This window comes from Pelodiscus sinensis, chromosome 4 (assembly GCF_049634645.1).
Source record: "Pelodiscus sinensis isolate JC-2024 chromosome 4, ASM4963464v1, whole genome shotgun sequence".
NCBI lineage: Eukaryota > Metazoa > Chordata > Testudines > Trionychidae > Pelodiscus > Pelodiscus sinensis.
Genome location: NC_134714.1, coordinates 115,991,332 through 116,045,726, shown reverse-complemented (window position 1 = coordinate 116,045,726; position 54,395 = coordinate 115,991,332). Strand labels below are relative to the sequence as shown.

Genomic DNA, 54,395 nt, shown 5'->3' with positions numbered 1-54,395 from the left:
AACTACCGGTACACCTCGTTTCACGAGGAGTACCGGTAGTTCGGAATAGGACCCTAGTCCGAACTACCTAGTTCGAGCCCCGTGTAGCCGCGCTACACGGGGTTCGAAGCAGCGGGGATTTAAAAATGGCGGCTCCCCGCTTATGCTAATGAAGCCCGGGAAATTCAAATCCCGGGCTTCATTAGCAAGTGCGGTATGCATACATTACCCCGCTAGTTCGAACTAGCGGGGTAGTGTAGACATACCCTAACTGTATAATTAATAACATCCTGGGAAAGCAACAACTAAGCCTGTTCTTTAGACAGAATGGATCACTTCTCACATCTAAGTCAACATTCTAGATAAGGGACAAATGGGAGATCTTTTGCCTTAAAGGATCCTTGTGTACGTGTCCTGCCAGCAGACATGGGGCTGGGCCTGGATTGGGAAATGAGAAAGGATACAGAAGCCCAAGTCAGGATGCTAGACCAGAAATATAATCTTTATTATTAATAATATGTGAGCAGCAGCATGACTCCAAACTGAAAAATAAATAGATTTTCTTTACACAGACAGACAGATCCATCCACAGCAGCAGTAACAACAGTGAGAGAACCATTCATTGAGGCATTTGTATACACAAAGATTAGTGAATAAATTAAAGGCTGAATCAGATGAAGGCTTTGTATCTTCCTCCTCCCTGCCTCATGTCTCCTCCTCCCAGCATGCTTCATTTAAAGGAGGGTTAAAACAGTGACCACTTGCTGGTTCATTCTCCAGGTCATATTTATCCAAACTGCCTCCACATGTCCTGAGGCCTGGGGAAACGGCATTGTAACTCCCACACCCAGCCCCAGAGCACTTAATAAGCACCTCAGCAATCTCACAATGGGTGTGATCTAACACATCTGAAGTCAGTAAAAACATTACCATTGATGGGATTACCTGCATGCTTAACTTTAAGTGCCCACTTAAGCGCTTTGCTGATTCAAAGTATCAAAAACTCTCACTAAGGCACCTTTGACCCTCGATATTCCCTTTCTGCAGCCCACTTGCCTGCAGGGCAGGGAGACAATGAAGCTACAGAATATATATTTGTATTTAATTGTGTTTTGTATTTGCACAACCTAAAATAATTAGAATCCCCCCTTTCGGAATGAGCGCCCTCACTGGTAGATGGGCAGAATGCAAACTAGCATATCCACTTGCGTTATTAACTCTCTCTGGGTATGTTTACACTGAGGAGTCATTTCGAAATAACTCCCCTTATTTCAAAATAACAATGTGAGTGTTACCAAGCCTGTTATTCGGAAATAAGGGGCTGGTTATTTCGAAATAATAGCTCCTACTTTCCTTGGGGAATAAGCTTATTTAGAAATAGCTTCTTTCGGGAGTTGTTGTTTCAAAATAAGTTATTTCGAAATCATTTTGCAGTGTAGACTTAGTCTACACATCAGGCTGAGCATGGAGGCTCCCCTGCCCCCCAGTAATTCTGTGAATGGGTTAAATGTGCAATGTGTGTTTGTTTTCATTAAGACTCCTTAATGAGTCCCAATGGGAATTAGATAAATAGAGTTCCACTGAAGGGCTGGTTTCTCCTTCTCTCCTTCTAATTATCCTTATCCTGGGGGGGAAATAGATTTTTAGGTGTTTACAGCGTGTCCTAACACACTGGTGGAGTTTTCTTGGGAGCCAGAAAAAGCCACAATGTTTGCTACTAGACTCCATTTTGGATAAGATGAAGGGGGCCAATTGACCAGACTCTACTAGGGGTGGGGCTTAAAGGTCTGTAAAACTGGCCACTAGTCCCAAGGAAGTTACTCCAGATTGGGAGTTCAGCCTAATCAGAAGACTGCTTCCATTCTAAGGTGATGGTTGTGGTTAAGGTAGCTCCGAGTTTCACTTCTACCAGTGCTCAGAAACTCATCCCAGCTTGGAAGTCTGTTGTGGCTTAGATGCTTGTTCCAGCCTGGAAGGTTAGTTGAGCTCAAGATCTTATTTTAGCTTTGGGGGGACTACTCCAGGCCAGAAAGCCCAGCCCAATTTCAGAAATTGAATTTGGGTTAGGAGTTCAGCTAAAAATAGGGCCTAGCTCTGGTAGGATTCACTTACAACTCTTTTTGCCCTCAAAGGAGATTCAATAGAGGGCTGCTAGTTCTTCATGAAGCTGCTACTGGGATTTTTTTTAGTTAAATGAACATGTTTCCTGTAGAATCTTAAATTAAAAATCCCGTATGTCCAATATTTGTAATGGACTCCTGACTACTTCTGCTTTTTAATTTCCTCAATTGCACTCGAGTCTGTGACCCACAGTCTGTAATGTGATGCTGTATTTGGGACTGAGCCAAAGTCCATTGTAGGCAACAAGAATTCCAGTGACGTCAGCAGATTTGGGGCAGGCCCTTAATCCTTCCATCTTCCATTCAAACTGGATCATCTTTAAATACATCTTTAAATGACTGTGGAAATATAATGGGGATTGAGCTACAGTACAAACCTAAGGCCAGGTCTACACTGCAGGGGAAAGATCAGCTTAAGGTACACAACTGCAGCTATGTAAATAACATAGCTGGAGTCAACGTATGTTAAGCCAAGCTTGGCATCATTTCCATAGTGGGAGGTCAATGGGAGAAATGCTCCAGTCAACTTCCCTTACTCCTCATGACTGCAAGGAGGATGGGGGCACCCTCAGCATTAGATTTAGTGGGTCTAGTAAAGACCCTCTAAATCAAACCCTGAAAGATGGATCGCCAGAATGTTGATCCTCTGGTAAGTGGAGGTGTTGCCTAAGAGAAAACGGGTTGAAGCTGTTGCCCAGGACTTGGCTGAAAACACAGTGGCCAAGTGCCAGAGCAGGGCGCCATCTCTGTAAGGGTGGAAGAAAGAAGCACCAGTGGCAGAGGGAAGAGAAGGAACATGGTTTTTCTATTAACTGATAACATTCAGAGCATCGATTAAGGAGTGAAGCTCATCCCTCACATTCTCCAGAGAGTGGTGGATCTTCTGAGAGCTGTCCAGGAGGTCAATGCTGTGGGTGTAGGGATCATATTTCACCGAGAAGGGTCGCTTGATGCGTGCGGCATAACTCCTGCAGGGAGAGAGGAAAAAGCAAATGTAGGGAGTAGAAAGGGGCTGTGACTCAAGCGGGCTGAAAATATGAGGGGTGGCATGCTCCCCTCAAATACCTTCCAAGCTCTGTTTTCAATCCCTCGCCATTTTAAAATTTTGTCAACTTAAAAAAAAATCTGCACTTGTCCCAACATCAAGCTAATTTCATACAACAGTGGCAAAGACGTGGTCTCAGAATACGCCTAGCATATTTCTGTGCATTGGAGTCACGCCTGGGCTGAATTGGTCTCTGCACAGTTCGCTAAGTTAAGTTAACTCTGAGAACACAGGTTAAAATGTTGCCTTGAGTCAAATGTGAAAGTGAAGTTAGTCTGGGAGGATGTTTGCGTAGATGTCAAAGAACCGTCCATTTTGGTGTGGGGCAAAGTGAGTAACATCCAGATTTTCAGAGGTGTCAAACCAATTATTTTAATGGGAACTAGATGCTTAAATACTTCTGAGAAGCTGGGTATTAGGGTATTTGGAGACTGAGAGCTTGTGCACATGGGGAAGTTATGAGGGCTCTCAGCTGCCACAGGCCCTTTAAAATGCCATTAGCCCCCTGTTGGGCTGGGTAGAGGATGGGCACTGTGTGGTCCCAGGAGCATTGAGGGTGCGCTTCCCCCCATCCTAACACTCCTGCTCAAGGCCTATCCCTTCCAGCAGCACGGAGCCACCAGAACCCAGAACCCCCCTCCTCCCCCGATCCCCACTTTGCCCAGAGGCCCAGCAATTCTGTCGGTCTCCCTGAAAGCACCTAAATGAGTAACATGGTTTTCCACTACTGAATAAATATGGATGTGGGATCTTGACATTGGACCTCCATATTTGAACCCCCCCCCCCCCAAAAAAAAGCTTACAGAGATGGGGGACCACGCTTGTTCTACTAAAGAGTGTTTTTGATAAACCCCGGGTACAGGATTCATTATTTCTAATGGCAATAATTGCCACAGGTAAACAGGTATCAGCAGGTTCTGGTGGGATAGAGGTGCCTGGCACCCAAAGCACATAAGAACACTAGAATAACCAATGGCATTAAACAATATCCTGTCCAGTTCACACTAATGCCAATATTTGACCAAGATGTGTAAATACCTGGCTCACCTGCAACTTTTACTGATAGTCTTTATACTATGTAGCCAGTAACATTTGTCTTTCCTTGGGTTCTGGCACCCTCTTGTGGTGCTCAAATTGTCATTCACTCGCGGTTCATTTTGGGAAATACACTCTCTTCAACAAAGCAGAATAGTAATAGAGGTGTAGCCGTGTTAGTCTGGTGTAGCTGAAACAAAAAATAGGACTATGCAGCACTTTAAAGACTAACCAGATGGTTTATTAGGTGATGAGCTTTCGTGGGCCAGACCCACTTCCTCAGATCAAATTGTGGAAGAAAATTGGCATGACCGTATATACCAAAGGGATACAATAAAAAAAAACACTTTTTTTGATTGTATCTCTTTGGTATGTATGGTCATGCCAATTTTCTTCCACAATTTGATCTGAGGAAGTGGGTCTGGCCCACGAAAGCTCATCACCTAATAAACCATCTGGTTAGTCTTTAAAGTGCTGCATAGTCCTGTCTTTCGTTTCAAACAAAGGAGTATTTTTCAACAAGAAATATCTGCCTGAAACCAAGCAGTGACTTGAACCAGGGCGTCTCACCATCCCAATGACTATCTTAACCACCAGACTGTAGGCTACACTGGGGTAGATGGTCTCCCTCAGTTTTCCCCCCAAAGGTCTCCTTTTTTTTCCAATGTGGAATGCAACCATATGTTGAAATGTTTCATGAAACGGAGCTCTTGTTTTCTGGCCAGGTATATTACCTTCCTCACACTCCTAATTATGCCACTGTTGAGCACTGTTGAGCATTGTTACTTGGGTTAGAATTAAGAGCTCTTTGAATGCTAGCTCTGACAAGGCACTGAAAGAGTAAGCATAATAGACAATAGTTGGTCTTATTGGAACTGCACTGGTCTACTGCAAATTGGGATGGAGGGAAATATTAATAATTAGAAATATGGGTCCTTTGAGCATCCATATCTCAATACTCAGAGATCTTCCTTCATAGGAACCAGGCCCTTTAAATCACTGCTGGAGCACTGTGCGGCATGCTTCAGGCAGCACTGAGGGTGCACCACAGTCCAGGGACACTGAGGGCTAGCTGCCCCTGGCCCTGCCTCTTCCGCCCAACCTCTCTCCCCCCTCTCGCACCTCTGCAAATTCTCCCATTGGCTTCCTTTACTCCTCACAAAAGGAGGATTACCACAAGCTAGCGGGAGCTTCCCTCAGCATTCCTATAATAGACCTGCTAAATCGAACGCCAGAAGATCAACCTCCAGAGCGTCAGTCTTCCAGTATGTATAGACATGTCCTCATTGGCTGAACATTTCTATGTGGGCAGGACAGGCCTCTAGAAAGAACTGAGATGCTGGCCTTACTAATTCATCATTTCATCAGTGTCAGACATACTGCCATGTTCACGCTAAAAGACAAAGTGTTACGCTTTTCAAAGGGTAAATATAAAAATATGATTTGGCGTCATGTAACACAAAGACATTTAGATGTTGGGGAGGGAAGTTGTATGGAAGCTTATTGACTGCCAAGGACTGTTGCTTGCCTTCTCGCATAAAAATCTAGGGAAAGGAACAAACAGCCTTACAGCTCTTTCTAAATTCAGCCATATTCTCCTGCCCGACATGGGTGCTCACACAGTCATACATTAGAGACACTTGTCAGAAGTGCTTTGGGCAGGGAACACGGCTTGAAAAAAGTGAGCATAGCCTGGAGATCCAGGGGAAAATTTGTCCACAGACTCTGCAATAACAGCATGGCTGGTAGATGTGTCGTATCACCTTTGAGTGAGGAGCTGAGGCGCCACACTGTGACCCTTCTGGTAGGAGTCAGGGAGTGGAGAGAGAAGTACCCCTTCCTTTAGCTCATTCAGTCTGTCCTCCATCTTACTGCAATCAACGGGCCTAATGCCTCTGAGCAATTAAGGGTTCCACAGGTAGGTGTTGTGGCCTCATGCTTTGAGGTCTTGGCGTGAGAATCCTGGGGTTTATTCATGACCCTGCTGTGTGAACGATGCAGAGTTGCTTTTAACCTCCTTGTGGCTTAGTTTCCCCACCTGAACCAGGCATTAATATACTTACCTGCCTGTAGGGCCTAGGGAGGCCTCACTAATTATGGTTTCTAATGCGCTTTGAGGTCAAGGTCCCCAGCAGCAAGTGTTCCTAAGAATGATACAAGGGGAAGGCAGGCCGTGGTAGAATTAGAACTGTGTATTTAGTGGCATTTCCATTCCAGATCTTACCTGAGTTTGTCTTTGGCATCGTTGAAGCTTTCGGATACAAAATATACTGGCTGGTAGTTCTGATCCTGGTAAGGCTGCATGGCGGCTGCATCTGGGTCGAAGTTCCGGACCTCCGGCTCGTCCGACAAGGAGTGCTGAGGGAAGCACAAACAAAAGCCAAAACGTAAAGGAGGAGAAGAAAGCTTGTGTGCATGTGTGAGAGAGAAATGCAGAAAGTGGATTGGCTAAAGAAACTGGAGGTGTGCGGGGGTGGGGAGGAAGAGATCTTTTGCGGCAATGTGTCTGCACACAGAAAGGTGGGACAAATTGAGACTTACTATTAGCTCTCCATAGGAGGATAGGAGCCCAGCTCCATAAGCTTTGATTATTCCATTCTGTTTGCAGAGCCCAAACTCCACTGTAAACCAATAGAGCTGTGAAGGGAAGAGAAAAACAAGCAAGGAGTCACTCCTCTTCTCCCTCCTCTTCATTTTCCTTTCACTTCCCTGCACTAGTTCAGGTCAGAGAACAGCCTTCCTGGGGCTGTTACTTGGGTCTGAAGGGAACCAGAGAGGTCACTGGCCACAAATCCCAGTCACAACTCTCATATGCTTTTCCAAGAGCTTCCATCTCTCCAGCGTGTCTGCCTAGACTGTGCCCATTGCTGTCACATCTGACTTGCATTGACTCATTGAGACCTTCTCCAGAATAAACCCCCATTGTTGGGTGATGAAATGCCTGTTCTCTCCCACTTACTTAGGAAGCTCAGGGGGCATGGTGCCACCCTGGCTGATTTCATTGCTGGGACAGTGAGAGAGACAGTGAGTTAACGATCTTATTGGGGTCTCCAATAGCATGGGGTTCTAAGCAGTTGCTTGTATTATGGGTACTCAAGGCCAGTTAGTTTCACTGTGGCTCATCGTGTCTCTGGATAACATACTATATATTCTGGTTATGTCCCAAGTATTCAGCATTAGCAGAATACCTCTATTAATTGGCCTTGAAGCTGAACATGGTTAGGCAGACTCAAAGGAAAAGGATGTCACTTACTCCAGCTCCAAATATTCCTTTCAATGCTACCCAGTAAATCCCACATCTTTGAAAATCTGATGCCCAATGATATGGAACTGGGGGTGCCCAGTGTCCATGAAACTTAATGTGTGGTCAGGTGAATTCTGCTCGACCTTAGTCTTTGGTAATTGACTTCTGTCACTGTGGGTGCATCTACATGGCACCCTTAGCTCGAAATAAGCTATGCAAATTGTGTAGCTTATTTTGAGTGTTTTTCGAAGTAGCTTATTTTGTCATTTGGCGCTGTCTACACAGTGCCAAATTTTGAAATAAACCGCTATTCCGAAACGTCTCTTACTCCTCTTGGAACGAGATTTACAGGGACATTGGAATAGCACGCCCGTTTTTTTTTAAAGCTATTTCAAAATAACGGGTGTGCTGTCAAGATGCGGAATAGCTATTTCGGGATACTGGCAGTATCCCAAAATAGCACCGCAGTGTAGACGTACCCTTTGACTGAGGTCAACTGTTTCCCAGCATGCACTTCAACAGACACGACAGCGCTCCACCACTAAGCCCTGAGTGTTTCATTGGTGGTATGTGACACTGTGGAGAAGGCCACTTAAGAAGGGAACCAGAACTTTGTGTTCTCCCCTAATGTTCTTCAGTGGGATAATGCTGGGAAACAAGCTAAGAGAGGATCCCTGGTGACACCTCTGCTGATTGACTGGAGAGAAGATGAGGAAAGAGACAATGAAGATACTATATGTGGAGACAGGACCTTAGTGACTGACTTCAGTGAACCTGTTTGTAGTTCAGGAAAAACTATACCATTTCCTGACTAAACCACATCTCCTAACCATCCCAGCCACTGATACCCAAGGGGAGAAAAGAGGAGGAGGAGCTTAGCAGTTCGGCCAGGGAAAAGGAGTAAAGGAAAACATACAGTGGCAAGTTTTTCAATCTCTTCCTCAGTCGCTCCCAATGATGCTAAGCCAATATCCTAGAAAGCAAAAGGAAAGAGAGTTAAAGTAAACACAGGTTGCAATCAGATCCATTTCAATCCAATTTTACTAATGGTTTTGGCTCTGATGTTACTTGTTTTATGGCCATCTCACACTATCTCCTAGTCAGTAGCTGGAAATCAGCAGCACGTGGCACTACACTAATTCTGAGCTTGGCCTGTAGCAACGTTTTTTGTCTCATTTCCTCTAGCACCTTGTGCTATGGAGGCTGAGAGTGCTGGGGGAGAAGGGTGGTCTTGTGGTTAAAGCACTGGCCTGGGATTCATGAGATCTGGATTCTATTTGCAGGTTGGCCACAGACTCCTCATGTAACCTTGGGACAGTCACTTAATCCTTTGGATCCCCCATCTGTAAAAGAGGAATAATATTTCCTTTCTCCCTGTCTTGTCCACATAGTTGGTAAACAGAAACAATACCACATCTCATGTTCAAAGCCTTTCATGGCCTATCTCCACCTCCCGATCATCTCTCATTCAGTACCAAGCTGTCAGCTCCCTCTGCAATCAGCAAATGTCAGCCTGTGTCACCCATGAGGCAAGCAGATTAGGCTGGTGTTGGGGCTCTCCGTTTCTGCCATGTTGATGCAAAACAACCTGGCTGGGAGAGAGCAGACCAGGCTGCTGCATCACTTCTCTTCCCGCAACTTGTGCCACCACAGTGAGTGCATTTCATCCCGACCCCTGCCTCCACCCTGCACCAGTCCACCCAGGTAATCCTCCAGACTGCCCTGGGCCCTGTGGACTAACATCAATATGGGGAACCGTGCTGTCCATAGGACAGTGGGGGCAGTTGCAGGGGTTGGGCTGCCCAAAGCATGAGGCCTAGGGCAGTTGCCTGAAACCATCGGATGGATGGGACGGCTCTGTCACCCATGTGTTACATTTCCAAACAAGGACATTCATGCTTCTTCCAAGCTGACCCTTCTACTGGGGAAGAGCCCCCCATAAACACCCATAAAGCTGCCTCATTATCTTCCTTCAACTCCCTCATGACAGTCTGTCATGCTGACCAAAACTGTCTCTTTGTTTCCTTGTACGCCCCCAGTGCCCTGTATCCATCAGTTCTCAAATTTAGATTGTAACCTCTTTTGGACAGGGACCTTCTTCTGTTCTGTGTTTGCACAGCAACTAGCACAGCATGGTCCTGGTCCCTGACTAGGGCACCTAGCCAATAGTAATCAAACTACCACAGGAGTAAGTTGGGCAGTGCGCCCCCGTGCGCTGCTCCAGTAAGAAAGGGGCCTGTGCGGTTGGGGGTACACTGCTGTAAGTGGAAGCCACATGCTGTCAGTTGGGCTCTGCGCTACCTCTCAGGGCCCCCACAAGCAGCAGGTATGTGAAAGGGGCGGGCAGGGCGCATGCTGCAGGTGGAAGCATACACACTCTCAGCCGGGCTCCTGGTGTGATAAGTGTGTCCCAGCCTGTCCTGTTGCCCCTCTCACCAGGCCAGCTTTGCAGTGTGCACTGCTGCAGTCCCAGGGGGGGAAGGGAGCAGCAGGCCAGGGGGGTTATGTGCTGCTGCCACCTGTTTGCCTGCATGCCGGCAGAGCCACAGCTCCTCTGACAGGAACAGTAGCAGTGTGGGGCAGGAATCACCTCCAGGCCAGCCCTCAGCCCCCACTCCCACACTCTCTCTTACATACACACACACATAGCCCATCTCACTGCCCTGAGCCCCCAGATGCACCTCAACCCAACCTGTGGAACTCCCTGCCAGAGGATTTTGTAAAGACCAGGATTTTAACAGGGTTCAAAAAAGAACTAGATACATTTATGGAAGTTAGGTCCATCAATACTTATTAGCCAGGATGGGCAGGAATGGTGTCCTGAGCCTCTGTTTGTCAGAGGCTGGAAATGGATGACAGGGGAGGGATCACTTGATAATTCCCTGTCCTGTTCACTCCCTCTGAGGCATCTGGCATGGCCACTATCAGCAGAGAGGGTACTGGGCTAGATGGACCTTTGGTCTGTCCCAGGATGGCCATTCTTATGTTCTTATGACTCCTGCAACCCTCCCCACACCTCAACTGCCTGCCCTGAGTGCCCCCCCCCCCGCCCTCCAACCCTTTACCCTGAGCCCCCTGCACTCCAAGCTATACTTAAATTTCTTACAGGTACTGTCATATCACAGCTCTGTCAACCTCCTGCACTGAGTGCCCCCGTCCCCTAACCCAGGGAAGGCTGCAATATAACAGTACTTGTAAGAAATTTAAATTACTGTCACCATTCAAGACTACTACTACTACTACTACTACTAATTTAGGTGGCCACTCACACACCAGAAATGAACAAAGAGTAAAAACCACAGCTCAAAGTAGAAAGGCCACAAGCAACCTGTGGGCTGAAATATGTTCACACCAAGTACTGGAAGAACAGTTACTAAGAAAGAACAAGTTCTTGAAATGCAGTTTGATCTGTGGATAATTTAGTGGGGGTGGAGAGGCCTATGTGCATTGGATAAATTGTTGGCTGTGGATACTCTGTCCAGCTCTAGTCTAGGGCCCTATAGCACACCCTGCAATAACTCCTGCTAGGGCAGCGCTAGGAGTAAACTTTCATACACCTACCATTCCAATGCCATTCCCAGCCATACTGCTGGGGAAAACTGGAAATAGGGTCTAGCCAACACAACTATGCAGATCCCTGCCGTAATTCCTGGTGGGGGAAGTTGGGATTGGAATAGATTTGCGTTCCCACACTGTCCTCTACCATGGCTTCTGAGCATCAGGACCCACTAATGGGCTCTCAAAGCAAGGGACGACCTGCCCATATTACCTGGGAGAACTGTGCAAACGTCTTGTCGGCCAGCATGGGCACGTGCCCCAGAAGTTCATGACAACAGTCCCTTCCATTGGAAAGAAAAGAGCAAGGGTTGATTAGTCACTGCTGGAGGATTGAATCCCATTTCCTGACTATACATCATATCAGGAGCAGTGTGAGGACAGGGAGGATTCTGCATTGTACCCAGCAATACTCACGGCTCTGGGGAGTGCATGGGCGAGGATGCATGACGGATGTACTGTGTGCACTGGAATACCCTGAAGGCCAAGCTGGATAGAAAATCACGTGCAGACAGCAAGCCAGCCACAGGTCGGAGCTGGAACCCAGTTCTCTCTGAAATAATCGAAGCAAGTAGAGTTGCCAGATGTTTTAACAAAAAATACTGAACACTGCCCCCCTCCAAAAAAAAACCACAAGGGGAAATAAGTCCCCCCCCCCCCTCCCCGAACATAATTGTGGAGCAAAAAAAAACAATTTAAAAAAAATGTTTTTAAAGGAGGCTGCCCCTTTAAGATGGCTGCCATCTTGAGTGCCATTTTTAAAACCCCACAGCTCCACCTGGTAAGCACAGGGCAGCTGAGGGCTGGGAGCAGCTCTCGACAACAGATGCTACATTCTCACTCCTCTGCTTAGAACACACATTTCCACCTCAGGCCCACACCCACCTTTCAGGAAGCAGGAGACATCCTCCAGTTGCGGGATGTTGTTCTCGCTGTAGCCGCAGGATCTCTCTAGCAAGTAAAAGGCCTCCAGGTGCTCTTTGCAGGCATGAGTCGGGTACAGACTCTTCAGTGTGGAGTAAACCTCTCTCCTTTAGAGTGGCAGATGGGAGAGAGGGTATGAATTCAGGCCTTCATTGCTCCTCTCATCAGGACTGATATAACCCAGTACACATTCTGCTGCAGTTCCTCTCCCTTGTTTGTTTTTATAACCACTGAGTTTGTATCCATTTACACACACACCTTGGAGTCCTCAGGCACACGTACACTCCCCATCCTAATGTTTGATGCCTTACTGTGGGAGCGGAGAATTCAGATGGTTTATTGACAAGCACAATTCCTGTATCTGTAGATAATTAACTCAAGGCTCAGGTTGCCCTGGGAAAGTTCTTTCTAACTGGCAACACAAAGCCAGTCCCAGTGGCTTTATCTGTTAAAATGTCACACTTAGGGATAGACAATTAAGAGACACCGGATGGACAATGCAGAAATACACATCAGCAGCTCTCCACTGATAGGTCATCCCCATTCTCATTAGTACTCCTATCCTCTATGAGTACGTCTACATGGCAAACAACCTGCAGTAGTGAGTCTATAGACTTGTTTCTTAGGGTTTACGTGAGAACACTAAAAGCTCTAGTGAAGATAACCTGGCTCAGTCTGGAGCTAGGCTCTGAAGCCTGATCCTGTCCGCAGGCTTGAAGCCTCACTGCTGTGGGTTTTAAAGTGGTTTAGATGAACCATAATAGGAACCTCTGGAGAGAATAAGAAGTGGAACTTTCATGGACTTTAGATACATGGACTTTAGCCTTCAGAAAGGGGGAGCAGCAGAAATTGATTGATGGTACTAATGGGTTCTGGATGTGCCTTAGATTTTGTTAGGAGGCTGAGCAGCTAGCAAGCAGAGTGGCAGTACAGGTCAGGTTTCCTCACATGCTGCACCTCTTTCTGTGAGTTACAAACAATAGTATCTGACATTCTTGTTCCTTAGGGATGGACCTCCTGGACCTCCCAGTCTGGTAGTCAGAGTCCTTTACAGAGAGGTCATTAGGCAACATTCACACCTTAGTGATATATTTTGAAGATGCCCCACCATGGCCCTTCATTTCTCAACTTCCAGTACTGGCCCCAGTATATACCCCTGACTGTTTTCTGATTGCTCTATTTGCCCAAGGCACACTTTGCCACAAAGGGACAAAATCTCATTTCTTTTATTATTCCTAATTCAGCTGGACGGCATCACAAAGGTGTTTCCATTAAATCAAACACTCACCAGGTAGCTATCTCCTCTGCCCTGTACTCGACTCTAGGGATTGGCTCCCCACTGCAAAACAAACACAGTGGGAGGATAGGAGATGGGGATACACAATAGCAACATGTTTTACACTGTGGAGCCCCAGCCTTACGAAAGCTCACTCTTTGAGAAGACAGCAGTAAGTTTTTGATGCACAACATCAATGCAGTATAATATGGATGAGATAAATGTAAATGGAACACATGGCTAGCATATGAGGCACAGGGTTGGCACAGGCCTACTAAGAAACACAAGTCTCTAGAATATGGGTCAACAATAGAGTTGGGCCAAATTTTTTGACCAAAACTTCTTTTCATCAAAAAGATTCTGTGACATCAAAATTTTTAGTGAATTTCTCACAACATTGTTAGCTGTTTGGGTCAAAATGAAAGCTTAAAAAAATTCTAGAAAAATTGCAGCTTTACATTTCAACGCATCATTTCATTTATTTTAAAATGCTGAAAATGCTTAAAATCACAACAAAATGTTTTATGGTGGAACAACAAGATATTCTTTTTTAAATATTTTGATTCACTGTGCCTGTCAAAAAAATGTCCTTTTTTTCCCACCCAAAATTATCCGACCCAAATTTTTTCTTGAGTTTTCAGAATTTCCAGTGAAAACTGAAAAATCTATTATTTGCCCAGCTCTGGTCCTCAGGCTAATTAGAGACACATTAATATATGAACATAGGGGTAGCGCAGATCTAACTGGAGACATGGGGCTTAGAATTGACTCTAGGGCTAGGAGGGCTTTAAACTAGTAGTTCATCTACTGGGGTAAACTTTATGCTCAAAACACATAACTGGGACTCAACATAGCTTGACAGTAAAGAATCAGAGCATCAAGGGACATAAGGAGAAGCACTTTTTCAATTGTCTGTGCAGCAGTGCTAAAAATCTGGGAAGTTAACAGAAGAATCAGAAATGCTCATTTATGGAACAAAATTGCTGTCTAGTATTACTGAAACTAGGAGGGCGGAGTCACATGACCAAAATGTTAAAATCACTGGTTAGCCTATATTCTCTTAATTGGGTCTATGTCTCCACTGAGTTAGGGATGTGATTCCCAGCTTGTATGCACATATTCACATTAACTTGGGTGAATATAAATAGTATTACAGCTATGATAGCACGGGCAATGACAGCATGGTTAAGGTGTGCTGCATATGTACCCAGGGGGCTGAGGTAGGTTTGTTCTTGGCATAGCTAAGCTATGCCTCTGCTGCCACTGCCCCTGCTACCACAGATACATTACTGTTTATACTGTGTTAACCCTCATCATGCTAGTGCAAATTTGTGTATGCAGTCTAGGAATTACAACCCTAGGTCATAGCATAACTTTAAGAAGGAGAGGGAAGCGATACCCTACATTAAAGGCACTATTGTCTGCTTTTGAGTTACTGGTGATTCACAAGAACAGGAGCAGGAAAGATTATGAATCAATGTTCTTACAGGGGTGGCCAACCTGCGACTCATGAGCCACATGCGGCTCTTCAAAGGAAAAATTGCAGCTTCCTCACCCGCGGCTCTTCTCACGGTCCCCTGCTCTGACCGTTTTTTCCTTGTCTGGGCAGGGCGCCACTTGGTGCAGCGAGATCTGATGCTGTGGCCAAAGGAAGTCTGCTTGGGCCACACGCGGCTCTTAAAGGGGCAGCGGGTTTGTCTATGTCTGTCTGTCTGTCTGTCTGTTTGTTTGTTTGTTTGTTTTTTGCTCAACAACTTCTTTCCCTTGGCTCTTTATTCTGTATCCACCACTATTTTGGCTCTTCGTCTGTAACGGGTTGGCCACCCCTGTTCTACATGATAAATCACAAGAATTATATAGATACACACACACACACACAAACACACACACGCATAAAAAAAACTTGGTGCTTTAAGAGGGACAATTCCCCAAAGCTGACAAATCTGAGTAAAACTGAGTGGAAGGGGAGGAAAAAATTAAATGTCAGTGATCATTGGCAGATGTTTTATTAGATGTGTCAATACACCCAAAACTTCCACAATTGCATACAAGTTTTCTTTGCTTAAAAACGATCCTGGTAAAAAGGCAAAACACAAGTAATAATTAAAAAATTATATATATATATATATATATAAATAACAAGGGAAAGGGGAAAGTTGATAACATTAGTATTAATGGACCATTTGGAAATGCAGATTATTGATAAGGGAAGCTAACAGTGTCAATGAACAATTTATGGCCAGTAGAGGTAAGGAAAATAAGAAGAAAATCTTTAAACATACCAAAACAAACAAAATCCTAACATTGGAATAGATCTGCTATTAAATAAGGATCATAAAAATTGTCAACCATGATGCAAAAAGGAAAAAATATTCCCTTAAATATATTTATTCAATATTTGGAAAGAAGCAAGATGACATATTCATGCTTTACAGTGATAAGGAAATGCTTTCTATTCCATCAGTAACCAAGGAGGATGATAAACAGCAACTATTAAAGTTAAACAGTGGATCTCAAAGCAATTGTAAATAGAGAAACATCTTCCTATTGGGTTAGGTGGGTTACCTCAAGATCTGTTCTTTGCCCCATTGTATTCAATATTTTTGTCAATGCAGGAGTGGTAAATAATAATGTGGTCAAGTCAGCAGTGAAAACCAATTTGGTTTGCTTAGTAAGGTGAGTTCATTTGAACAATGTGACTTTAATGCAACCAAATACAAACCATACATCAGGAAACAAAGAATGTTGGTCACACTTAAAGACAGGAGAGAGTACTTCTGAATGTAGTGATACTGAAAAGGATTTGTGGTCATGCTAGATAACCAATTGAGTATGAGCTCAAAGAGCAATGCTATAGCTAAGTGGGAGGAGTTGGCCGGGAGGGGAATTAATCCCTTGGATGCATAAACAGAGGACTGGAAGGTGGTATTGCATCTGCAGATAGAATTAATGAGATTATTACTGGAATACTGTTTCTAATCTTGGTATCCATATTTCAAAAAGAATGAAAAATTGGAATGAGTTTAGAAAAGAGCTACAAGAATGCATCGAGGTTTGGAAAACATACCTTATAATGCACTAATTAAGAAGTTCAATCTATTTATTTTATCTAAGAAAAAAATTAGTGATAGCTAGTTGCAGTCTATAAATACTTCATGTGGAAAAGAGTTCAGATATTATATGGTTCTTTAATTTAGTAGAAAAATGTGTAACAAGATCTAGTGAAAGTTAAAGCTAGACAAATTCAATCTAGAAATAAAACACACATTATTCACAATGAGGATAATTAGCCGTTGAATCAGTATAATTAGGCATGGGGTTATTTCTCCATTGCTTGATGTCTTTAAATCAAGACCAAGTATCTTTCTTAAAGAGATGTTATGAACTTGATGCAGAAATTATGGCCTATGTTATGCACGAGATCTGTTCTGGCTTTAAAAATCTATGAATTAATAAACATGCAGATTTTTAAAAATGGGTGGAAGCTGGATGAGAGCAGAGAGAGCACAAGACCCGAGAAAAGAAAATGGGAAGGGAGAATGAAAGGGCAAAACATGGAAAGAAATGAAGAAAAGTTGACAGAAGACAGATTAATGGAAGTAGCATGAGATCCCAGCAGGTGGCACTGTGCTATGACATTGCTTCCACCGGTATGTTAGGAAAGTGTCTTACTACTTATAGTGGAAGGCAATTTCTGCAATCATTTTTCTTCTCTGCCGGTATGCTTGGTCAGAGAATCCCTGAGACAAAAAGGAACAGAACATGTATTTCAGTTTGTTAACATGTCATACAAAAAAGTTCTCATATTTCCTGCACTATCACGTACACTCTTAATATAAAAGATAGAACTATGCAGCACTTTAAAGACTAGTTAAAGTTAGTCAGCAAGACCAGACTAACATGGCTACATCTCTATTACTACCCTTAATATAGGAACTGTGGTGGGCAGATAAACTCACCCACACATTAGCAGGTAGCCACTGCCCCTCATTACAACAGAGACCCCTCCTTTCAGTCCTATCTCCATTCCCTATCTCAAAGTGAGAGCTCTGTATTCTCCTTACAGGTGGAGGGGATTGGATCCTGCTGCCCCAAATGCAGTCTATTTGTCTGAATGATTGTCTATTCATTTTCTGGGAAGTAAGGTCCTTCAAGCCAAATACAGGGCATCTTTACTCTTTCTCTCGGAAACCAAGTCTGAAACAGAACTAGTTAAAATTGAGGCAGGATAGCCATGAAAATTGCCTCAGAAGTGAGATCTTTTGGACTGGGGAACAATCCCCTTAGAGATGTAGTAGAAACCCATCTCTCATAAAATAATACTAGACTAAGCACCGAGGAATACAATATCCTGCAGGAACCAATCCTGTACTGGCAAGAGGGAGATAGACAAGATGGGATAACAGGCAGTGCTAGGCCAGAAATGATTTTCCCGGACTAAGAAAATGTTTGACATTTTGAAAAGCTTTCCTGTCCCAATTTTGGATGAGATGTCAAGATCTCAAAAATGTTAATGAACTGATTATCCCAGAAAAGTTTTGGTTTGAGTCTATCAAAACACTTCCTTTTTACATTGATCTTTTAATATTTTAATTCCCCCCCCCCCTCCAAATTTCAAACTGAAAAGTCATTTGGAACAAACAAACATTCTTCTGCCCAAAATTCTCATCTTGAAAATGTCAAAATGTCCCATTTTGAGAATTTTGAAATTTTTTCAAACTTTTTTTGGCTATGAAAAATGAGTCCAAACAGACCCTTTCAGGAAACCTGTTTTGCTTTTGCAGAATTAATATTTTCTGATGAAAAAAAAGGGTCAAAAAATTCCTGACCGGGCCCAATCACAGGTACTTTCCATTACTCTCTCTGTCAGAAGACATGTGGAAAGTGAGGCTATGTTTGAACTCATCAACTCACTGGATGGTCCAAATCCAAGTCAGGGTCAAACTTGGTGACTAAGTGATGACACTTGTCAAGTTCAGAGATTTTTCTTGGAAACCAGTAAACTGTAAAGAGAAATAAGATCACAGAAGTGAATGTTGAGTTAAGTACATCTCATGTCACGTGGAGAGGTCATAGCACACACATGACCTGATGTGGCACATGCATACACACATGCTCACATCAATTCTAAATAAATTGTTCATGATATCACCGTGCTTTGATGACTATGCTCCATGACGCCCATGATCCCTTTGTTTGGGGCACCTACCCTCAGCCAGACACAATAAACTAGTCTCCACCACATGATCAAACATGGATTCCCTCTCAACATCCCAGCACAATGACTGCCCTCCCCCCTCACGCACACACCTTTCGCTACTTCTGTCGATGAAGCTCAAAAACATCAAGGGTTAGGCGGTAAGGGAATAAATCTATTTTAGCAGCCTTCCCAGGCTTGTGTGAAGTTAGGGAATAATCATCCAATGATGTGGACCAGGCTATTCACCTGCATTGCTAGGTCACGTGCAGCACTGATTAGCTAAAGATGAAGGGACAAAATTGCCAGGAATGCAGGGGGAAAATGACCCCATATTAGCAGGGTGATACCAAGAATTCCAGGCACATGATCTTCTGATGCCAGGTATGGTAAAAGAAAAAACCCTCGCCCATGACTAATCACTTTCCCATCATTCCCATCTTCTGCTCTCCTTTCAATTTGTATTTCTGGCCATATATAGCTAGAGCTGTTTCCTCTCCATCTCTAATATAAGGGCAGAGATAATATCATGTTTAAAACACCTACCAATTCTCAGAGTGCTGGTATCTTATTAGGAAAGAATTAAAGATCTTAAGGAACCTCTAAGGCTACTTGACATTTTATCACCTACCTAATGGCTTCCCCATGAATCAAAATTGGGAGGAAGAGAGAAATCCTCTGATATTAGTGCTGTATCAAAATAAAATTCTAGCTCAACTAAAAAGAATTAATTTCACTAGTCCTTAAAGACAAGCAACTGGCCAAAGGTGTCTCACTGATGTAGAAAGAGCACCATCCAAACACACTTGTAGTTACTGATACGGGGGAAGAAAGATCAGAAATATAAATTAGACAACTGGTTAGAATAAGAAGCGTGAACTCTGTATAGTGTTGGGAGATGGGCATTAAATTCCTAATTCTGTTGCTTTTAGACCTGGAAGAAGGAATCTGACCAGTGTTCCCTGTTAACTGTGGGCTGGGGCAGCCACCCAGCAGAGATCTGGGTGGCACTCAACTGATTAGGCGAGTGCCCACAGCCAGCAGCATGTGTTTCTGCTGGTGGTGCACATTTGCACATGGCTTGGTGCACATAACAAACTGTATTCTGCATGTGGATGGAAAAAATTAGAGGGAACATTGAATCTGACACCTCTTAAAAGGGGAGAAGTGAGAGAGAAAAGAAGGGAATTAAGGAGTCTACTCTCATGGGAGGTGTATTCTATTCTATTTATTCTATTCTGATCCCCAGCACCTGAGTGTTGTAATCCCTATGCCAGAGTTTTTCAAGCTCAATCTTCATGTTAGAATGGAAGAAACTGAAACAGCTGCAAGTTCCTTACACTTGTCTTCCTTAGTGCTCCTCACTTCTTCTGATACCCTTTTGATGGAGCTCATGAGAGTGCTGACATCGGAGCTATGGACTTCACATCGTATAAAATATTCCAGCTCAGTGGTCCCCGCCCGAGGCTTCCTGCTGGGCCTTGTCTCCAGGTGGTGAATTTTAGCTTCAAATGTCTTTGGAGAGTGGAAGAGGGGAAAACATACAATGTAAAAATACAGGCTTTGATAACATTGCATTGCAAACTTTCCCACAGGTGAAATTAAAATCGGGAAGAAAATCCAGAAACACAAGCCTTTCCCCAGGATGCCTGCATGGCAGGCATCTGGGTATTTCTAGTCCTGATCTGATAAACTCCTAAAATCAGAACAAGACACCTTCCTGTTAATGCCATCCCTTTTATATACAGCAATGTAAGATGGTTGAAATTCTGTGACTGAAACTTTCTCCCATTACAAATGCAGCTTAATCAAGAAAATGTCCATTTTGATTAAGCTGCATTTTGTGACAGGAACATGTTTCTGCAAGAAAATGTCAATTATGTCAAAAACCACATTTTGTAATGTCAAAAATTGAGCACAGGAATATGGGAACCCTTTGAAATGTGAACCACGGGGCCATTTTTCAATTCTCCAGCTGGGAGAATTAAATTGAGAAAAAAAATCTTTGGAAACAATCGATCTCATTTTGAAGGAGTGGTTTGAAACAAGATTTTTGCTTCAGTTTAGAAGATCAAACTTTCACCATTGCAATGTAACATTTTCAGATTTCTTTTGGTGAACATTTTTTTGTATTTTGGCTTTGCACTCTCACTCGGGTAAAAAAGTTCTTTCTAACTTCTGGCATTTCCTGTGTATGGAACATTGCCCTCTTCAAACAGTGCTCTTGCCAAAGTGATGAGGACTCTGGCACTCAAGTGGCACAAGCCCTCAAATCAAATGGCTGCAATTTGTTGTAGTTGCAGAACCTTAGTACTTATTTTTGAACCACTGCGGTACATATAGGTCACCTATATGAGTGTCAAGAGGAAGTGACATTCCACCAATACATTTAATGTCTCTCAAATGCCTCCTATGGGTGTGGATTTCACCCAGTGTTACCCTAAAGGAAGCAACACTCTGGGTGAGGAGTTAGCTTTTCTTTTCCAGGCCCTGTCAGTCTTGTGCTCTGGCCAAGGTGCTGAAATGTCGAGGATAAAGAAATTGCCAATTCAGTAGATGATGTCTGAGTCGTCTTTTCTCTCTGAAGGTGCTACAGAGTCAAGCACACAGATTTACTCTCCCTTTCCAACAGGTTTTCATGCATTATACCCATTTCCACTGAATTCTTCTTTAAGGCTCTCCTACCACAACTACTACATCTCAGTTCATTCACAGACTCTTGATACCCCAGTCAAAAAAAGCTATCAGCATCTCTAAAAAGTAATAGGAAGAACCAACCATGACCTGCCCTTTCACACCTCCCAGATGGGAAGCTAGATGCTTGGCATGCAGCTTCTGCCATCTTCCCATCCCCTACTAGCCTGGAAGCAATATTTTCATTCTAATCCCCAGCATGTAAACAGGCGGGGTGATATTGCTTGGTCACTGGGCTGCCTCACAGAGCATTGTGATGGATTGGGTTAGTTTCTCTTCCAGTGCCCTGAATCCTAATACATGGAAGTAACTCCCTTAATTAGTAACTCACTTCTGCTCCATTTGGAATTAATTACTAGACACTTATGAAATATCTGAAAGAGTTCTCCTTTGGCTCCTGTTATCTTTGTTCCCCAGCAAAGGGAAAGAAGCAATGTCACAGGAGATCAGCCAGTGCCTGTGTAGCCATTAGAACATCTTACTGCTGGTGAACAATTGGAACATGGCCTCATGCTCTACCTTCCAATCTCAGTGACAAAGCTAGGAGTGCTGCTAGGGATGGCTTGTGTACTGGAGAACACCAAGGTGCCCACTAGAAATACCTGAGAAAAGGCCAGATCCTCAACAGGCATAAACTGGCATAACTTAATTAAAGTTAAATGGAGCTCAGATGAGTTACTTGTAAGCACAGATGTGGACCATCATACTAATTCTTTTATTAAACATGAAAGAAAGAACCACAAAAATCAGACATTTTAACGGAAGTCGACTAGCTTATAAATCAGTCTGTTTCTCAATAGCAACACTCAAGTGGCTCATTTTGCTCTGCTGTCTCTAGACTAACTGAACACAGGTTCAAGTTAAAATATTAATTCAAGCCATGACTATTTTTTTTTTTTGCTTACTCCTCAAGCATTTGTATAAAGGAAAACAGTAGCTTATAAACTTCATTTTAGCACATGCACTGAAATGATTAATTTAGATGGAATAAGAGACACCAAAGAATTAAAGATGTTAACATGATCCTGAAACTCTCCAACATTAAACAGACCTCACCAGGACAAACACTTTATTAATTTTTAAAACATTGGATTAAAGATACAGAAAAAAGAGAAAGAAGTAAAGCATCAGAAACTGAATACTTTTATTCTAATATCACTTGTTCCCTTTCCCTTTAGAAGCAATGAGTCTTTAGAAGGGAAAAAGCCTTCTTAGACAGTCATTTAGAAGCTGTGACAGGTGGCAGTAACTGTCCCTCTGAGCAAAAGAACAGAAGCTAGTTGGAAGGGAGCTCTTGTTATTGCTTTTGTTGTTGAAGTCTGACCCTGCTTCCATTCCGACATAAATAAATGAGCACATGTAAAATTGGCGGGGGGGAGGGAGGAGAGAAGATAATCAAAGAGAGAAAATACATTTTTTTCTCTGGTGTTTAATCTTACTTGTGGCCTCACTATGTGAGGGGGAGAGACTACAAGCACTACGCATGATCTTATTAGCCACTTCAAGACCTAGGAAACTTGTACCAGCCTCTGGCTGCTTAGGGCCTGGCTTTTAGCTGCCTTTCTGATTGCAGGATTACCACAGAGGGGCTCAAAAGAGAAGTTTGACCAGCTAAACCAGACTCTTATTAGACAGAAAGAAAAAGGAGAGGGAAATAAGGTGAGGAAGAAAATGACACATGGGAGTGCAGGAGACAAAGTCTAACATCCCAGGAAGTGTTTGGAATTTAGTCAAAGCCAATGGAAGTGGCACTGTCATCTGACTCCCACTCTTTAGCCTGGTCTGGGCAGGGCAGGGCAGGGCATCTCTCAGAATTAAGACAAAGAGGGTCCAGAGATCCAGAAGTCAGCGTGTGAAGTAGCCTGCTGGTGAAACTTAGCCTGACTTTCTTCTTGAGGACTCCAAAAGGGACTAGTGGGCAGAACAGCCCCTGCCCCTTCATTGTTTGTCCAGTAATTAGGCCTAATTTTTGACACATCAGTTTTGATTCACTGATGGCTTGTCCCACATTTTTCTTGTTTATTAGGCATGATTTTAACATAATCTTTGAGCTATATCAATAGGCCTTTTTGTTTGTACTAATTCAGGCTCTCTCTCTCCCTTTTGCATCTTTTCCTGATCACATTTATTAAGTTATTGTGACACTTCATGAACTTGCACTCATTTTTTTTCTGTGGAGTTTACAATGAAGATAAATGGATAGTCCCATTTCTTACAAAAGTTGAGTACACACAGCCAGAACTAAAGAACACTTCAGTTGCTGGTTTGTGTGTCAAAGATTTTCACAGCAATCACTGACTTTTTCTCAGACATAGAAAAAGCAGGTCTGAAACCCAGATCTTCAACTCTCAGATCATAGTTATCATCTGGCTGCTGACTAATACCCCTAGCGAATGGGCCCTGTGGGACCCAATGAGCTAGAGGTGCTGCCCATGAAGCTCCCAATTGGAAGAGATGTCTAACCTCTCCCTTTGACTCCAGCACTTAATTCACTCAGGGTACCTCTACACAGCAGCATTATTTCAGAATTACTGATGTTCTTCTGAAATAGCAAAGTGCGCATCTACACAGCAAGCCATTACTTCGAAATAGTGTCGAGCTGGAGGACTGCTTACTCCAACTCCTGTAACCCTCATTTCATGAGGACTAAGGGCAGTCAAAGGAAGAGTGTTGTTCTTCCTTCAACTTCCTGCTCTGGGCAGACAGCGCCAAAAGCTAAATTAATCTGTTTTGACTTCAGCTATGCAATTGACATAGCTGAAATTACGTATCTTAATCTGACTTTTGCCCTGTGGTGTAGACGTATCCTGAGATAAAAAGTGGAGAAGGTGGAGAGGCCTTTGGCATCCACTGGAAGATTCTGACAACTTCCTGGATAGTTTCCCTGGTGCAGTGAAGTCTGATCTTTGCAACCCCACTTCTTTGGGTGATGACCCAGTCTTTTTAAAATCTCTGCATTCTTCAGTAGAGGAAGGAGTGTGATTTTTAGTTAATGAGAGGCAGCACGAGGAGAAGGCATGGAGGCAATATCACAGATAAATTCAATTTAGGACCATGATTTTGAATGTCCCTACCCACTTCTCTATTACATTGTCCCCCCAATAATCAATACCTTAGCATTAATCTGACAGCTCTGATTGCATTACCAATGCGTTGGCCGCCTGAAATGCATACAGCAGAGGGAAACCAGCCTCCCTGCAGCCTGTTTCATGATGAGGCAAATGTCATTACACCCGTCTGTTTTCATATCTTGTACCTGCATTGCCAGAGGGACCTGAGAAATGAATCTTCCTCTCTTGTAACTTGACACGCTTGTGGCTTTAAAAAAACACAACAACTTCTCTTTGTCAATCTGAGAGGAAATTGCCCCCAAGAGAAAACAGATGCCATTTGAATAAAAGTCACTCTGAGTACTTTTTAAATTGTTCTCTGCCTTAGTGTTCAGAGAGAGAGAGAGAGAGTAAAATAACTACCCAAATCTACTAAATGCAGAACCCTGTACAATTCACGGATGAGAAGCACTCCACATCTCATAGTGGGGAAGTAGTAAATTGTGTTTGAAATCTGTTGTCTGAACTCCTGAGCCTTTTCTGACAGCCACAAACTTCCTGGAAAGAGACAGCAACTGTGACAAGAGCAGCAGGGCTCTCCAATACTTGCCTTATGGACACTTCTGATCCATAGCTCCCACGGCAAAGACTCAGTTTCAATGAATGTTCTTTTTCTACCTGTCCTCAGCCGCTCTGTAGTGTTGCTGTGTATTGTTAATGGTAGCCTGGTTTCAACCCCCAGAAGTGGCTTAATTTCAGTGTGGACTAAGATGTTACATGCACATGCACACACATGATCTAATTCTCCTGTCATTCACACCACAGAAGAATTTTGCTGAGTTGGCAGTGTTCCCCCATACGCTAGTCACAGATCTTCCCCCCACACCCAATGCACAGTGTTCATTGCGTGCAGTACAAGGGGCTAGCCACTCACCTCAAACACTTTAAGCGCATGGGACAGCGAGGAAGTTTTGGCTCCCTTGAGGATGAAGAAAAGGTTCAGCATGGCCTTCCCATCCTTTTCCTCAAAGACAATAGTTTCTGAGGACTCCGCAGCTTCGGTAGCTGCTGCTGCGGCTGCTGCAGCTGCTGCAGCTTCTCTCTCCTTCCTGGCATCTTCAATGAGGCTCTGCCGTCTACCAATGAACCGTGGAGACTGGAAGGAGAGCAGAGTTAGAAAGCAGCAATCCTCTCCTTAACACAGCTGAGGGAAAATGGGACTCCCACCACTAGAGACCCACCATACTCCTCCTTCAAGGACTAGCAAGAATAGCTATAATTGGAGACAACTAGAGCCATCTGGCTCTGCAAACCTGGGTCTGGGCCCAGCCTCATTTCAAGGTTCTGAATTTAACCGTATGTGTTGTCAAGTGTTGCAGCTGTCCCACCGCAAAGGGTGCTCTAAAGGATTCAGGTGGGCAGCCATTGGGGGAAGGTGGCAGAGTTGTTACAGACACTGTTGTAAGTAGGGTCGGATGTATTGCCCATTGATACCAGTGGAAAGACTCACATTAAGTTCAGCTGGAGTTGGTGCAAGTCTCCCGTCAACTGTGACTAGGTCAAGCCCCTAGTGCAGTGAGGGGCCCTCCTTCATCTCAGTGGGCTGCAAAATGGTCATAACCAAGGTGGTCTCCCAGGATAGGATAGTTTTGCTAATTGTACTTGCGTACCTATAATTTGTGGGCTGTGCCAACTGAACTCTAGCAGCGCTTTGACTGGCTGCGGAAGGGGTACACGGCTTTCACAGTAAATGTTGTGTGCAATCGGCACATGTCCATGCTTTACGTGCATGTCACTTTTGTAACAGTGGCAGAGAAAAAAACTACACAGACAAAAAACAGCAGAATCTGGCAACCTTGTCTGTGGGGAACAGGAAACAAAATGTCTCGTGGGCCACACATAGGACTCCAATGGATCTCATGCAGCCCTCGAGCTACTGGTTGCCCCCCATTGCCCTGGTGAGTGACCCCTTTTCTCCTGGAAGCAGATTAAGGCACATCATCTTTGCCCTTCACATTCCCCCTGTGTAGACTCCCTACTGTAGCTAAGAAAAGTGTGTGTGTATTTAGTGTATTACTAAGGCTGAGCCTGGAGTTTGCTGTGGGCATTGTGGATTCTATTATGTCTGAGATCTGTTTCACAATAAAGCAGCTTCTTCTAGAGCCTTGGGACACACTGAATGAAACCCTGGCCTCCAATGAAGGCAGAAGTCCGGGTCTCACAAGTACCTACTGCAAGGAGCTGAGTAGCTTCGATTCTCATTGGTTTCCATGGGAGTTACAGGTTCCCGGTGTCTTGGAGAGTTAGTTCTCTCATGCTATGGTAGGTTCCAGTGCAGAGGGAATATGTCAACCCAATCATCTTTTACTTACGATCTTTTTATTCACTGCCCATAAAAACAGATCTTGGGCCTCATTCTCTGTTGCTGTATTTGGGCTAGATTCATTTACATCAGTAGAGAAATTGATCTATCCCTTTTTTGTGGGTGCCTTCCCATACACCAGTGGTTCTCAAAGTGCAATTTGGAAGGCGGTGGTCCATGGCTCGAGCTAATCTCTTCCCCCCCCCCCCACACACATATTCCCCTCATGCAGCAGGGAGACCACGCTGCCCCTGCAGCCTCATGTTTGACCCACAGCCACAAAGGCTACAGCACCAGCTCCAGCTTCCCACTCGGAGGGTGCAGCGGGGGCGGAGGTGGGGCCAGTGTGTGTGTGTGAAGAAAGCCCCAACCCTCCCCACCAGAGCTGGCTGGTGGAGAGAAACTCCAGCTCCTAGGAAGTTTCCTTTTGCCGAAGAAGGCTCATCTGTAGCTATGTGTGGAGGGGAAACCCAGCAATGGGGTTGTTTCACTGAAGGGGCAGAGGAGATTGCAGAGAAGCATGGATGCCAGGCAGTGGGGGTGGGGTGGGGAATTCTTACTGCTTCTCCATCCCCTCCCGCAGGAAATGTGAGAGCGGGACTCACAGGGATTTCCGGGCGGCGGCGCTTCCTAGCGTGGAGCCTCCCCCAGGCTGCTTAACCGGAGGCTCGTTCCAGCTTCCCTGGGAGCTGCTGGAGTTACCACCCTTCCCAGACACCCTGTTGGTCCCCAATGCCTCCTGCACATGGGATGGGACAACTCACTTCACCCCCACCCCCACCCCCACACCCTGCACAAAGGCAGGAGCTCCAGGAACGTGGGGCTTTCTGCTGGGATGGCATAAGAGTGCGGAGTCCCATGCCCTGCTGGTGTTGGCACAGACCCAGCCCGCCCCACCCTTACATGTGTCTGGGAGACAGACAGGAGGCATCTGAGGTGTGTCTGCCAGGCGTGGGGGTATGAACAGGGCAGGGGATCTCAGTGAGTGGGGAGGGGTTACCTGTGGGAGCCTCTCAGTAGATGAGGGGGTAGCTGTGGGAATCTCTATGTGAAGTGTGGGGGAAGAGGTGACTGTGGGATCTTGTGAGTGTAACTGTGGGGGTCTCAGTATAATGGGGTGCCCGTTTCCCTGTGTGAGGATCAGGAACAGCAGCTGTGTCAGTGGCCCCTTTGGGAAGGGTGATTACCCCCCACTCCCCCCCAATCAAGTGCCTCTCACAAGCCCCAGTGCAGGGAGCATGGTACTCCTGTCTGGGGATGGGACAGGCGCAAGGCCCCAGGGAAGGTAGAAAGGGGAGCAGCAGAAAGTCCAGCCCAACCTGGGGTGGAAAAGGAGCCGCAGGGCCTGGAGCAGAGAGCAGCAGGAGCAGGTGGTGGCTGCGGAAGAAGAGGAAGACTATGAGGAGAACGAGGATTTCTCCGAGCTGCCCAACACCTGCAGCATCACCCAGCGGCAAGAGGAATGAGGAGGAGAGTTGGTCTCTGGGGGAGTCCAAGGTCAGCAGCCCTGAGCCCCCAAGACTCTTCTGAGCCTGCTGCAACAACAACACTGGCAGCCTTGTCACACTGAACCCCTCATTTTTGTCCCCACAGCATAGCCTAAGGGGGTCCACAAAATCCTGAAACCCCAGAAAAGTAAATCTGGCCTTTGGGAAGTCCTGAACCTCAGTCCTCCCTGTCCCTTCCCCTTACCCCATGGGGCTGGAGTGCCAGAGGAGAGAGTTGTCTCAGTTGGGGGCCATATCTGTGAGGGTTGGGGTTTTTTGGCAGAGTTTTTATTTTTGCTTCTCACTTGTGTGGTCCCCAACTGATTTTTCTGTGGGTCAGTGACTCCCGACACAAAAAACTTGTAATAAATGTATTTATGCCATAAATTAAACATTGAAACCTTTGTTTTTGGCCGTAAATTTTTTTTTTTGCTTTATTTTAAATGAAGTTTGATAAACTAACATGAGAAAGTTAAAAGGTTTAATCTGTTTAATAATTTAAATCAAACCATTCTCCCCAGCTGCAGCACTAGCAAAATGGCTTGGGCATAAATATGTAATTAATGGTCAGTTTTCATTAGCAACTGGTGGTCCATGGAAAGGTTTGCATTGAGCCACGTAGTCCATGGGCCAAAAAGTTTGAGAACCACTGCTATACTCTGAAGCAAGAGGTGTCTCTGTGGAGATTTATGGCCTGCACATAGCAACTTTTATAGACTCCCATTATTGTCTTTTTTTAACCGTTCTTATCAGAGATAATAGTTTCAAATACATCTGAAATGGCCTTAACTGGACTATAAGTGAGTGAGATAGTCCATCTGTAAGCTCCCACCAGGCTTGTATCTACTGCTTATTATGTGGTTATATGTTCACAAAAAAGCTATGACCAGTGAACCTGGCCGAGCACACTTGTGGTAATATACCTCCTTGCCACGGCAAAGCTTAGCAACAGAGTGGGCTTAGCAGGTCAGATAAAATAAAACCAAACTGAATCTTTATTCCTGATTTGAAATTTCTGTGCTCCTGTTTGCAGGGAACTGAGGAAGAAGAAAGACTGTTTCAGCTAGAAACAGGAAGGATTGTGAGCTTCTGAGAAAACCTGCTCCCAGCCCAAATTTACATGTGTATAAGAGATTTTAGTTCTGCTAAAACTTTCGGATGCTTTCCCAAGTGGAAAATCTTATTTGTATGACAGTAGCCCCTACTCAGATCAGTTGTGCTAGGCATTTTATAAGCAGAGGTAGAAAGCCCCTGACCTAACATCTAGATGGACAAGGCAGACAAAGGTTGGGAGAAATGAAATGTTATCCCCATTTTAGAGATCTGGAACTGAGGCACAGAGCGCTTAAGTGGCTTGCCCAAGTTGCACAAGAAATCTGTCACAGAGCAGGAACCAAAGCCAGCTGCACTGAGTCCTTACCCAGTGCCTCAAACACAAGCCCTTCCTCCTTCTTGTATTGAAAATCTCTGAATTTTTTGAAGTTTGCCCACCCATTGTTCTTCAAATGCGTTGAATAAGCCAGCAAGAGGACTAGTAAAGATTAGTACAATTTAAAGTCACTAAATATTTTTTCCCTCCAGTTGAATATATGTGACCTTCCTTATATAAAGTCAGGTTTTAAAGCATTATAAAATCTTTCACTTCTTTTTTCTCCCCACCTGCGTAAGTGGCAAACCTCGCCCATGTGTTTGGGCAGGGCAGGGCAGGGCAGGGAAGGGGGAAAGAGTCCTTAACAGTTTTGAAAGGATTTCCCTTGTATTTGTTTTCATAATAGAGGATTTTGCTTATTCGCTTTTGATTTGTTGTTGGTGGTTTTTTTTCAAAATATTGAACATTTTCTGTGTCACAGTTAGAAGTTTTCAAAATAGTAAAAAAAATCCTTTCAACTGTGGAAAAAAAAGAACCCTGCCATATGATGAATGATGACAACTCAGCATGGGCGCGTCTACACAGCACAGTTATGCAAATTGCATATCTTATTTTGAATCTATTTTGAAATTTGAAATTTAGTGGGTCTACACAGCACCAAATTGCAAAGTAACGTGCTATTTCAAGACATCCTTTAAACTTCATGAAACGAGGGTTACCAGGATGCTGAAATAGCACGCCCGTTATTTCAAAAAATATTTAGAAATAACAGGCTGCTTGTATAGATGTGGGATAGCTCTTTCATGATACTGCCAGTATCCTGAAATAGCCATACAGTGTAGACGTACCCTATGACGAGAGGAAGAAATGACTTATGAAAAAAACACAAAAAAGACTAATACCAAGAGATTAAAACCCAGATGGCTACATTTTTCAGTTAGTTTCCATTGAAAATATTTCAAAAATGTTGATAATTTTTCCAAAAGATTTTGTGATTTTTTTTAAAAAAATTCTTTCAAAACGTAAACCTTCTCTACCATTCAGCCTTCTTTCTTTGCTCTTGTCTTTTTTTAATTTCCTCCCCTTACTTGTGTATTTTCTTTTTGAATCAATCTGGATGATCTAATAGTATGCAGCTAGCCTCAATGCTTCCCTCTCACATTTTAAACATAGGCACTTCTGGTTTTCTGAGCAGCATATTTTTATACATCAATCCACGTACCCACCCCGACTACTTTTTATGAAAAATTCCCTTATGTGGTGATATTTGCAGCTTGTCACACACTTGTTCCTTGCAGTATGAAACACACACACACACACATTTGAACAGTTATAGATTATCTTCATGATCAGGTGCACAATGAGTATGGAAGAGTAAGTAAGTATTCATGTCCAAACAGAAAATTCATCTAACAAATATATTAGATCCCAATTCAAGAAAGCATTCCTATGTAAGAAATCAATGGAAATGCTTTAAGTCATTCAAATGCTTAATTTAAACTTCCTGATACATGGGACAAATACCTCTCTGCAACACCCACTATCTATAACAAATACACTTTTCAATGATCCAAGACAAGCAATGCTTTAGCAAATCATATCCAATGCTAAGTTCAGTCAACATTAGCTTTGGCTGGGTAGAGGAAAAGAGAAGAAGAAGAAGAAGAAGAAGAAGAAGAAGAAGAAGAAGAATGAACCAAGCATGACAGATATTAAGGGCAGGGTTTTATGGGCTACTGGAAAGGGCTCTGAGAGCATGATCATGTGTGTTATGTAAAAATCTGAATAGAATAAGCAGACCAGATCATTTATAAATGATCATCGCTTCCATTCGGTGAGTTATGTAGCATTCAGTCCGCAGCCTAATCAGATATTGACACTGTAGCTTTGCTAAAACTTACTGTATGACACCTCCCCCTTTTCATTATTAAGGTTTGCTTCATGGATGTGCCGCAGACTGTGCTGGACCAAAATGGAATCAGTTCCCTTCCTTTTCTGCAGCTGGTTACTAGAAAGAACTATAGAATCCTCCTAGCAGCTGGCATTCACCTACTATGACTAGGTAAGTTAACAAGATACTAGATTTTGTTTGGGAGGGCCTGGAAAGGGGGTGATATTTGTCTGCCATCTCCACTGCTTACTCTATTCCGTCTGTTTGCTGGTTTTCTATCAGGCTGGTCTCTCCTGCTATTCTCCTTTTTCCTATTTTTAGGCTGTTATTTAAATCCAAAGGGGTTAAGTTATAACTCAGTACAGTTGCACAGGATTTTCATTACAAAGAAAACTAATTCCTCCTTCCACATTGGCAGTCCTCTCGGTTTGCCTTTTTTTTTTTAAGAGGTCATTGTTTAAAAGGTTTGTTTGGAATCAGCTTGCAGATTAGTGTATGTATATTTTAGAATCCTTATTACAATAAAAGCACTTTTGTTCTTTTAGTCATCAGGTTGCTTATTCTGGACTAGATGTGGTACTTTACTCCTACAACCGCCCTTTTGAAATTGAAGTAACTCAGACCCTGACTCAGTGTGAGTAAAGATGCTGGAGTAGGGCCTTCTGAGTTTAAATAACCACAGCAAGTTGGCTTTCGCCTTGCTTATAGTTTTAAAGAATCTAGGAAATAGAGAGGATTTTACTGGTTATAAACATTTACTATAGCCTAGTATACTGATTAATATTGTGTCCTTATTTCCTTTAGCCAGTATAGCTTATTTTGTTCAGCAACTGATACTAATTATACTAGCAAAAGCACTCTTTTGCTGGTGAGTTTTTGACATTACAGTTATGATGTCAAACCCTTTTTAGGATAGACAAGGCTTAAATCATCAATGCTTAGAGACAAGCACTTTCTTTTCATTCTGTTTTCAAGCAGCACCAAGTGCAATAGGTTCGTGCTATGATCATTTTAATAATAAAGGAAACAGAACAGCTCCATTAGAACAGACTGAGTAAGAGAGTCAGGAAGCAAATCTAGGTTGTTAAAAGACTGAAACTAGATGACAGCTTGTTCTAGACATACAGGTCCAGATTTTTAAAGCTATGTAGATGTTGCTGCAGTCAGCATCACGACACCCAAATGATTCAGAAATTTAAATCTCATTTTCAAAAGGGATTTAGGCACTTAGTCTAAACCCATTAATTGGTTACAAGTTCTTGACTCTGAAGTGTCTAAATCCCTTTTGAAAAAAAGATTTAGATTCCTAAATCAGTTAGATGTTGTGATGCAAAGCACAGCAACACTGACATCTCTTTAAAAATTGGGACCACAACCCGTTAATGGCAGAAATGCAGAGGCAGAGCCTCAGTGAATGAATAATGAGAATGTGGAAACCTTCTGCAAATGATGCAGTAAAAAGGATACAATCAAGAGGAAAAGATTTGCCATCTGTTATTAAATCCTAACACAGTTTTGTTCTAAGATTTTCCAAATCCCCGTCCCTTGGCAGGCAACTGTGTTTTGAAATAACTTGAAATCTGGTTATCAGCTTGTTGGTATTGAAAGTGGTCTGAAAACGGTGTGTGTGTGTGTGTGTGTGTGTAATCTGGGTGCAGCAGCTTTAGTAAGACAGGATATACGGTGTCATCCCATCCCCTCAATCCAGTTCAATTTTTAAATTATCCATTTTGGTGGAAGGTGAGAATCACTGAAAGAGACAGAAGAAAACCATCTAACACAGTTTCATTCTGAGCTTTTCTACTCTTCCTTCCCAGGGTGCCACAAAGGAGACAGTATTACTATCACTAATTCACTTGATAAACAAGACTATTCAATGACACAAAGGTTGTCATTTAAAGATTAAATACCCACATGAATTGTACAACACCAAATAAACACTCCATCCATTGTAAGCTCCTACTGTTACCATAAACAGAGGGGCAGGCTCCTAAGCATTAATTTAACTGGCAATCTGGAAAAAACAGTGTTCTAAGAGTTACCTGCTTTGCCAGCCAAAACAGTCGTTTGCTGGTGTAAGCAGCATCTCCACTAATCGGGTTCTAAGAGTTAATTACCTTGTAGGTCACTGTTTGCTAGTTGTAAAATGCCAAAAGTGAGATGTGACAACATCTGTGATTTTCAATGACTGTGTGTTATAAGAATCACACTTACCTTTTCATTTCCTAACTCTCCTTCCCTTCTTTTCTAGCATGCTACAGTGTCTAGGAAAGTTTTGTGTTTTTTGCTTAGTAGTTGATTTTACAAAATACACAGCATTGCAAAGAGCGGAGGCAAGAGTGTGCCAGCAAAATACTAAGAGCATAGAATGGAAAGTGCTATTCCCTGAAATTAGTATATCCAAAGTTTAATTCCAGTTTTACCAGGTTAAGCAACAATTATGTATTGGATGATATGACCTCCTCTGTCTTTTCTTTCCATGTCTAATATCTGTGGTTGTGGAAAATAGTAGAAAAAAAGACAACATGGGGAACTTTAATTTAGAGGATGAAGTTTGTGTGCCGCAATTCTCATCTGACTTTGGTAGGAAAAAGGTTGTACAGCCATTGCTAGGAAAAGCAAGAGGGATATTTAAACACATATATACTCTATAATATAAACATAAACTCTTACCTTATCCAGATTTTCAATATGTACTCTTTGCACATAGTAAGAGGCACATTTAAAAGTCTACTAATTTAAAAAAAAAAAACTTTGACTTCTATCTAAGCGTGTTTGGCGCAAACTTTGGAAGGTACTAAAGTGAGTTTGCCAAAGGCAGGTGCCGGTCAAAGCTATCATTTAAGATCCTACTGTGCCCTAACTTTGGGGTATTAGGAAGTTGTTCAATAGAGTTGCCTGCCCAGTGTAACAGTCAGCCATCTAGCAGAGAGAGAGCCTGCCACAAAAAGGAACACACTGTACATTAAAGGTTTCTTTTACAGAATGCTGCATGCATTGTGGTCTGAATGGCTTTAATATCTCCCAGGGACATCATTTGGCACTAGATGACAAAATTGGTTTTAATTAAAACTCCCTGCACATCCCTAGCCCCTGGCCCACTGAATCAGTGTATCTGACACTCACCTGGATTCAGATTTTAAAGGTAGTTTAAGACCCAGCATCAGATGTTACCTTCCCCTCACATATAGCTATATTGCATGTGGGATTGTCCCATGCACTGAGCCGCTGGCCCTATCTCTTTGTGGGTGGAAGCAGACCTGGCAATAATTAGATGGTACCAGTTAGCAAGTTTGCCTGAATGCCCACAACTTCGTAGCTTCACTGGAAAAAAGAAAGACTTGCATTTTCATCAACCAGGCAGGGAATAAAGCTCTTTAGCTTAGTGCCCTGAAATGAATAAGCCCTAAAGAGTGCTTAGATGTTCAAAGTGCATTTTTATCCTGGGGATTCCTTGTTACTCTTGTTTCCACTCTCTTGAGGATTATTTTATTATTGGTTATGGTTCCCCATTTTCTGCTATTGATATTTATTGTGCTGTAGTTTGTGTGCATGAATGAGGGAGGCTGGATTTTATTTCTGACTGTGTATTTTTGCCAGTCCTGGGTGCCTACTTGCCTGGGTGCAGTGATGACTGAGAGAGAAAAGGATCAGTTAGTCCGGCTAGCTAAGCTTGCAATGCCCTGGGCAGCTTTGGCCATTCTAGGGCTGGCTGGGTTTGTGCAAGCCTGGGGGTCGGGTGGGGGGTTTCTTACCATGATGGCCTCAGCTTGCTTGGAGTCCAACTCTGACACCGCCCTGCGGAAGCCTTTGGCCGAAGAAGTGGAAGAGTTGGGAGTTGGCATCCTGGCTGTCGCCCTGGCTCTGCTCTCAGCTTTGCTTTTCCTTGCCAGGCTTTTATAGGGCAGTTCTGACGTCAAAGACCCTTTCCCATCCCTCCCCCCACTTCCCATCTCCCTCCCTTTAGCCTGAGGGGGAGAAGAGAGAAGGAGGAGGGAACGTGGAGGAGAAAAACGCTTCTGTCCCATTAAATCTAATTGCTACAGAGATTGCAGACACCCTGCCTCTGCAAACCAGCCGTCAGCCCTTCTCCTCCTGCACCTAAAAGCATGTGCTTTCTAGTTCTCTTTCTCTCCTCCTGCCAATGGGAGTTTTCTTCTCTTCCACTTTCTTCTCCAGTTTGGGTGACACCAAACCAAAGGACTTTAACACTGCAAAACAATAAAAGCAAGGGAGAAAAAGAGAAACCCTTTGTAGTCCAGAGACCTACAATTACCTAGACAACGGAATTATCATGAATAATACAAGGAATGAAATTGGACGTTGGCATGCAGATTTGGGCCTGACTCTGATCTCACATAGAACCCCACCTGGTGTAAATCAGGAGTAACTGCTCAAGTCAAAGGGTGAGCTCTAGAGGTGCAGTACATAGGCACTGCTCTCTTGACTTCAGCACTGATTGACATCAGCTGAAGATCTAGCCCGAAAGCATCAGACTGGTGTGAAACCAGCATAAATAAGTCTAGGATCCCTCGGGGGGGTGGGGGGGGGGGAAGGAAGGAGGAGAGATTTCTTATTAAGAAATTGAATTGGAACAATATTTGATGGAGTCAGGGTGTTACTCCATCAAATTATTATTCCAAACCCAGTGACCCTCAGATTCACTGAGCTGTGATATTTCCACCAGCTGAGGAGCTGCCTAGGGGTTTGGGGCGGCTGCACTGGTGGTGCTAAAACTGCCTTTTTCCCTTGAGCAAGACCAGCTGGAGTCTTATTGGAAACAACCTGTGATCATTTTAAACAGTGGTGTCACTGCAGCGTGCTGGCTTGCCAGCCCTCGAACCAAGGCCAGCTAGTGTAAGTCACAGCAGCCCCCTGGAACTCAACAGAGTTACAGGAGCCCCCGGCTTGCGACTGCCCAAGTTGCGACCCCCCCCCCCCCACACACACTTACAACCATTTTTGTAAGAGTGGAAGGTGCTGAAAACCCCTGACTTACATCCTCAGCCCGCATTTATGACAGCGCACGGCACCTACCATAAATGTAGATTCGACTTACGACGCCCCCAACTTGCGACGCTTTCCCCGGAACCAATCGCATCGCAAGTCGGCAGCCTCCTGTATGTCAATTTGCATTAGCTGAGGCTGTGTCTCAGAAACCCACTCTCGTTAATGACATGGGCTGCAGCATTGTAAGACTGAAGCCTAATCTACACCTCCCTCCCGCCCAGACTGCCCCGGTTGATCTAACCTCGTCAATTTGAGCTATACAAATAATGTAGCTGAAGTCAATGTACTTACTACACTGTTTTCCATGCAGTAAGGTCAGTAATGGCTGTTCTCCCATCAACTCCAGCTATTCTTCTCATCCTGATGGAGTGCAAGAGTCAACAGGAGAGTTCTCAGACGTCAATTTATCGTGTCTAAATAGACATGATAAATCGACTGCTAGTGGATCGATCACTGCAGCATTGATTCGCTGTCTAGTGTAGACAAGCCCTCATTGTCCTCCCAACCCTGGCTGGAAGGGCCTATCTTCAGTGGAGAAATAATAGACTGGTCTTGATGACCTGTAGAGTCTTTAGCCTCCCTATGAAGATGGCCAAGTTGGTGCCAATGACACTGGTTGTTGCTGGGCCATGGATTCTCCCTCACTTGAGATCCAGACTTAATAAGCCCCGTTTGTAAAGTACTTGATATTTCTTGACTGTTGCAGTTTGTTGTTTGTCATCTACTACAGTAAAATAGGCAAGTGCAAACTGCTTGACAAAACCATACCAGTGGGCTGAGAGATTTTTGACCAGCACATTTGCGGGTGTATGGCAACTTAGCTTCTCTGACATCAGAGTTATGCCGCATTACACCAGCAGAGGGTCTGTCCCAATACAAAATGCAAATGCATTTCAAGTGAATGTGATCATTTTGGATTCCAGCACTAAACACAGGTAAATACCACTGCCAGAGGAAGCATTGGCATCTTTATGGAGGAGTAAGATCCAGCGTACCTGTGATTCAATAGCTGCCTCACAATTGGGTTCAAATACACGCTGGGCCAGAGAAGTGGGGAAGTCATGAAGATGTGGGTGACAGCTGCCTGGGGCCAGAGGAGAGACAGACAATTGTCAGAGGGGAAGGAGCACCGGGAGGAGAGCAGTAGCCACAAAGTGGTGACAATGAGTGCTAAAGAAAACACACCAGGGAGGACTGGCTATCACCGGCAGGAAGGCTTGTGCTATGGTCCCAAGGGAGAGGAAAAGAACCAGCATGGTCAGCGTAAGCCAGGCCCAGAAGCAAGCAATTGATTCTAGAGGGAGATGTCAAGATGTGGGGTGACAGCAAGGAACCCTCAGAGGTATAACACTGCAGAGAGACCTGAGCGGAGTGCCTTGGGAAGAAACCGAGAACAAGCAACTGAGAACCTCCTGGGGGCAAGTTCTTCTGAGCAGAGACAAGAACTGAAGGTGAGGAACCCTGGGACAATGAAACACTGAGGAGCCTCTCTTTCAGGAGACCTGACCTGGGGCTATGGGAGAGGACTTGTGGGAGAGAAGTGGAGCTAGGAACTCTCAGGAAGGAGGCCTGAAGGGTGGGGCTCTGGATCAGGACAGAAGAACTGGGGTAGAACAGCTAGTGACTCTTGAGTGGGTGTCCTCTGTAAGGGAGCAGAGAGCTGCTGCCTTGTAACTCTTGCACCATTTTGATGATTTTGAGAGGACCTGATTGTGCTATAAGGGGTCTGCAGAGCATGGCACTTTATCTGAATAAAAGAGTTTGGAATTTGCAATATTCCTTTGCACGTGTGGAGAAAAGGGAAACTGAGGAATGCGTGTGGTTGTGCGGCAGCCTACTGCAGGATGGTGGCACTAGGAGGGGCTTCCTTAAAACAGTGACTCTTCAGAGGTAAAAACTGAAGCAAGGAGCAAAGTACAAGCCAGAGAGCCTGCTAGCTCAACTTTCGTCTGATCCCAGCCACCTCTGCCTGCCTGATCTTCATGTGCAGTACCCTATCGCTCACCTTTTGAACACAGAGTTCTTTCCATGCCTTTAATTTCATCCCTAATCCCCTCTGTGCCTCTCAACCCCACTGTGCTCCTTCTGCTAAACACTGGCTGCTTGAAATGTGAGCTAAGAAAACAGTCTTACCCCACTGAAATGCAGGACAGCACTTCAGAACACTTGGGACCTTCCTACCTCAGCCCCCTTGAGTCAGATCTCAACGCACGGTGTCTGTCCTAGATCCATAGCAGTCCACTGTCCTGCTCAGTGCATGTGTGCCTCTGACATTGCTAGGTCTGGGCAGGGTGTTAAGGGAGGAGCAGAATGAGGTATACACTATGGACTCCATAAAATATTTCGGGGAAAGAAGCAGAGAGTGAGGCATGAGCGAAGTGCTGCTGAGCACCGGTGACTTTTGGATGCTTGAACAGCTCGGAAGCGAGACACAAATTAGAGTAACCCCAAGGCTGCGTTATTTTGTGCCAGTGGTTGAACTGGCCTCTGGCAACCTGTCAGACTGTAAGATGGGAGGGAGGGAGACTGAGAGAGTGGGGGAGGGGAAGAAGAGCTGCATATGGTAGATTGCTTATAGCTTGTGTTTCTTCTTTCACTGGGCACTGCATTAGGAAGTTGTTCCATAGAGTTGCCTGCCCACTCTAACAGTCAGCCATCTAGCAGAGAGGGAGCCTGCCACAATAAAGGACACCCTGTGCATTAAAGGTTTGCCTCTACAGGATGCTGCATGCATTGTGGTCTGATTGGCTTTAAAATATAGGCGACCAAAATTGCTAATGAGCGGGGATTTAAATATCCCACGCTTCATTAGCATGATCTCACCGGCGCGCTATTCCTATCGTCAGCTGATTTGAAAGTGCATGTGGGACACGTTAGTTCAAACCAAACCCCTTGGTTTGAACTAACGTTACTCCTAATTTTTGGAATGAAATGTTTTGATTTTTTTTGAAACAGCTTTATAATTAGATATTTTTATTCTGCATTACATTATACATGATAATATCTACTACGGTGAATCAAACATCTTTTTAAAAACTCTCCTGCCAATGGAGAATTTTTAATTTTGGGGTTTCACACTGATTCTGAATGAAGCCCAAATTTGAAAACCCCCCAATCCTTTGTGAAAAGCAACTTCCATCCTCCACACAAGTCTGTAATATCTACCTTTAAATTGGGAATACTTAAGCCTCTTTCATTTTGGTAACTTAGTACTACCACACACTTGGAAAAGCAGAGCTTTTCTTAAAGTAGCTTTTAGCAGGGGATGGTAGGCATTAACCAGCCACTAATAACTCCAGTTGAGGGTATATTTTTAAACTATCCGTTCAAGTGAACAGAGGATATTGGCAAAGTACTTTGCTTTTAATAAGTACACTGAGAGCACAAAGTGTCATTTAAATGTTTCTCTAGCAGACAAATATAAATCAACTGAAGATTATTTATAAGGAATACCCCAGAAAATATTGGCTTTAAAACTACATGACACCACCAGAGAAGCTTTCGAGAATAGTGCTAAAATGGGTCCATTGGGTTGTATGTTCTGTCTACCTTTTGCCTTATTCTCGATTGCTTATGTCCATATGTAAACAAAGACTTTGTTGCAGTTCATCCATTCTTTCTATGTGTTCCACTCTCCTTTCCAAAGTCTGGGTATGTCTACACTGCAGAGTTTTATCAGAAAAAGTCAATTTTTCAAAAAAAAATTGAGGTTCGTTCACACTGTAATTGCATTCTTTTGCAAGTAAATCAAAAGAACAGAGGGATTTTTGCGGTATTGGTAATCCTCATTCTACAAGGAAGAACGCCTTTTTGCAAAAGAGCTTTTTCGCAAAAAGGCATGTGTGGATGGGGAAGAGGGAACTTTTTTCGGAAGAAGAGGGAAGAGGAAAAAGCACAGGTGCACTGGTGGCCACTCCATCCATAACAATCACAGCTTACATGTGAACTAGTGTCCAGGCAGTGTGGATGTCATTTTTCGAAAAAGCGCATCGCTTTTTTAATGCATTTTTGCAGGGTGGACGCTGTCTTGCACATGAAGTTTTTTCAGAAGATCTCTTCCGAAAAATGCTTCTTGCGCAAGAAGCCTGTAGCCTAGACATAGCTTCTGACCCTTCCTGGTATGGGGATGCAAAAAAGAAGAGATCACTCGCTGCTAGAGTGCTCCCTTGGGGCCAGCTATGCCTTAGCAGGTCTTTACCCACTTGGTACCCCCTGCTGACCATTGCTCCTGCACTGCAGTGGTCTGTCTTCCCATAATTTGTCCCTCTGGACAGACCGCTAAGTCCATACCTTTCAGGTGACCAGAAACATCCAACCAACAGAATCCAAGACCTTGTAGCAAATCTTTGCTCCTCAGCTCTGGAGCAAATCTTTGTGTTTCTCATTCCCATTTCTCAGGGCTCTCCATCATTCTTGTCTGCTTCCTAGGGCTTACAAATCACCTTTCCTCATGACAGACTCTGTGCTGTCCCACTATATTAGGTTCCAGCCCAGATATCCTATAACCAGCCACCAAGGTCTGCGCCTTCAAACTACTTGCTTCTGCTTCCCTGAATTTCTTCCTACTGTGACTTTTCTCTGGCCTTCTCTCTCACCACTTCTCTAGGCTCAACCTTCCCTGAGAGCCACGATTCACATGGTTTTCCCCTGGAATCCCCAACAAAATTCCAAACAGTATGATCTTAAACACTCCACTGCCCTCCTCAGACTCCTGTTTCTTACCCTGTAGGACTTTGAGTACTGTCAAATTCCTTTCTTTATAGTAACCCCCAGGGTGGATTCCTCAGGAATTGGGGCTGGCCCACTCGTCACCTGATGCTAGGTGCCTTGAGCTTGGTAATTCTAGGTACCCTTTTCTTGCTAGTGTGGAATACATTCTCCATCCCAGGATGATATTCTTAGACATGTATCAGAGGGGTAGCCATGTTAGTCTGACTCTGCATAAACAACGAGAAGTTATGTGGTACCTTATAGACAGAGGGTATGTCTACACTACAGCACTAATTCGAACTAACTTAATTCGAATTAGTTAATTCGAACTAAGCTAATTCGAACTAGTGCATCTAGACCTAAAAACTAGTTCGAATTAGCATTTTGCTAATTCAAACTAGCATGTCCACATTGAGTGGACCCTGAACCGAGGTTAAGGCTGGCCGGAAGCAGTGCCGGCAGGGCATCAGGTTAGGACTTAGAGCGTGGAGCTGCTGCCTCAGGCTAGTCGAGGGCTGTGTTTAAAGGGACCCGACCCCCACCCCGGACAGACAGTTCTCAGGGGTTCCCCACTCGCTTGTCTAACTCAATGAGGGACAGCAAAGCAGTCCTGGTTTGGAGTGCCCTGAATGCCAACACTCGGCACATCACAGCACTTGGCCATCAGCCCAGCTGCACTTGCCACAGGCTGCCATCTGGGGAAGGGTCATTCAGGGGGCTGCAAGAGAGCTTCCACCCCGAGGAGCCTGCAGAGCCACCCCAGTCCTCCCCATCGGGGGCTCGTACCCCATTCCTCCCTCACATCCTTCCACTTACCCTTCCCTAGCCCCCCTTCCTGATGTACAAAATAAAGGACACGTGTGTTCAAAAATAAAAACTCTCTTTATTGAACAAAACTCAGGGAGACTGGAAAAAGGAGGTGGGAGAGGGGAAGAGAGAGGGTGGGAGAGGGGAGGGCAACTAAAATGATCAGGGGTTTGGAACAGGTCCCATATGAAGAGAGGCTAAAGAGACTGGGACTTTCAGCTTAGGAAAGAGGAGACCGAGGGGGGATATGATAGAGGTCTATGAAAGCACGAGTGATGTGGAGAGGGTGCATAAAGAAAAGTTCTTCATTCATTCCCATAATAGAAGGACTAAAGGACACCAAATGAAATGAATGGGTAGCAGGCTTCAAACTAGTAACAGAAAGTTGTTCTTCACAAAGCAAATAGTCAACCTGTGGAACTCCTTGCTGCAGGAGGCTCTGAAGGCTAGAACTATAACAGTTTAAAGAGAAGTTAGATCAATTCATGGTGGCTGGGTCCATGGAGTGGTATTAGCCAGAGGATAGAAATGGTGTCCCTGGCCTCTGTTTTGGAAGGCTGGAGATGGATGGCACGAGACAAATGGCTTGGTCATTGTTTTCGGTCCATCCCCTCTGGGGTAGCTGGTGTTGGCTGCTGTCGGCAGACAGGCTACTGGGCTAGATGGACCTTTGGTCTGACCCAGTACGACCCTTTTAAGCTCAGGGCTCAGGGTCGGGGGGTCTCACTGGACCACCTTGATTTTCATGCAGACCTGCTCCTGGGTAGCCAGGCTGGCAGTTATCCTGCTCTAGACGGCCACTTTCCTGTGCCTAGTGCAGAGGTCGTGGATGAGGTCCACGATCTCCGCACTAGACCTGGCGGGCGCCCGCCTCTTGCGGCCCCAGGCAGTCTCCTGGGAGCCGCCAGCCTGGTCCCGGGAAGAGGCGGAGGGGCTGGGTGGCAGCGGGTGGCTGGCTCGTGCCATGCCAGGTGCAGGGTCTGCTGGCTGGGTGTTGGCAGGCTTGCACCTGGCACAGGCACGGTAGCCAGACTATTCCCATTTAAGAGCTCCGGGGCCGGGAGGGGGGCAGAAGAGTTTCCCTGGTGGTGCCCAGAGTGGCCACTAGGGCAAGCTGGGGAGGGCTAGCCTCCCACTAGTTCGAATTAAGTGGCTACACAGCCCTTAATTCGAAATACTGAATTTGAATTAGGCGTTAGGTAAACCTCATTCTACGAGGACTAATTCGAATTAAGCGCTCCGCTAGTTCGAATTAAGTTCGAACTAGCGGTTTGTATGTGTAGCGCCTATCAAAGTTAATTCGAAGTAACAGTTGTTAGTTCAAATTAACTTTGTAGTGTAGACATACCCTAACAGATTTATTGGGGCATAAGCTTTTGTGGGCAAAATCCCACTTCATCAGATTCTTAGGCATATAAAACCCAACCCTTTTGTGAACTCTGCTAAGCTTTTGGCCTCAGTGATTCCTTGTGGCAATAAATTCCACAGACTAATTATTCATTGTGTGAAAAAGTTGTCTAGGATTTCCTTAGAGGCATCAGCTGGGTGGAATAGAGTGAAACTAGGGTAAAATCTGGGATTCAGTGGCAAAATTCTCTTTGATTTCATAGGGTATGTCTACACTACCCTCCTAATTCGAAATAGGAGGGTAATGTAGTCATACTGCAATTGCAAATGAAGCCCGGGATTTGAATTTCCTGGGCTTCATTTGCATAAAGCTGGCCGGCGCCATTTTTAAATGCCGGCAGTTCGAACCCCGTGCCGCGCAGCTACACGCGGCACGGAGTAGCTAGTTCGGATTAGGAAGCTCCACGAGGAGTACAGCTAGTTCGGATTAGGAAGCCTAATCCGAACTAGCTACTCCGTGCCGCGTGTAGCCGCGCGGCACAGGGTTCGAACTGCTGGCATTTAAAAATGGCGCCGGCCGGCTTTATGCAAATGAAGCCCGGGAAATTCAAATCCCGGGCTTCATTTGCAATTGCGGTATGACTACATTACCCTCCTATTTCGAATTAGGAGGGTAGTGTAGACATACCCATATACTCATAGAAGATTAAGTTTGGAAGACACCTAAGGAGCCTGATGATCTAGCGAGCTTTCTGTTCACCTTACTGTCCATTCATCCAATCCATACTTCAATAAAGATCAGAATTTCACCGAAGGTCAATCAAAAGGTTTCCTGTTCTGAATGCTCATGGATATGGATGGTAACAATTCTGTCCATAAGAGAGAGACATCCCTCCAATGGAAGTGACTTTCCTCTTCCTTTCCCCTCTGTTTTTTCTATCTTGTTTTAAATGAACCAAAATTTTATCCCCATTTTTTTTCTTTTCTAAAAGCTTCTATCCCCACTGCCCAGGAATCTTCCACTCCTTCTAAAGGCAAGGCAGACAGCCATTTGCCTAGGTGAGAGAAGAGTCAGGGGACATGCTGCTTGGGGATGGCAACACAACAGCAAGTTCTTTAACATCCACCTTTTCTCTAGCGTTCAACTGAAATCCTCTTATCTGAGCTCCAGGCAATAAGAAAATAGTTGGGTGATGCTGCCTTCTGGTGCCCCATCATCTTAGTAATGCCACGGGAAGAGCTGGAGACGCAGCTCGGAGGAGAGGCAAGCCATGACCACGTCTGTGTCTGGATAAGGAGGCCTGGGTGCGGTTCCTTTTGGAGACAGTCAGTGCTGTGCAGTGCATCTGCCAGGGAGAATGGGTCATGGCTGCATGGTAGCACTAGGTTAGCGTCCTTGCTCTGCAGCTCACCCTGTCCCTGCTTCATGGAGTTGTGTCCTCCAGTTTGGCTTCCCACCATAGTGGCAGGTTGCACAGACACTGTGAACCATCAGACGGGCTCCCCTGCTTCCCAAATTGTAATTCCTAAATAGCTCACTGATGCCTCTACTTAGGTGAATTTTGGACCTGAGCTGAGTAAGACCCAAATTATGACTTCATTGATCATTAATAGAATTTATTATTTGCATTATAGTATGTCTAAAGAAGCCATCACTGGGATCAGGTCCTCTGGTGCTAGGTGCTGCACAAACACACAGTAAGGGTCAAACAGCTTACAATGTTAATAGACAGACAAAAGGAAGAATCACTATCCTGATTATTATATATGGGAAACTGAGGCACAGAGACAGCTAGCAACCTACCAGGGCCACACAGGAAATCTGTTGAAAAGCTGGGAACTGAAGCTAGATCTCTTGAGCTGTAAGTCAGTTCCTTAAGCACAAGATAGCTTCTTCCATCTTCTATCTGACATTCTGCCAGGGTGGGTCAGATTCCTCTCCAGTTCAGAGAGAAGCAGGACAGTCCATCCAAACAAGAAGTCCGCTAAAGAAAACCAGCCCCCGCCAGCTCAGAGACAGCCTGTGACACTGACATTTCCATCCTGTGGTGTCTCTGTATCTCTGTTAATCATCTATTCTGTTGTGTGTGCAATTAGTGCTAATGTCAAATGTAATTTGCGTGCATATGCCCAGCTAAACACTAGCCCCACCAGAGCCCTGCCTGCCTGTGGCTTCACCGCTGTTTGACTCAATAGTGAACCTGTTCAGGAAGACAGAGGAGCACTTCTTTAGGAAGCATTTGAAAGGGATCAAAGATGAAACAAGAGTGCTCAGTGTTTCTGATACACAGACCACAGGATTCTCTCGGCTTGTGAATGGGCATCACGATCATACAGGAATCGTGCATGTGTATAAAGGGATTTGTCTGATGTTATTCCTGAAGCAGGGGAAATGACAAACACCCATGGAGGATGCTTAGCTGAACTGGTCTGAAAAAGGGAAAGCGCATAAACTCAGCAGCTCTGACTGTGCCTTGCTAAAGGGTAAGCCAGGGCGGAGAGAGATTAAGGAAATGGCACGATCAGTCACAGCACTGTTGGTCCTTTGGATGTTCATTTCATCTGTTGTTGGATCCTCGTGGTGCTGATACAGAAGAAGGAAGAGCAGGGAAATGTCTGTTACTTTGCACCTTTTGGATGGATTAATTTGGATGTTCATACATCTTAAAACTTTCTTTGTAATACACGCCCTTACTAAGTGGCTTGGATGCAAAGAGCAGTCCGCTTGTCTGGTGTATGCTTGTCAAAACTGCCCAGGTGGCACTCAGCTGAAAAGACCACACTCCTAATATTTTATAGCCCTCATCTAAAGCACATGATAGTTGTTGGAAAGATGTTCATTGACTTCCATTGGCCCTAGCTAAGCAAGGATATTAGAGTGTTTTTATTTGTCTTACCATAGCCCCTGGGAGGCCCAGTTCTGGAGCAGGATCCCATTGTGCTAGGCATTGTATAAACATAGACAAACTCACCACTCGCCACTTGATATCTGAAGACCATGTGTTCTAGTTCAGGGCAGACTGTTCAAGACTAGGGAAGGTTTTCCCTGTGCCCGCCCGGATTGATTTTCCATTATATTACAGTGAAAGGGGCTTATTATCACAGAGGCTCGCTTACTTGGGGTCAAGAGAGGTGCGGGTGTCCAAGGGGACTGTTTAAAATTCTTTGTTAAGGCTGGCAAATAGTCCATAGAGTTCATAAGCAGTGTGGTTAGCTGGGGTGTCTGAAGAGTCAAAGTCCCTGTTTCCAAAGGATAAGGAACATGCCACAGGTCAGTTCTTTCTTAGATTTCCCTCCTTTATCCAAGAAGGCTCATTCTCAGCCTGTAATAAACTTATTTAGGCTTTATTAATTACATAAAAATGAGGCAAGAGATAAATGCTAAGAATAGCAAAGAGACAGACAGACCAAGCCAAGCAGGTTATCATCTCATAAAACTTCAAAGTAACAAACTCTTATAGGTTCGGCTTCTGAGGCTTATCCCTACTGTGAAAGCGAGGGGCCCTTTATATGGCAGGAAAAGTCCTTTCCTCTTAGGATCTAGTCTGGTAAATAAAATTTGATTTCCTTCCTCTAGGCAGCTTTCATCTGAAAACCCTACCATACGTCTGTTCAGACCCTAGGTTCACTAGTGACCAATGTGATAGGGCGGAGTAATTCTCCCAAGAAAACATCCTGACTGACTCATCCCTGGATGGGTGTTTCCTCTTCTCCACTGCTGGAGAGTGGTTTCTACCCCCCTGTATTGAGAACGGAGCTGTTTCCTTTAGACATGTTGCTTTTCAATGGGTATCAATTGACCAGTCTCACTGTAAGAGGTATCGCTATTTCTGGGAGTGAAACTCTGCAATGATTAACAACTCTTGTTATCACGGGGTCCCGGCCTTGTGAGAGTTACACAATGCATGTGCACAGATATTAGTCTTCACGTGAAAAATACAGAGATGAGCATATGCGTATTACAATTATCAGATCACCATAGAGTCAGGAAAGTAAACACTATGGCTGTGTCTACACTGGCATGAATTTCCAGAACTGCTTAAAACGGAATACTATTCCGTTTTCAGTTTTTCCGGAAAAGGAGTGTCTACATTGGCAGGCTGCTTTTCCGGAAAAGCCCTTTTTCCGGAAAAGCGTCTGTGGTCAATGTAGACGCGCTTTTCCGGAAAAGAGCCCCGATTGCCATTTTTGCGATCAGGGCTTTTTTCCGGAAAAGACTACTGGGCTGTCTACACTGGTCCTTTTCCAGAACAGTGTTCTGGAATAAGGACTTATGCCCGAGCAGGAGCAGAATAGTTTTTCCGGAATAGCGGCTGATTTTGTACAGTAGAGCGTCGTTGCTTTTCCGGAAATTCAAGGGCCAGTGTAGACAGCTCGCAGCTTATTCCGGAAAAGCTGCTGATTTTCCGGAATAAGTGGCCCAGTGTAGACACAGCCTATGGCTATGTCTACACCGGGTTATTGCGCAAGAAGGGCCGTTTTTCCGCAGAGCGTCCACACTGCCCACTCGCTCTTGAGCAAGAAGTGTTACAGTAAAGCGTGCTAAGAGAAGGCTTCTTGCGCAAGAGCTACGCTCTTTTCTAACAGGTGTAAGTCCTCTTGTTCAAGAGGGCAGTGTGGACTCGCGACAGGGGTTTCTTGCGCAAGAAAGCCCTATAGCTAAAATGGCCATCAGAGCTTTCTTGCGCAAGAGTGTGTCCACACTGCCCTGGATGCTCATGGCAGTGTGGATGTGTTCTTGCGTAAGAGTTCTTGCACAAGAACCCTTGCGCAAGATGTTCTTGTGCAAGAAGCCGCCAGTGTAGACATAACCTACATGTTTTACCACAATTTAACAACTTAATTTGAATAATATTCCGCCAGCATTATGCCTGACAGACGTTCAGCTGACACATAGGCCTAGAGTTGGCCTAAGTCTCTAGCATCACACCTGCCCCAACAAGCTTACCTCTGGCAGTGCCCAGAGTCATGCAAGCAGTTGGTGTTTCATGGTACCTCTTAATATCTCCAAAAGCATGTATATAACAGGATAGCTAGATACCCTCTCCTATTTTACTTCTTATATAGGACACCAAGCCAGTGGCCTCAGGCACTATGTGCTATGTGCAAGGGCCCATGGTATTACTGAAGCACCAACAGCCTAAGCCACGATTGACTGAAGAAGATGGAGAGATTCCTAGTGGCATCAGTGAGCTTTGGAGCAGGTCTCAAATACATCACATTCTTCTAATGGTGGCACCATTAAGTTGCTCATCACTAGCAATGTGACAGTCTAGAGGGGGATCTGTCAAGAAAGAAAGCCTTTTTCAACAGAGCCCTTATGCATTCTGCAAGGAGGTTTACAGGATCTGTTGAAAAAGGCTTTCTTTCTCGACAGTTCCCACTTTAGACTGTCGCGTTTTGCCGACAAAGTGCTGAGTCAGCAAAATGTGGTGGCCTTTTTTATGCAAATTAGACACAGGATATTTAAATCCTTGCCTCGTTTGCAATGTCGACCTGCCTAATCTGCATCCCTCTGCTGACAGAGAGATGCAGTCTAGACATACCCTGAGAGTTGGGAAAGCTATCCCTCCTGGGCTATGTCTAGACTGCAAGCCTCTTTCGAAATTTCGAAAAAGCGGCTTGCTTTTTCGAAAGAAAGCATCCAGTGAGTCTGGATGCTCTCTTTCGAAGAAGCCCTATTTACATTGAAGAACGCCTTCTTTCGAAAGAGGAACTTTCGAAAGAAGGCGTTCTTCCTCGTAAATTGAGGTTTACCGCCATCGAAAGAAAAGCCGCGTTCTTTCGAATTAATTTCGAAAGAACGCGGCTTGAGTCTGGACGCAGGGGAAGTTTTTTCGAAAAAAGGCTACTTTTTTCGAAAAAAACCCTGAGTCTGGACACAGCCCTGGGAAAATGTTATCTGTCCTCTAATAAAACATTGGCATTGTGTTAGGAACCCACACGTAAACCAAAGCTCTACTTCCCACTCAAATATCACAATGTTCCATTCCCCCAAAGGTAACTAGGCTTTATGTTTGCCATTCGTGAAAATCAAATATAAATCATACGCCGTCCTCTCTGTGACAGAATCACCTAGCTGCAACCTGGAAGTGTGGTACCACTGTGACACCTTAACTCTCCCGTATGGGCTGTCTCTCAAAATGATTTGCTAGTAACAAGCAGCAAACCCATCCAGCTGCTGTGCTCAGTACTACAGCACATGGAGCCCAATACCCAGCTAAACTGCATGAATATTCCCTGAGCCCACATATATCACACAGCCTTGCACCCCAGAACTGTCCCATCTTATCCTGGTCTGAATCCTAATCAATGTCTACCCCTTCCTCAATATGGAGAGGACTCGCACTAGCCTTTGGAAACAGAACACTTCAACCAAAACACCCTGTTTTAGGTAAAATATAAAAAAAGAATTATTAATTATGCAAAGATACATTTTAAGTGATTATAAATAGGTCTGTCAATTAATTGTAGTTAACTCGTGATTCACTAAAAAATGAATCACAAGTAATTACAGCTTTAATTGCACTGTTAAACTATAATAGAATGCCAAATAAAATGTATTATACATATTTTAGATATTTTTCCATATTTAAATATATTGATTTCAATTACAAAACACAATACAAAGTGTACAGTGCTCACCTTATATAATTTTTATTACAATATTTGCACAGTAAAAATTATTAAAAAAAGAAATGGTGTTTTTCACTTCCCCTCATACTAGCACTGTAATGCAATCGCTTTGGCTATGTCTAGAGTGCAAGCTTCTTTCGAAAGAGGCTTTTTCGAAAGATACTTTCGAAAAAGCCTCTTTCGAAAAAGAGCATATAGACTGCAAGCGGAACTTTCGAAAAAGCAAGCCACTTTTTCAAAAGAGAGCACCCAGGCAGTCTGGATGCTCTCTTTCGAAAAACCCCTGTTTGCATTCAAGAACGCCTTTTTCCGAAAGAGCACTTTCGAAAAAAGGCGTTCTTCCTCGTGAAATTAGGTTTACCGCCGTCAAAAGAAAAGCCACATTCTTTCGATTTAATTTCGAAAGAACGCGGCTGCAGTCTAGATGCAGGTGAAGTTTTTTCGAAAAAAGGCTCCTTTTTTCGAAAAAACCCCTGAGTCTGGACACAGCCTTTGTGAAAATGCAACTCACAAAGGTAGGTTTTTTTTGTTATATAACTGTCCTCAAAAACAAAACAATGTAAAGTTTTAGCACCTATAAGTCCACTTAGTCCTACTTCTTGTTCAGACGTTTCTAAACCAGACAAATGTTTATATTTATAGGCAATTATGCTGCTCGCTTATTTATAATGTCTCCTGAAAGTGAGAACACACATTTGTAAGGCACGTTTGTAACCAGTATTGCAAGATATTTATATGCCAGATATGCTAAACATTTGTATGCACCTTCATCCTTTGGCCACCATGCCAGAGGACACACTTCCATGCTGGTGACACTTGTTAAAAATAATTTGTTAATTAAATTTGTGATTGGACAACTTGGAGGAGAATTGTGCTCTGTTTCACCTGCATTCTGCCATATGTTTCTTGTTGTAGCAGTCTCGGATAATGACCCAGCACATGTTCATTTTAAGAACACTTTCACTGCAGATTTGACAAGACACAGAGAAGGTATCAATGTGAGATTTCTAATGATAGTTACAGCATTCAATCCAAGGTTTAAAAATCTGAAGTGCCTCCCAAAATCTGAAAAGGATGAGGTGTGGAACATACTTTCAGAAGTCTTAAAAGAGAAACAGTCCAATGTGGAAACTCTGGAACCTGAGCCACCAAAAAAGAAAAAAAAATCCTTTTACTGGGGGCATCTGATTGGGATCATGAAAATGAATGTGCATTGATCCACGCTGCATTGGATTGCTATCAAACAGACTCCATGATCAGCATCGATGCATATTTTCTGTAATGGTGGTTGAAGCATAATGGGGTATATGAATCTTTAGCATGTAAATACCTTGCTGTACTCACTACAAGAATGCCATGCAAATGCCTGTTCTCACTTTCAGAGGATATTTTAAACAAGAAGTGGGCAGCATTCTCTCCTGCAAATGTAAACAAACTTATTTATTTGAGCAAAAAGTAGAACTGAGTGGACTTGTAGGCTCTAAGGTTTTACATTGTGCATAATTCTATATTTTATAAGTTCAACGTTCATGATGAAGAGATTGTACTACAGTACTTATAATAGGTGTATTGAAAAATATTGTTTCTTTTCTCTTTTACATTGCAAATATTTCTAATAAAAAATAAACATAGCACATTGAGCACTGTCCACTTTTATTCTGTTTAAAATAAATCTATTTGAAAATGTAGAAAACATGAAAGACAAATATTTAAAATAAATTATATAGTATTATTTCACATTGTGATTAATCATGATTAATTTTAAATTGTGCATTTAGTCAAAATTAACTTTTAATCACTTGAAAGCCCTCATTATAACTGATAGGCATAGAAGGTCAGAGATGATTACCAAAGGCCATGTCTACACTAGGAAAATATTTTGAAATTACTAAATTTGACTTAACTACTAATTTAACAAATTTGAATTAGCGTGTCCACACTACAGTAAAGTATCAAAATTAGTCTAAGGCAGGCTCTGCATATGTGGACATGCTATCTTGGACTTAGAGCCCCAGGAAGCACTTACTTTGAATGACTCTGGGGAGTAGTTATTTTGAAATAGCGGCACGAGAGCATCCACACTCCCATTATTTCAAAATAACTATTTTGGAATTAGCATTATTCCTGATGAAAAGGAGGAGTAAACATTTTGAATTCTTCAGCCTGTTATTTTGGAATAATGGGCTTGGTAGTGTGGACGCTCCGCTTATAAATTCAATCCTGGAGGGTTATTTTGAAATAAAGTCCTAGTGTAGACCTGGGCAAAGAAAACAAAAGGTAAGGTCACAATCTTAACACTAATCCTTATTAGACTAGGCAGTATTTGGATCAAGCAGTTTTCCTTATCCCACTGGCTGTTTCAGGAAAGCTACAGTCCTTACAAAGACTTTCTCTTTAAGCGTGGGACCAGTCTCCACAGCTCAAGCCTTTGTCTTAAGTGTTGTTCTTGTTGCTGCCAGCATAGGTGGGGGAAGAGAAAGATAAACACAAGACCCATTGTTCCTTATTTAGTACCCTCAGTCTGCCTGGACAATGGAAAATATGAGCTGAGACATTTCCTGGTGGGTTTTGCTGAGTCTAGGGTTGACAGGTGTCCGATTTTCACCAGGACAGTCCTTTATTTCTATAAAATGTCCGGTATTTTCTGTTTTTCTTGGATGGAAGGCCGACGGGGACATTCTTCCCCTGCCACATCTGGCATGGACGGGGGGAAGCAAGGAGCGCGGTGATCCTTAAAGCGACCTTTTCTTTGTTCTCCCAGGGTTTCTTTTTTTCTTCTCAACCAAGTTTTTTTCCTGCCATGTTTGGGATTTTTGGTGAAAGCATCTGGCAAGCCTAGCTGAGTCCCTGACTTGGGCAATCTCGCAGTGCTTTGCTCTTACAAAATGGTAAATCTCTTGCTCACAACACCCTGCTCTTTAAGGGTATGTCTACGCTACAAAGTTAATTTGAACTAACAGACGTTAGTTCGAATTAACTTTGATAGGCACTACACATACAAACCGCTAGTTCGAACTTAATTCAACTAGCGGAGCGCTTAATTCAAACTAGGTAAACCTCATTCTACGAGGACTAACGCCTAGTTTGAATTAAGTAGTTCAAATTAAGGGCTGTGTAGCCACTTAATTCGAACTAGTGGGAGGCTAGTCCTCCCCAGCTTTCCCTGGTGGCCACTCTGGGCACCAACAGGAAAACTCGTCTGCCCCCCTCCCAGCCCCGGAGCCCTTAAAGGGGCACGGTCTGGCTACGGTGCCCGTGCTAGGTGCAAGCCTGCCAGCACTCAGCCAGCAGACCCTGCACCTGGCACGGCTCGAGCCAGCCACCCGATGCAACCCAGCCCTCCGCCTCTTCCCAGGACCAGGCTGGCGGCTCCCAGGAGCCTGCCCAAGTCCGCAAGAGGCAGGCACCCGCCTGGTCTAGTGCAGACATCGTGGACCTCATCCACGACCTCCGCACTAGGCACAGGAAAGTAGCCATCTAGGGCAGGATAGCTGCCAGCCTGGCCACCCAGGAGCAGGTGTGCATGAAAATCAAGGTGGTCCAGTGAGACCCCCGACCATGAGCCCTGAGCTTACAATGGCCGTACTGGGTCAGACCAAAAGTCTATCTAGCCCAGTATCCTGTCTGCCGACAGCGGCCAACACTAGGTACCCTGGAGGGGATGGACCGAAGACAAAGACCAAGCCATTTGTCTCGTGCCATCCATCTCCAGCCTTTCACAAACAGAGGCCAGGGACACCATTTCTACCCCCTGGCTAATAGCACTCCATGGACCCAACCTCCATGACTTTATCTCACTTCTCTTTAAACTCTGTTATAGTTCTAGCCTTCACAGCCTCCTGCAGCAAGGAATTCCACAGGTGGACTATTTGCTTTGTGAAGAAGAACTTTCTGTTATTAGTTTGAAGCCTGCTACCTATTCATTTCATTTGGTGTCCTCTAGTCCTTCTATTATGGGAACGAATGAAGAACTTTTCTTTCTGCACCCTCTCCACACCACTCATGCTTTTATAGACCTCTATCCTATCCCCCCTCAGTCTCCTCTTTTCTAAGCTGAAAGTCCCAGTCTCTTTAGCCTCTCTTCATATGGGACCTGTTCCAAACCCCTGATCATTTTAGTTGCCCTCCCCTCTCCCATCCTCTCTCTTCTCCTCTCCCACCTCCTTTTCCCAGTCTCCCCGAGTTTAGTTCAATAAAGAGAGTTTCTATTTTTACACACGTGTCCTTTATTTTGTTCATCAGGAAGGGGGGCTAGAGAGGGGTAAGTGGAAGGAGGTGAGGGAGGAATGGGGTACGAGCCCCCGATGGGGAGGACTGGGCTGGCTCTGCGGGCTCCTCAGGGTGGAAGCTCTCCTGCCCCCCGATTGACCCTTCTCCCCAGATGGCAGCCTGCGGCAAGTGCAGCCGGGCTGATGGCCGAGTGCTGTGATGTGCCCAGTGTGGGCACTCAGGGCACTCCAAGCCAGGACTGCTTTGCTGTCCCTCATCGAGTTAGACAAGTGAGCAGGGAACCCCTGAAACTCCTCTTTGCACCCTTGATTGTCCTTGTCATGGCAGGGGCAGGGCACTGAGAGCACAGCAGGATTCATCTGAGTTCTTGAAGCCACCTTTCCTCCAGCCTCAGCTCCTTCAGTGAGTGCAGCCCAATAAGACCCAA

General features: G+C 44.3%; 1 protein-coding gene across 1 annotated transcript; it reads right to left on the bottom strand.

Annotated features, from left to right (window-relative positions):
* Nucleotides 1–463: 463 nt before the first annotated feature.
* Nucleotides 464–35,081, bottom strand: TH (tyrosine hydroxylase). The gene is made up of 13 exons (XM_006134913.4): nt 34,984–35,081; nt 25,054–25,275; nt 19,716–19,890; nt 18,093–18,181; nt 16,851–16,918; nt 13,191–13,241; nt 11,864–12,009; nt 11,396–11,531; nt 11,193–11,262; nt 8,340–8,396; nt 6,721–6,816; nt 6,404–6,537; nt 464–3,067 (listed from the first exon to the last, which is right to left on the bottom strand). Exons 1-13 carry the CDS (start codon nt 35,071–35,073, stop codon nt 2,908–2,910), a joined length of 1,494 nt encoding a protein of 497 aa, XP_006134975.1. The 5' UTR covers nt 35,074–35,081; the 3' UTR covers nt 464–2,907.
* Nucleotides 35,082–54,395: the final 19,314 nt, after the last annotated feature.

What these genes read in the sequence shown, in the direction of transcription:
- TH (XM_006134913.4), bottom strand. Translation starts at nt 35,073, where the DNA reads ATGCCAACTCCCAACTCTTCCACTTCTTCGGCCAAAGGCTTCCGCAGG. An exon ending in ATGCGCTTAAAGTGTTTGAG is followed by an intron (nt 19,891 to 25,053) that starts GTGAGTGGCTAG and finishes CACTCTCCAAAG; the next exon opens with ACATTTGAAGCTAAAATTCA. An exon ending in ACTTGGATTTGGACCATCCA is followed by an intron (nt 16,919 to 18,092) that starts GTGAGTTGATGA and finishes TTTTTGTCTCAG; the next exon opens with GGATTCTCTGACCAAGCATA.